General features: G+C 44.2%; 1 protein-coding gene across 1 annotated transcript; it reads left to right on the top strand.

The window, feature by feature from the left end:
• The first annotated feature begins 15,898 nt into the window (after positions 1–15,898).
• Positions 15,899–44,658, top strand: LOC119168136 (uncharacterized). Its single transcript, XM_037419543.2, has 4 exons — positions 15,899–15,984; positions 16,128–16,353; positions 43,398–43,493; positions 44,303–44,658. The coding sequence occupies exons 2-4, from the start codon at positions 16,135–16,137 to the stop codon at positions 44,417–44,419; spliced, it is 432 nt and encodes a 143-aa protein (XP_037275440.1). The 5' UTR covers positions 15,899–15,984; positions 16,128–16,134; the 3' UTR covers positions 44,420–44,658.
• The last annotated feature ends 27,431 nt before the right edge of the window (positions 44,659–72,089 follow it).

Below are 72,089 nucleotides of genomic sequence, written 5' to 3'. Positions count from 1 at the left end.
GAAAAGGAACGTGACAATGTTATAGCATCAGGGTACAGGTTTTTATCTTCCACGAACCTAGTCAGTCTTATTCGGATGACGTGCTTCATCAATTTTTCTACTTAAGTGATAGAAATGAGTATGAGATGTTGAAGACTGAGCTTCATCTCTGGCTTCGGAATGAAGACCACATTGGCCGTTTTCCAAACTTGCGATATCTCTCCCTTGTTCAAACATTCTTGCTAATGCTAATTTTGGTCTAGATCGTATTATCGAGAAAGCCACAGAAGCTAAAAGCCGTAGGCGGCTAGATAGATAGATAGATAGATAGATAGATAGATAGATAGATAGATAGATAGATAGATAGATAGATAGATAGATAGATAAATAGATAGATAGATAGATAGATAGATAGATAGATAGATAGATAGATAGATAGATAGATAGATAGATAGATAGATAGATAGATAGATAGATAGATATGCTCGAAGTCATCGAAGTTCACTAAGAAATCCTTCGAATGTAAAAGAACTCGAAGAAGCCTCTAACTTTTGATAGTCTACAGCACACTCAGCCCGCCAAAAGCCAATTTCAGCTCGTTACTGCAGGAGGCAGAACAAGCAGCAGGCGAAAAAGGTCTTGTCATCTTAGTAGATGTCAATGCCTGGCACAAAAACCGTGATTATGTCAGGGAAACTCACAAAGGGAGGAACGTGGTCTGAGTAGATTATCACAGAAGGCCCAGCTTCAATACAAACTACACCAAACCAACGCAAGTGGGGAATAGTATAAACCGAGTACGTGCATGGACTTAGCATTCGTTAAAGGGGTCAAGGGGGCTAGACAAAAATTGGGATTCGCTTGGCAGTGAACAGTGCCCTTTTCGCATCTAGGTAGAACCTCTTCCAATCAAGAAATGACATGGCATGGCTAGATTCACCGACTGGGAAGCTTTTAGAAAAAAAACTAAGGCAGAGTTCGAAGAGAGTTGAGTCTCAGGATCAAGAAGGCTCGCAACAGCTAACCCGAGAAATGAGCCTCTGCCCGAACACGCCCAAATTGGACAAGCATCTCGGACAAGCCCGAGATGTACGTCCACCGGGGCCTATTAGAAAGATGAAAGGCGCTACTGGAGTCAAAAATGCAACGAGCGTCAGGGTACCCAAGGCTGCAAAAAGACATGGACTCTGCTGAGGGCCCTCGTGGGCCCAACCAAGATCAAGAATGAAACTCGTAAGGTGACCCGCAGGAACGCGCACCAATCGTGCACGGCCAGTCTTCAGTGGGCATGGAAAAGCTACAACCATGCAGTTGTAGCTCACGAATCCCACTTTTTAGTATGTGCAGGCTAGTATTAGCTCAATGCTTAATTCCAAGCGCACGAGTAATACTTCCTTGCTGCTTCTCCTGTGTCCAAGTGTACAGCTCTCAACAGTACGTGTATGTGTACTTGTTACAAAGCAGCTTCTTGCCTGCGGTGTCGTTGAAACAAATCTCGGTCCCCGTGATAGTGAAATGCTAGCTGCCATTGCCACCCTTTCTGAAAAGTTGACACCCGCAACGAGAAACCGATGGATGCTTTTCATGAACTGAAAATCAATCAAGAAGCGCTTGCACGCAAAGCCAGTGACATGACAAGTCGGCTGGCTGCTCTTGAGACAATTATTGAGTGTTGATTACAATAAATTTGAGACGTGAATCTTCGTCATAGTGTCACAAGCAGTTCAAACACAGAATGCATCAGTTCAGTCCCGTTTGAATTATTTAGAAGACCGGTCCCGGCACGGCAATCGTTTATTTTGCGGCATCGCTGAAAACTCAGCTGAAGCTTGGGCCCAGTCTAAAAGCTGTGTGCATGAAATTCTTATAAAACAGCTTAACCTCCAATTATCAAATGGCGACATTTCCAAAGCGCACACACCAGGCAGGTTTAGTGCCAGCAAAGCCCGGCCTATTACTGTTAAGCTTTCCTCTGCAATGCAGAAAGACGCAATATTTTTCAGAGAAGTAAGATAAAAACTTCTGGAATAACTGTCGGGGAAAATTTTTGTAGAATCACCCGTCAGTCACGTAGGAAGTTATATGAATTTATTAAGTCAAAGGGCAAGTCAGGTTCACTGCAATGTAAGGAACTGATCATTAATTATAAATCACACGCTTACTGCGCACTCATCGACTTGGTGTATGAAATAACACAGCCACTTTACGCACGCACGGGGTGATGGTGGAACAACTTCATCGTAGCTAGGTACCTTTAGGAATCATGGAAACGATGTATCGCTAATCTTTACAAATGCATGCAACTCTTAAGAAACGCTACTCTTAACAAACGTGTCGTGTTCTTATCGGTCATCTTTAATTTGAGTGATATTCAGTTCATAACTGTCGACCCATCTAATTAGCAAGCATTCCATGAAAAATCGTCGAACACTTCATATACTCGCATTTAGTAGAATTTTCGGAGCAGAATTTCTTTTAAATAACTCCCAACATGGATAAAAAAAGTTATTCTCGTGAGACCCAACTACTAACATTTACTAATGATCTGTTTACAGCTGCTGATCTTGGTTTTTGTATAAACTGTATTTTCTTCAATTTGTCAAAGCATTCGAGTCTGTATTACATGAATTGCTTCTTTTCAAACTAAGTAAATTAAGCATGAACCGCAACGTATTTATTCGGATTAAGAATATTCTCTCAAACCGAACACAATATGTCACAGCTAACGATCATTCTTCAACACTTTCTTCTGTTATGTCCGGTGTGCCATGGCGGCTTAGGCTGGGACCATTGTTTTTTTGTAATCCACATCATTGACCTCCCAGACACTGCTATTTTTTCATCAATTAAAGTTTTCGTGGATGACTTGGTAAATAACCACAAAATAACTAATCCCTCTGATGCACTAAATATCCCATATGACCTTAACCGATTATTCTTATGGTGCAACAAATGGGTTATGCAACTGAACATTACTAAATATAGGGCCATCAAAGTAACCCGGGCGCCGTTGCAGTCCACACTACAGCTACCGCACTAATGAAGTGCCCTAGAATTCTGGCAAATCCTACAAATAATTTGGAATTAATATCAGTAAGGGCCTCTCCTCGAACATGCACGTTGACAACTAAAACCGCGACGCTAACCGCACTATGGGCTACTTATTGCGCCGTAATAACTCCAAAGCTCCCTCTTTTTGAAAATTCATCTTGTATCAAGCTCTGGTATGTCCGAAACTGCAATACGCATGCAGCATCTTGGACCCCAATCAAACTGCATTATTCAACACATTTTAATCTGTTCAGAATCGCGTCACACTATTTATCTTGTCAAATCACTCTGGTTACACTTCTGTATTTACAATGTAGAATACACTACAACTGCCTGATCTGTCTTTACGTTGTAAAAGTATTCGTATTTCTCTCTTTCAAAACAATTATTATCAAACTGAAGAATAAAAACCATCTTTTTCTTCAACCGCAGTATAGTTTATCACGCGTGCACCTCTACTTTAAGGTTAGTGTCCCACTATTGCGGACTAATCAATACAGCTACTTTTTTATTCCGCAATTCAGTGGAGAATGCAACCACTTGCCCACCTCAATCACAACAAATGCTAATGCTAGCTTCAAAAGCTTCATTCAAGACACGATGTTTGTTAATTTGTACTTATAGTCATTGTATTATTGCACACTTGTAGTTATGAATGTTCCCCGCTCTTTTCTGTAACGCCGTCAGGCTCTGAAAGTATTTTTAATAGACAAAACTTTCATCGTAATTCTAAAAATGATTGACCAGTGCGGACTTCTGCAAATCGAGTAAAACTTATTAACATAAATGCGCGTAGCATCGTCAACAAATCAGTAGAACTAGAAGCTATTTTGGTATGTTATAATCCCCATATTGTTGTTATCACGGAGACCTGGCTTCGGGATGACATAGACGATACTGATGTTTTTCCGCCCTCATATCAAGTATTCAGCCGTGACCGCCCTACTACAGGTGGGGGTGTGGCTGTTTTGATGAAATGTGGAATTCGAACGTCACTGGTATGTCAGATAGATAACCACGAAAGCGTTACCTTAAATGTGTTCTGCTCAGGGCGTACTTTCTTGTGTCTGCAGTTTATCAACCTCCAGATGCACCGTCCCAATTTCTGCATGATCTATGCGACAACCTACGGTGTTTTTCAAGTAATGAAGTAATCATTGCAGGTGACTTTAACTTACCTTCTGTTGACTGGCACTATCCATTTTCAAATACTGGTCGATGTACGGATGTTGGACCTTTGCTTGATATTATGCGAATCTTGGATGTGCAACAAGTGGTAACAGAGCCTACGCGAGTTTGCGATGCATCCTCTTCAATCTTGGATCTTGTTTTTGTTGCTAGGTCTATTGAAGAATTTTCAGTGTCTGTGAATCCAGGTATTTCAGATCATATTATGGTGTTGTTATCGTACAACATTGATAAACCCTGTAATGCGCCCCCCGAAATTGCTTTTGTTAAAGACTTTTCTCGTGCCAGGGATGAAAGCGTTTTGGATCATCTTGAGATGGTGTTTAACAATTTTCAAGGTTCGGATGTTGAAAAACTGTGGGTTCAATTTAAACAGATCTGCACCAATTGTCTCGATAATTTTATACCTAAAAAGCTAAGAAAACAAAAAGTCGAATCCCTGGATAACGAGAGACGTCTTGCACTTAAAAAGAAAGCTTAAGCGCCTTAAAAAAAGAAGAGCTTCACAAACGTTGTTGATACTGCTCGAATTGCGCTTAGTGAAACATTGGTACGTTCTAAATTGCATTATTTTCATTATATCTTACCAAATTTTTTAAAGGAAACCCCTAAGAAGTTCTGGGATTTCCTAAATAAAAAAAGGTCTGTTAACGAGATTACAACGATGGTGTTTTAATTGATGACAAGGATGCCATTGCAGAATATTTCAATATGTATTTTCACAGTGTTTTTTCCGTTTCTTCAGAAAAAGTTATTCTTGACCCTGTATGTTGCTCAGACTACGAAGATATTGTATCGCTACCAGTTATTGTAGCTATGCTACTTAACCTGAAGACAAAATCATCATCTGGTCCTGATGGCCTTCCAAATGCATTCCTTCGTCGATATTCAGAAGCACTCGCCCCGTTCCTCGCATACATTTTCCGTGCATCTTTGTCATCTTCAGATCTACCGATTGACTGGCGAACGGCGCGTGTGGTGCCCGTACACAAGAAAGGGGACTTAGCACTGATTACAAACTATCGTCCGATATTGCTCACTTCTTCCTGCTGTAAGATTCTTGAGCATATTGTTGCAAATTACATAATTAAATTTTTAACAGACAACAACATTCTTTCTTCATCTCAGCATGGATTCAGGAAGGGTTTTTCTACGGTCACACAACTAACCACTGTAATTCACAGTTTTGCAAGTGTGCTTGACAAACCTGGTCAAACTGACGTAATTTTTTTGGATTTTCAGAAAGCATTCGACCTTGTTTTGCATGAAAAGTTACTTTGCAAACTAAAATACATTGGCCTCCCCTCTTTCATCATTAATTAGATTTTCGCCTACTTAAGCAATCGCACCCATTCCGTTTCTATTGATGGTCACCACTCGCGTAGTTTGCCAGTTACTTCGGGGGTACCACAAGGTAGTGTACTGGGACCGCTCCTGTTCTTAATTTTTATTAATGACATCGTTAATGTTATAACAGAGCCAGTTCAAATTCGCTTATTTGCAGATGACTGCATATTGTATCATGAGGTTGTTTGTCGAGAACATCAGGAACTTTTGAATACTAATCTCCATAACATTCATTCATGGTGTAAACAATAGGACATGAAGCTTAATGAAACAAAAACAGTATACATGCATATAACAAAGAAAATACATAAACTGCAGTTTTCTTACAGTCTTCCATCTAATGCCCTAGTTCAGGTAAATGAATACAAATATTTGGGGGTGTCCATTACTAACAACCTCAGATGGAATTCTCATATCGCTAACATTTGTGCTTCTTTTCGCAAGCTTTGTATTCGGCGACACAATCTTAAACAGGTGCCCCCCGAAACCAAGCTTCATGCATATACATCGCTAATTAGGCCTAAGTTAGAATACGCTTGCACCGTCTGGGATCCTCACACCAACCACAATTCTAACGCACTTGAAACGGTTCAGCGCAAAGCTGTTAGATTTATTTTTTCTAAATTCCGTTCCACCGATTCGCCAACAGCGCTCATGCAAACTTATGGAATACAAACATTGAAATTAAGACGTGAAATACTCAGGCTCAAATTTCTTTTTCTTCTGAAGAATAACAAACTCTCTTTTCATCCTGGACCATATCTACGCCCGTTATCAACTAGACTAACCAGACATCATCCTCCTCAATCTTTAACTCCATATCATACAAGAACTAACACCTTCAAATTTTCTTTTTTTCCTCGCACTATTAACGAATGGAACTCACTGCCAATATCATTGATTGATTCAGTTGAGTCAATTGACCTGATCGATTTCTCATAACCTAACATTGAAATTGAAACGTAAGCATTTATTTTGTTTGTTTTTCGCCTTTTGAAATGCTGTGTTTTTTGTTTTGCAATTTACCCCTCCAGCCTGGGCCCATGTGAGCCTGCAGTATGTTGTGAATAAATCGATAAAAATAAATAAATTATGAGCGCGCAGCTGATTGTGTTAAAACACGGAAAAACGAGCCCTTAGGTATAAACTTCTTTTCCTTATTTCCTTAAATGAGGGTCTCGTACTGGCAGACTTGGTGTCATTAGGTGGTATACGAGGGACTATTAATCAGCTGCCCGCTCATAATAAGTTTACGTGCTACGTGACGCCAAACATGCGCATAAAAGAGTGTTTTCACACTCGTCGCTTGGCTTATAGATGGCGCTGACTGTCGCTCCTTCTGGGGGGTGCTGAGGGGGTGCTGGGGGAACTGCAGAATGGGTTTCGGAAACACAGGAGGTTGGAAGACAATCTGTTCTCACTGACGCAGTGCATCGAAATAGCAGAAAAAGAACACAGGCCCCTGTGATTAGCATTTTTGAATATCAAGGTAGCGTGCGACAGCGTGGTTCAAGAGGAACTGTGGGGAATACTGGACACACTAGGCGTGGAACATGTAGTCACTAATCTTTTAAAGGATATCTACAAAAGTAACAAAGTAGTTATAAAGTGGGAAAAACAGGTATCCAAGCCTGCAGAGGTAAAACGGTGGCTTGGCAGGGGTGTCCCCTGTCACCCTTACTATTCATGGTGTACCTACAAGGACTAGAGGCCAAATTAGAGGGAAGTGGACTGGGCTTCGACCTCTCTTTAGTCAAACAAGAAAAACTCATTGATCAGGCACTACCAGCATTAATGTACGCAGATGATATAGTGCTAATGGCCAACAACAAGGAAGATTTGCAAAGATTGATGAACATCTGCAGTAATGAGGGAGAGAGGTTAGATTTTAGATTCAGTAAGGAAAATTCAGCAGTCATGATTTTCAATGACAATGAAAGTAGTAAGCTTAGAATACAGGAGGTCACGCTAGAGATAACAGATGAATACAAATATCTGGGCGTATGGATAAGCAATGGGACAGAGTACCTGAGGGAACACGAAATATCCGTGACGACAAAAGGTAACAGGATGCAGCAGTGATGAAAAATAGGGCACTGTGGAATTACAATAGGTATGATGTTGTGACAGGAATATACAAAGGGGTCATCGTTCCTGGGATGACGTTCGGCAATGCCGTCTTGTGCATGAGATAAGAAGTTCAAGCAAGATTAGAAATTAAGCACCATGGAATAGGTAGGCTCGCCTTAGGAGCTCATGGGAATACACCAAATCAGGGAGTAGAAGGTGATATGGGATGGTCATCATTTGAGGGCAGGGAAGCTAGCAGCAAGATAAAATTTGAAAAGCGATTGAGAGAAATAGGGGATGAGTGTTGGACTAGGAAGGTTTTCAGCTACTTGTACATGAAGAATGTCGATACAAAATGGAGGAAGCGAAGCAGGAAATTGACTGGTAAATATTTAGAAAACAGCAGGGGGCAAACCAAAAATAATTATCGGTTAAGAAGAAGGTGAAGGAAGCTGAGACCGATATGTGGAGAATCGGCATAATTAGGAACTCCGCACGAGATTTATCGAACTTTTAAGCAGGAAATTGCCAAGGAAAGGATCTATAATAACACTCGGGGTAGTTCTCTACTGTTTGAGGCCAGGACGGGAGTACTGCGAACCAAGAAATATCGGGCCAAAAACGAAGGGTTAGACACAGTATGCAGTGCGTGTGGAGAGGAAGAAGAAACTGCCGAACACTTGATAATGTTCTGTATAGGGCTTCACCCTATAGTTCATAATGATGGCGCAGAGTTTTTCAAAGCACTGGGGTTTAGGGACCGGGAGGGCAAAATAGACTTTAAACTGGTAGGCCTAACTAGAAGGAGGTTATCTGATTGGTGGCTAAATTCAAGGCACGAGTGAAAATTAAACTATTCACTGCAAAGTACGAATCCTCAAACTCACTTTTAAAAAAAATAAATCTGGTTTTTGGTTCATTAAGTATTATGACTTGGTGGCACTAGCCACCGCCCCATCTAGAGTGTACAGCCATATCCATCCATCCATCCATCCCTCCATCCATCCTTCCATCCATCCATCCGTGTGCCAGCGTGTGCCCTTATTATTCATGATGTACCTACAAGGATTAGAGGCCAAATTAGAGGGAAGTGGACTGGGCTTCAACCTCTCTTTCGTCAAACAAGCAAAACTCATTGAACATGCACTACCAGCATTGATGTACGCAGATGATATAGTGCTAATGGCCGACAACAAGGAAGATTTGCAGAGATTAGTGGACATCTGCGGCAATGAGGGAGATAGGTTAGATTTCAGATTCAGTAAAGAAAAATCAGCAGTCATGATTTATAATGACAATGAAGTTAGTGAGCCTAGAATACAGGAGGTCACGCTAGAGATAACAGATAAATACAAATATCTGGGCGTATGGATAAGCAATGGGGCCGAGTGCCTAAGGGAACACGAAATATACGTGTCGACTAAAGGTAACAGGAATGCAGCGGTAATGAAAAACAGGGCACTGTGGAATTACATTAGGTATGATGTTGTGAGAGGAATATGGAAAGGGGTCATGGTTCCTGGTCTGACGTTCGGCAATGCGGTCTTGTGAATGAGATCAGAAGTTCAAGCAAGATTAGAAATTAAGCACCTTGGAATAGGTAGGCTTGCCTTAGGAGCTCATGGGAATACACCAAATCAGGGAGTACAAGGTGATATGGGATGAACATCATTTGAGGGTAGGAAAGCTAGCAGCAAGTTAAAACTTGAGAAACGATTGAGAGAAATGGGGGAGGAGCGTTGAGCTAGGAAAGTATTCAGCTACTTGTACATGAAGAATGTCGATACAAAATAGAGGAAGCGAACCAGAAAATTGACTGGTAAGTACTTGGAAAGCAGCAGGGGGCAAACCAAAAATAATTATCGGTTAAGAAGAAGGTGAAGGAAGCTGAGACCGATATGTGGAGAATCGGCATGATTAAGAACTCCGCACTAGAGATCTATCAAACTTTTAAGCAGGAAATTGCCAAGGAAAGGATCTATGATAATACTCGGGGTAGTTTTTTACTGTTTGAGGCCAGGACAGAAGTATTGTGAACCAAGACATATCGGGCCAAGTACGAAGGGGTAGACACGGTATGCAGTGCGTGTGGAGAGGAAGAAGAAACTGCCGAACACTTGATAATGTTTTGTAAAGGGCTTCACCCTAAAGTTCAGGATGATGGCGCAGAGTTTTTCAAAGCACTGGGGTTTAGGGACCGGGAAAGCAAAATAGACTTTAAGCGGGTAGAATTAACTAGAAGGAGGTTATCTGACTGGTGGCTAAAGTCAAGGCCCGAGTGAAGATTAAACCGTTCACTGCAAAGTACGAATTCTCAACCTCACTATTTAAAGGAAAAAAATATAAATCCATTTTCTGGTGCATTAAGTATTACGGCTTGGTGGCGCTAGCCACCGCCCGATCTAAAGGGTACAGCCATATCCATCCATCCATCCATCCATACTTCTAAATTCACATATAAACCCAAAAAAGTGGGTGGAGGGAAGGCCGCTGTGGTAGCTCAATGGTTAGAGCATCGAACGCGTTATTTGAAGGTCATAAGTTCGATTCCTGCTCACGGCTGGTTATTTTTTCATCCACTTTTCTTTCTTCCTATTTATATTCCATTGGTTCTAATAACTTCCCCTGTACATTCCTTGGCATGACTGTCTGTTAAATCTCAATATTATTGTGTTAAAACACGGAAAAACGAGCCTTTAGGTATACACTTCTTTCCCTTATTTCATTAAACGAGGGTCTCGTACTGGCAGACTTGGTGTCATTATTGTTGTATACGAGGGACTATTAATCAGCTGCCCGCTCATAATAAGTTCACGTGCTACGTGACGCCAAACATGCGCATAAAAAAGTGTTTTCACACTCGTCGCTTGGCTTATAGATGGCGCTGACTGTCACTCCTACTTCTAAATTCACATATAAACCCAAAAAAGTGGATTCTCTAACCACTGTGGTAGCTCAGTGGTTAGAGCATCGAACGCGTTATTCGAAGGTCGTAAGTTTGATTCCTGCTCACGGCTGGTTATTTTTTCATGTACTTTTCTTTCTTCTTATTTACATTCTATTGGTTCTAATAACTTCCCCTCTACATTCCTTGGTATTACTGTCTGTTAGATCTCATTATTATTGTGTTAAAATACGGAAAAACGAGCCCTTAGGTATACACTTCTTTCTCTTATTATATATATATATACATATATATATATATATATATATATATATATATATATATATATATATATATATATATATATATATATATATATATATATTTATATATATTATAAGACAGTAGCAGCGTTGGAGTCTCGACGGCGTTCATTAGGCCGAATCGCCTGATCAACCCTTCGAACGAAGACGGCGTTCTTCGTGATGATGATTATATACAGATGAAAAAGATGAAGGTCAAACGTTGTCAATATTGTGCTTACACTAATTTCTCCCTTACGCGGAAGCGGCCAAGTAGGCCGCTGTTTATGACGGTGGTGTACGGCCCACGAATTGTTTTAAGTGCGACACGTGAACAACCTCCGTACGACGAAAACGGCCGTCGGAAGGCATGACAACAGGGGTTACTCGATAGTTAACAGGAGACGTCTGCTCGACTATAGCGTAGGGGCCGATGAAACGTGAGTGAAACTGATCACACAGGCCGGGAACCCGCGTTGGGGTACACAACAGTACTTCGTCTCCAGTATTGAAGTGAACTACGCGGTGGACGCCATCGTAGCGAGTCTTCCGCTCTTGTTGGCTTGCCTGTGTATTGAGGTGGGCGCGTCGGCGACAATCGGCCAGGCGAGAGATTAAGTGCTCCCTCGATGACGATGACGAGTTCACAGGGACGTCAAAAAGGAAGATGTCGAGCGGAGATGTTGGTTGACGGCCATAGACGAGAAAGAATGGGGAATAGCCAGTGGTTCGCTGCGTAGCGTCATTGTACGCAAAAGTCACGAATGGCAGGATGGTTTCCCAGTTGGTGTGGTAGGCGTTGACATACATAGATATCATGTCGGTCAAAGTTCGATGGAAGCGCTTTGTGAGGCCGTTAGTTTGGGGATGGTAGCTGGATGTCGTCTTATGAATCGTAATACATGCGTGGAAGGCTTGTTCGAGTAGTTTCTAGAGAAACGCCTTGCCGCGATCGCTCAATAAGATGCGTGGTGCACCATGTCTTAGAAAGAATGCCTCCAGAAAAAATGTGGCAATGTCCTCTGCTGATCCTGAAGGAACTGCAGCTGTTTCGGCGTACCTTGTTAAGCGGTCAACTGCTGTGACAATCCTGCGCTTGCCGCTAGCTGATATTGGTAGCGGTCTGTAGAGGTCAATGCCAATGACATCGAACGGAGCGTCGGGACACGGAAGAGGTTGTAGAAGACCGGCCGGGGAGGAAGTGGGTCACTTGCGGCGTTGGCATAGTGAGCATGACGCAACATATCGCGCTACACAGTTCAAAAGGCCTGGCCAGGCAAAATGACTGCGGATGCGTTCATAGGCTTTTTGAAAACCGAGATGACCAGCCTTGGGGTCATCGTGAAACGCCTCCAAAATCTGCGCCCTTAGAGACGAGGAGCAACAGGAACCCAGCGCTGTCCTTTGGGGTGGAAGACAAAGCAGTAAAGGACTGACTTTTCAGTCTTGAAGTTCCGCAGCTGTCGATGGGCGCGGGCGTTGGGAGGAGGAGAGGAGCCTTGAAGGCGCTCCATTATAGAGTGACAGTAAGTGTCGCTGCGTTGGTGGGATGCAAACGTCTCGTTGTCGAAGGTAGAAAGAAAATCGACAGCGGCGAGTGAATTAACTGACGGAGACACTTTGATGGGTTCACTCTCAGTTGGCGACAGGCCAGGAGTGTCTGATGAGGATTGTAAAGCACAGCGGCTAAGGGCATTGGCATCGTTGTGTTTCTTGCCGGATTTGTAGATAACGTCAAACTCGTATTCTTAGAGACGAAGTATCCAGCGACCGAGACGTCCAGACAAATTCTTCGACGTCGACAACCAGCACAAAGCGTGGTGGTCAGTGACGACGGTAAAGTGGCGGCCGTGAAGATATGGTCGAAACTTCTGGACGACCCAGACAACGGCGAGGCACTCCTGCTCGGTGATGGTGTAGTTTTTCTCTGCTGCTGTGAGAGTGCGACTAGCGTATGCGATCACATGTTCGTCATAACGCTCTGTTCGTTGCAAAAGTACAGCGCCGAGTCCGTGTCGCAGGCATCAGTATGGAGGAGAGTGGGTGTGGCGTTATCGAAATGACACAGCACTGGCTCAGACGTGAGGGCACGTTCCAAGGTGTCAAAAGCCATTTGGCATTCGTCCGACCATACATAAGACGCTCCCGAAGAAAGGAGTTGGTGAAGCGGCGCAGCAATGGTGGTGAAGTCTCGTTTAAAGCGCCGGAAGTACGACGCAAGGCCAAGAAAGCTTCGGAGCTCTTTGACGCGTTGAGGCACCGGGAAGTGAAGAACGGCGGTAATCTTGTCGGGATCAGGCCGGATTCCATCTTTGCTGACGAGATGTCCGAGTACTTTAATACTTTTGCTAGCAAAGTGGTACTTCTCGGTGTTGAGCTGAAAGCCAGCAGCTGCGAGACACGTCAGAACATCATATAGGCGCTGCAAGTGCTGCTCGAATGTTGAAGAAAATATGACGATGTCGTCAAGGTAACAAAAGCATGTTTTCCACCTAAGGCTCCGCAATACAGTGTCTATCAGTCGTTCAAACATTGCTGGCGCATTGCAGAGGCCGAAAGGCATGACGTTAAATTCGTAAAATTTGTCAGGTGTGGCGAAGGCAGTTTTTTGCTTGTCATCCTCGTCGACTGGAATTTGACAATAACCGGAGCGCAGGTCAAGGCTCGAAAAATATTTTGCTCCTTGTAAGAAATCTGAGGCATCATCAATGCGAGGCAAGGGATATACGTCTTTTCTGTTTACTTTGTTTAATGCGTGGTAGTCAACGCAGAATCGCACCGAACCGTCTTTGTTTCGTATGAGAACGACAGGTGACGACCAAGGGTTGAGGAGGAGCGAATGATGTTTTCCTTGAGCATATCAGCAACGTAGCAGCGTTGGAGTCTCGACGGCGTTTATTAGGCCGAATCGCCTGATCAACCCTTCGAACGAAGACGACGTTCTTCGTGATCATGATTATATACAGATGAAGAAGATGAAGGTCGAACGTTGTCAATATTGTGCTTACAATATATATATATATAAATTCACCACCATCGTTGCGGCCCTGCCGAGCCAGTATTATGGAGCAAATGCTATGATTCTTCGTACGCGGAACGTTAGGGAGCATTAGAGTCATTGTGCGCACTTTCCCAAGGGCGGGTTGTCACGTGGTCTTTTTTGTAATTCGCGGAAACAAGTTATTAGCAGAAAAACACTAATACCTAACAAATATAAAGTTCAAAACTGTCTAAGCGGCTGTTTTAAACAACGATCTACAACTTTCTCATTGAAATTTTTTATCCAGCTTCGTTTTTTGAAAAGGTAACTATTTAAACAGATCTAATATACAATATTTGAGAACACAAAAAATCGTCTGACTAACTTCGGGCAACGGTGAGCAACAAGCATTTGATCGCGTCGTAATTGCGTGTGCCGGAATAGTTTTAAACTCTGGTTCAAGTTACCTGTGACACCCTGTGTATATATATATATACATACACACACACACAGACACACACACACACACACATATATATATATATATATAAGCATTGGCATATATATATATATGTATATATATATATATATAAATATATATATATATAGATATATATATAAATATATATATATATATATATATATATATATATATATATATATATATATATATATATATATATATATATATATATATATATATATATATATATATATATATATATATATATATATATATATGACGTATGAGGCGATGATTGGTAGAAGCCGAGAAGGAAGAAGTCAGAAAGAATGAGCCAGGCCACGTCTCCCACACGTAGCGTCACACGCTACGTGTGTGATATATATGTATATATACGTATATATATATATGTATATATATCACAAACTCTCTGGAGTTTGTGACTCACTTTTCTTTTTTCCCTCATAATGGCATTCACCGAGTTGCACAACTGCAGGATCCCTTCATTGTAGGTTCTGCAATTCTCTCCTATGACTTGAGCCGTTTGCGACATTGCCTGCTAGCCAACGTGCTAGCAAATACTTGACAAAGACTATAACGAAACTAGCTGGTCTCGCAAATGGTGCCATGAGATCTGCTTGACTGAGCTACACCTAGGCATCTTTCAAATAAACGCGTTCGGTCATCACAATTGTGGTTTAAGTTACTGGGTAAGCTAGCTGTTACAAAGCGACACCCTAGAGGCACCGTCCTAGGGTAGCAATGGCGGCACAGCAACAATAAAAGCTTTGCCATAGCCGTCAATTCAATATATATATATATATATATATATATATATATATATATATATATATATATATAGCTGTGAGCAGGAAACGAACCCACGACCTTCGAATAACGCGTTCGATGCTCAGGTAATTACAGCTGGTAATTTTTTTATCCACTTTTCTTTCTACTTTCTTCTTATTTACATTCCATTGGTTCTAATTACTTCCCCTGTACATTCCTTGGCATTACTGTCTGTTATATCTCAATAATATATATTATATATATATATATATATATATATATATATATATATATTTATTTATATATATGGACCTTGCTTAGTGAAACACGGTTAATTTTTCACATGTGTGAAGAGCTTGCTCCATGCCAAGAATGCTGTCTAGCGTTGAAAGGACATACGTTTTCAGCCCACGTGCTGTCTTAGTGTGTGCCTTGTTACAGCTTTACCATTTCCCTGATGGCTGAAGGTTACTGTTTTGAAAGTGCTTTTTAAATGTGTCTATCAACATCATTGCATTAAATTGTATAGCGCACTTTAGCAGAGTATGTAAAAACGTATGGTAATGATATGATCAACAAAAATCTTTACATTCATTTGCGGGCGCGTTTTTCGAACCACAGCTTTTCAAGCATTTTATGTGCCTTCACTGCCGTGGCCGTAAAATATTCAATCTCCTTTGTTACTTTATTGGGTTGCTATTCTTATAACTTGTTGCCCATACGAAGCTACGATACGAGATTTTGTTTGCAAAGAACACTACACACAAAACGTCTTTTGTGATGTCTCTCCTATGACAGCTGGCGTGGCTTGATGGTACAAACAGTTTTATTGAATCATGCGCTGTTCAAGCTTGAGCACAGATGAGCCACGTCAGTCTCAAAGTTGCTCATCCATATAGACTCTTCAGATTGAACCATTCGTCAATAACTGGTGAGTAATTTGTTGTCATCGCTTTACAGTCTTTTTTCCTTATATTGACTCTCTTAAAGTAGTTCTAGTCAGAAATGAGAAACTGAAAACATTGAAGCATTATCCTTAACGTATTCAGCGTATTTGACCTCTTCTTTATGCAGAGAGAAGATGCTCTATTTCGCCTCTCTACTTGTAATTGCATTAACAAACGGAGCATGGGCTACGACAAAGTCGGAGTCAGAACTTCTGGCAGAGAACGGCTGGAAAGAAATTTCACCAAAGGGAATTCCCTTGTTCGAACAACTGGCTGCCAAAGCTGCTTCCAACTTCACCAAACATATAGATTTCTACCAGGTGATGGAGGAGGTTTTACACGTTAGCAAAAAGGTAGGTTTTTATGGGCGGTATTGTCTAAACTAGAAATAAAAATTCCCATCGTGAAGAGAAACATGGTGAAGACTTCATGACTAGGGAAGCCAGTTAGCCTTTTTCTTTACATTTTTATGCCAACAGGGAATGCTTTGTTTGTCTAATTGGTTAATTCAAAGTCATTAATTATTGCTGTGCCTTGTTTGTCGAGACATAAATGAATGTTTCAGGCATATGTAAAATGCGCGAGTTGCTGGTTATTAAAGTGACCTTAGCCTCTCAAGGCACAGTGCCCCGGCACTAAAACTGCGCACCCGCAGGCTCTTGATGCCGCTGTTCGTGGTACCACTTTGAAGCACTGAGAATGCCGAGTCGATGCGATTAGATGCGACTTTATCGGGATTTTCGTGTTCCAGTGAATATTGGCAGTTCTTGAGAGGTGACGATGGCTGGCACAAGGTCCGCGTTGTAATTACTCAGCAGTAAGTGCTCTACGTATCGGCTAAAACATCAGCTTGAACTCGTAGACGGTGGTATTGATCAACAGCAAAACCTGAAGTGTTTAAAAGTAATTTGAAAATCATTTTCTTTTACGCAGCTGGAAATATTACGAAACTGCAGTCACGTAGTTTAGTTTTGTGGCCAGAAAAGATGCCAGTTGAAAGGTTAGCAATCAGATAAATGCCGTTATTGTCACGGTGCCCGAGAAACAGTGCAGCAGGCTGAACAGGTGAAAGCACGCCTTATCTGCAAGGGCTACTGAGGGTACAAGGAAGGTGAAGAAACAGAATGGCGCTACACGGAGATGGCCTGCCACGGAGTGTGTGTCTATGCGATCTTTTTGACGTTCCTAGTCTACACGCCTCTCCACGCACGCACTTATGGAGCGCGGCACTGCACACGCTTTGGGCAGGGTATTCGGCAACCACTCTTTGGCCAAATCTATCTTGCGTTTCAACAAACTATGTGAAGAATTCGACTGCAACCGGCAAATGTCATTTGGCATTCCCAATATGACATCGAGCAGAATGCGATGTTGCATACCATTGTTGATGATTTCAGTTTTATCATGGGGCAAAAGAAGAATGTACCCCGGAAAACGTAAAATACTCCATCTGGCCACCATTTTCCTGTATAAACTTCTGATCTTGTACCATTGCTTACATGAAGTGCCATAATATTATCAATAAATATCAAGTAAAATAAAACACTCTCAACACAGCTGTTGAAGATGGAGAACGCAGGAACGCCCACCAACAAAAATTTTGAGGTAAAGTTTGCTGTTGGTCAAGCTTCGATGGTGACGACAGGTTGCGGTGTATGGGGTTATCTCACAAGCCTTAAACGCACACAAGGACCTACATTTTCGTCGACGACGCCAGCGCTGACACTGTGAAACCCGATAACAAAGAGTGGTTTCTGTCCATTGTCGTGGGCCATTCGTGAATCACGTACAACTAGTCTAATCAAGCAGACACGCAGTACAGATCGTGTTTGTATAATTGAATGTACGAACAGCCCAACAAACAGGAACAGAGGAAGGTACCCTATTGCAAAAACCCACGCCACTGGGCACCAGCGTTGAGTGCCGTGCCAGATTATGGGCCCAGTATCGCGCTGGTACCAGCACCTCCCAGCACTAGAACTGGGACGCTGGAGCAACAGTGTCCCAGTACCAGTGCCGAGAGGTGCTAGGTACTCTACGCTTAATCTCATCACAGGGATAAAATGGAGGGGGGGATGCCCATGCATTCACCTGCACCCACACGTGTGGCAGTGCGAAGAGATTCGCGTACGTGCTGGTCTTGAAGGTTCCGGAGTGTTCTTGTAGCCGTACATAAAGACAATGCCCTGTTTGCCCAATATAAACCCTTCCGCATGTTGAAGAAATTCTGTACACCACCCCTAGTACACATAGAGAAGCGTCCCTTTGTTTTACATCGCATTTATTTTGGCTAGAGCTCTTTTTATCATGCTTTTTGTTCACCATAGGGCACAATTTTTCTAATTTGGGTATTGCTGAGAATAAAAGCTGTATATCGTAATGCCACGTTCCGATTCCTAAGTTTTCTTATCGTCCCAATACACTACACGATTCTCAGCTCAAACCGTGCCTGCAGTTTTCGAGAAGCTTCTGGACTGTAGTAGATCATTTCGATAAGATCACGCCCACTCTGCGAACGGTACAGATTATTCTGGAACCTACGCCACCGCCAGCGATAACACTAGAACATTCGACGGCAAGAGTATAAATGCCGACGCGCTTCGTCGCTTGTGAGTAGTCGATCGACGGCAGACGCTGCGTTCGCCGCTATCAGTCCAAGACTGCTAATGTAATCAGACTTTCCGTTTACCGGACACAGGTTTTGATTTGATTGATTTGTGGAGTTTAACGTCCCAAAACTACCATATGATTATGAGAGACGCCGTATTGGAGGGCTCCGGAAATTTTGACCACCTGGGGTTCTTTAACGTGCACGGAAATCTGAGCACACGGGCCTACGACATTTCCGCCTCCATCGGAAATGCAGCCGCCGCAGCCGAGATTTGAACCCGCGACCTGCGGGTCAGCAGCCGAGTACCTTAGCCACTAGACCACCGCGGCGGGGCCCGGACACAGGTTCGCCCAAATAAACAGTTAAATTCGAACACAAAGTCCCTGTCTTCGGCCACGTCACGACCCCGTGACATCTGGTGGAGGTGCTGCTTCTTTGATGTTTCGGGCGCCCCCTTCAAGCCGCGACCACAGCCCAAGCAGCAAAGAAAACACGGACGCTAACCCTGAACAGCGAACAGGCCGCAGGCAGAGGGGACTACAACCAGAGTACGGGCCCCTTTCTGAAGCAGCCAGGCGGACCCGGATCCCGACATCAACTACTGCAACAATGACCACACCCGTGCAGCCTGCACTACTCCTGCCCCGGCAACCCAAAGAACCGCCAACTTTCCGCGGTTCACCACTGGAAGACCCGGAAAGCTGGATCGAAAGGTTCGACCGCGTCGCCGCCTTCAATGACTGGACAAACGATGACAAGCTCCGGCATGTGTATTTCGCCTTAGAAGAGGCTGCTCGGACCTGGTTCGAGAGTCAAGAGCGAAGTCTTACAACGTGGGACGTCTTTCGCGCCAGGTTCCTCACCACTTTCGCAAGTGTGGTGCGCAAGGAGAAGGCCGCAGCTCTTCTCGAAACCCGCATGCAGATGCCAAACGAAAACGTGGCGCTATTCACGGAAGTTATGATGAAACATTTCCGCCACGCTGACTCTGACATGTCCGAGGAGAAGAAGGTCCGTCTGCTCATGCGAGGAGTAAAGCAGGAACTCTTCGCCAGGCTAATCGGAAACCCGCCAAAGACGGTCGCTGAATTCATTTCAGAAACATCTACGATAGAGAAGACGCTTGAGATGCGCACGCGGCAATATAACCGTAGCTTCTCGCCTACAAGCTACGCCGGCATTCAAGCGCTAGGAACCACTGACTTGCGTGAGACGATCCGAGCGATCGTGCAAGAAGAGCTGCGAAAATTATTTCCTTCAGCGCAGCTTGACGTGGAATCCATCGCGGACATCGTACGCCAAGAAATCCAGCAATCGCTGGTAGTTCCTCAGCCTCAAGAGCCTCAGCTGCAAGTCATGAGCTATGCTGCTGCAGCCCGCCGCCACGCCCCTCCTCCATGCGCACGCCAAAACGCTGCCCCATCACACATCCGTCACCAGACGCCACCGCCACCACCACCCCCACCGACGTCCTACCGTTCGCCAGCGGCGCAGCGCAGTGCGCCGAGGAAGACTGACGTCTGGCGCACCTCTGAACACCACCCTCTCTGCTACCACTGCGGCAAGGCTGGACACACATACCGCCATTGCCAGCACCGACAGATTGGACTGCGTGGCTTCGTCGTCAATGCACCGTGTCCCCAGCCAGGAGAGAGGCCACGTGACATCGCCGACTACCTGACAGGAACTCAGTGGACACCTCGAAGCCCTTCCCGTTCGCCGTCGCCCAGTCGCCGCACGTCACCGCACCACCGGCAGCACTCTGGCCCAACGCGGGGCCGGTCTCTTAGCCCATATCCGGGAAACTAAGGGCAGCAACCGATGGAGGTGCGGTTGCTGTGCGACGAACTACCGAAGATCCTCCGACGACGACGACGCCATGACGGAGCTTTCCGAACACAACGCCAACCAGGCAAAGCACTGACGGCGAAACCTCACCTACCGAAGGTGACCTGATGACGACACATGGAAGCAGCGGAACAAGCGGAAGCAGCCCTGACCCGACGCCACGCCCTAACTGTAATGCGAAACGGTGAACTAGCGACGTCGACGTTCTTATCGACGGCCACAGTGTGATCACTCTCGTCGATACTGGAGCTGACTACTCCGTCATCAGTGGGTCGTTCGCCGCGAAGTCAAAAAAAGTTAGGACAGCTTGGGAAGGCCTTAAAATCCGCACAGCCCGAGGTCATCTCGTAACGCCAGCAGGAATCTGCATAGCGAGAGTCACCATTAACGGCCGTATTTTTCCTACAGACTTCGTAGTCCTACAGCATTGCTCGAGAGATGTCATTCTTGGCATGAACTTCTTGTGCCGCCATGGGGCTGTCATCAACCTAAAAACAGGGTTCATAACGTTATCCACAGAAGAAGCTCTACCACCGCGCACGCCTTCAGGAAACCATGCCTTGAACGTGCTGGAAGAAGTCACTATTTCGCCTCGCTCAAGCGTCATTATTTCAGTCGACTTGGAAGGCGTCGTTGAAGGCAGTCAGCATGTGTTGGTCACCCCAAATATTTGCGTTGCAAGAGGAATTGCAGAGCTGCGGGGAGGCAAAGCAACGGCGGTGCTCACAAATTTCAGCAATGAGTATAAACATGTGAACAAAGGAACAACGGTCGCATACATGGAAGAAATTGTCGAAGCCACTAGTGCTTTCGCCCTCACTGATTCTGCAGAACCTGCTCAGAGGAACCAAACCCCTCCCATAGCTTTCGATGTCAATCCCAGACTTCCGAACCATAAGCAAGAACAGCTCAAGGCCCTGCTCCTGCAATACGAAGATTGCTTTTCGTCGTCATCAAACATTTGGCAGACCACGATCACGAAACATCGCATCATAACCGAGAAAAATGCCAGACCACTCCGTTAGAAACCGTGCAGGGTTTCGACGCGAGAACGAGAGGCCATGAAGAGACAAGTGGACGAAATGCTGCGGGATGACATTATCCAGCCGTCCAAGAGTCCATAGGCATCCCCCGTAGTGTTAGGGAAGTAAAAGTATGGGACCCTACGTTTCTGCGTCGAGTATCGCCGCCTCAACAAAATCACAAGAGAGGACGTGTATCCTCTCTCACGAATAAACGACGCACTTTATCGTTTCCATAACGCCAAGTGTTTTTCGTCAATGGACCTCAAGACTGCCTATTGGCAAATAGAAGTCGACGAAAGAGACCGAGAGAAGACGGCGTTCAAAACACCGAACGGCCTCATCAAGTTTAAGGTGAAGCCCTTCGGTCTTTGCTCAGCGCCTGCAACTTTTCAACGCGTTATGGATACAGTACTGGCAGGATTGAAGTGGCAGACTTGCCTTGTGTACTTGGACGACGTCGTCGTGTTTTCGTCGAGTTTCGACAAGCATCTTCGCAGCCTTGAAGCTGTACTTCAAGCCATCAAGACGTCCGGACTCACACTGAAGCCAGAAAAGTGCAGATTTGCGTACGAGGAGCTCTTGTTTCTGGGGCACGTTATTAGCAAGTGTGTAGTTCGTCCCAATATACGGAAAACAGCCACCATCTCCGACTTCCCACCACCCACTGACAAGAAGGCGGCGCACGGATTCCTGGGCCTGTGCGCCTATTACAGGCGGTTCGTGAAAGACTTCGCCCGCATCGCCGATCCCCTCACTAACCTTACCAAGGCTGACGTGGAGTTCAAGTGGAAACCACCGTAGTAACACGCTTTCCAGGAGCTTAAACATCGCCTCCAGACGCCTCCGTTACTTGCCCATTTCAACGAATTCGCCGAGACAGAAATACACACTGACGCAAGCAGCGTAGGTCTTGGCACCGTTCTTGTGCAGAGGGCTGACGGACTTGAAAGGGTTCTTAGTTACGCCAGCCGATCGCTATCCAAAGCAGAAGCCAATTATTCCACAACAGAAAAGGGGTGCCTAGCCATCATCTGGGCTGCGTCGAAATTTCGCTCCTACCTCTACGACAGGCCCTTCAAAGTTCTGAGCGACCACCATGCCTTGTGTTGGCTGGCTAACTTGAAGAACCCTTCAGGTCGCCTAGCACGATGGAGCCTGAGACTTCCAAAACTATAACATCACTGTCGTTTACAAGTCGGGCAAAAAAAAAACTCTGACTCCGACTGTCTCTTTCGTACGCCTGTCTACCAACCACCACCAGATGAACCAGATGACGACTAGTTCTTGGGAACGGTAACTGCCGACTACTTCGCTGAACGACAGCGGGTGACCCTGAACTTAAGGCCCTAATAAAATACCTTGAAGGCACGACCGCCGAAGTTCCGAAGGTATTCAGGCACGCGTTTGCGGCGTTCTTCCTCCGATATGGTCTTCTCCAAAAGAAAAAGTTCTCACCACTTCGAGACAAGTGCCTCCTTTTGGTGCCTTCAGCTCTGCGACCAGAACTCCCGCAGGCCCTACACGACGATCCGACGGCAAGGCGCCTCGGTGTTTAAGAGGGGGGCAAAGGTTTTCGGGTTTTCAGAGTGGGGCAACGTCACGTTCCTTTTCTCAAGTTTTCTTATCGCCCCAAACGCTCACGAGGATACAAGAAAGGTACTTTTAGCCACGTCTTACTGCTGACGTCACTCGTTATGTGAGGGCATGCCGGAACTGACAGTGACACAAGACACCGCTGACAGGGCTAGCGGGACTTCTTCAAATAATTGAACCACCTCGCCGACCATACCAGCAGATTGGTATGGACCGACTGGGGCCGTTCCCGACGTCAGCTTTTGAAAACAAGTGGACCGTGGTAGCTACCGACTGCCTCACCCGCTACGCAGAGACAAAAGCCCTGCCCAAAGACAGTGCATCCGAGGTAGCTTAGTTTTTCGTTGAAATTATGCTCCCACGTCGCGGCGCCCCGGAGGTCCTTATCACCGACAGTGGAACGGCATTTACTGCTGACATAGCTCCCGCGATCTTGGCATACAGCCAGACAAACCACCGCTGGACGACAGCGTACCACCCGCAGACCAACGGCCTCACCGAGCGGCTATACAAGACGATCGCGGACATGCTGACAATGTACATCGATGTCGAACATAAGGCGTGGGATGCCATTCTTTCGTACGTGACCTTTGCATACAACACGGTGGTGCAGGAGACGACGCAGTTATCTCTATAAAAATTGGTCTACGGAAGGAGCGCGGCAACGACGCTCGATGCCATGTTACCCAACCTCACCGACGAAGAAAACCTCGATGTTAGTGAGTACCTTCAACGCGCCGAAGAATCCCAACAACTCGCGCGTCTCCGTATCAAGAATCAACCGACGACCGACAGCCGCCGTTACAATCTTCGACGACGCTTCGTGGAATACCAGCCCGGTGAACGTGTTTGGGTGTGGACGCCGATACGCCGACGTGGACTATGTGAGTAGCTTCTGCAACGGTACTTCGGACCGCACAGGGTGGTTCGACGTCTCGGCCTACTCGTTTACGAGGTTGTCCCCGACGGCATCACGAACTCTCAACGACGCGGATCGCGACATGATGTCGTCAATGTCGCGCGCCTCAAGCCATTTCATGCGCGTTAACAATCTGAAACAGTGTTTTTTGTATTATTATTGTATCGTAATTTATTCATTGTACCTTCTTGCATTATTATTGTACCTTCATCTTTAGGTAAAGCATCGGGACGATGCCTTTTTCAGAGGGGGGCAATGCCACGTTCCATTTCCCAAGTTTTGTTATCGTCCGAAAACACTACACGATTCTCAGCGCTAACCGCGCCTGCAGTTTTCGAGAAGCTTTCGAACTACAGTAGATCATTTCAATAAGATCTCGCCCACTCAGCGAACGGTACAGATTATTCTGAAATCTACGCAACCGCCTGCGATAACGCTAGAAAATTCGACGGCAAGAGTATAAATGCCGACGCGCTTCACCGCTTGTGTGTAGTTGATCGACGGCCGACACTCCGTTCGCCGCTATCAGTCCATGACTGCTACTGTACTTGGACTTTCCGTTTACCGGGCACAGGTTCACCCAAATGAGCAGTTAAGCTTCAACACAAAGTCTCCTGTCTTCGGCCACGTCATGACCCCGTGACAGTTATGTGATGCCACAATTTTTAGTCCATGGGCTAACCTACGCTTGTAGCGCATGGTGGAACATTTTTTTGACCTCTCTTGAAGGCCAGTGCGTACGCAAATCTGCGTTCGCACTGCCACACGTGTGGGTGCAAGCCGTTGTTCAACGAAACGACAGTGCTCTTATAACATGGCGATCAGATCACAAGAGAACTTGTGGAAGCATTCTATTTAAAAAAGGGCAGTCTTGCGTTAGTCTAACAATATCTTTACGTGAACAAGAAGAAATCCTAATCAGTATCATGTTTGTTTTAATTGAATTTGTCGCACCTGTACAGTTACCCGTAGCGTAAAATTGTTAATAACGTCGACACGGTCCATCGCTGGCCCTTCTGCGCATGCTTTGGGTGTTTTTATCTTATGTGTTCAGATAATTTGTATATTTCAATAATTTCTTCAGTTTAGAGTCAGCGCTTGTTTGTGCCCCTTCTCTTCATCCTATGATCTTGTGCGCTGTTAGCGCCCATATTGTATTACCAACTAGCCCAACTATCCATCCTCCATCTCCTATCTTCAAATCATGTCATACACCGAAAAATCACATCATATTCGCGAAGTGAACGATGATGAGTGGATCGTAGCGTCCATCCGTCATCCGTCCATTCGTCCGTATGTCCATTCATCTGTACATGCTTCCATGCATTCGATCGTGTTCGAGACTGCAGGCGGCGCACGATTAACACCGACGGGACGCGAGCCAAGGAAGCAGAGCGCCAACGTTTTCAACCCACCTGCTGTTGTGTACCATCCATTCCCCACCAGCGATCCGCCACATACGGCGACTATTCAGGAGACTGATATAGGCACTCATTCGCACACTATGCAGGCCGCGCGTGTGTAAGACCGACGAGAACAAGCCAAAGAAGCCGAGCACAAGCGTCTTCAAGGCGCCCGCCGCTCTGCTCCGTCTAAGCTCCACCCACAATCCGCCACGTACAGCGGCTATCCAGGAGACTGAGAGAGGCACTCGTTCGCGCACTCAGAAAATCGCGCACAGCAGTCAATCGGAGAATGGTGGTACTTCTGAAAATTGTGGCAGAGTAACGCCATTTAGGAAATGAGGCAAGAAATGGTCATGCATTTCTCTTTCTCGTCTTTCCTTCTCTCGGTTACGCGTGGCTACTGACAAGATTAGACTGTAAGGAGCTTTGTCCCTAATAACCCCGGGATCTTTCCGAATTCAAGTACAAAGGTTAATTTACGCATTGTTGGCTGTTATAGTTACTGTGGCCACCGCAGAACGCTACCACAGGCACCGGCGTGCACGCACGATCACACTTGAAGTAAGGAGCGCGTCGAAGAACAAATGAGGTCATTACTCAGGGTTATCTTACCCGTATAACTATAAGCCACAGGCAGCCCTTGCCAGCGTACTTGCCCTTGCGTTTGAAAGAATGATTGATGGGGCGAAACAAATACACCATGCAGCAAACCTCTGTAGCTGCGTTCGTACTTCACAAATGGAAAACATGTGCTGGCAAATTTTTGTACAGAACGTGATTTATATATTCGTGAGGCAAAAAATTCCTTGAGTGAAGTAGGTGGCTGCTTGCAAAAGTGTCGCATGACTTTCATAATGAACACCCAAATTCAAACGTGTGGGGTTCAACAGTCTAGCCTACTTCTAAGCACCGCTGCGTGAATTTACTCTTGCTACCTGCTAGCCGGCATTCAACACTAGACCACAGCCACTGGTAGAATTCGCCCCGCCGCGGTGGCCTAGTGGCTAAGGTACTCGGCTGCTGACCCGCAGGTCGTGGATTTGAATCCCGGCTGCGGCGGCTGCATTTTCAATGGAGGCGGAAATGTTGTAAGCCCGTGTACTCAGATTGCTGCATGCAGTCAAGTGCATGCAGCCTTCGCTTAATTAATCTAAATGCTCGGAGCCTTATGAATAAAGTTAGTGACCTAGAATATATATTAGCATGCTATAATCCACACGTAATCACCGTCACAAAAACGTGGCTGCGACCGGAAATAGCGGATAGCTAAATTGTACCATCCGGCTGCAAAATATTTAGGAAAGACCGCGATACACGAGGTGGTAGTGTGGCGATCCTACTTGCAGAAGATGTTGAAGCAATTGTTATGGAAGGAATACCCCACCATGAAAATGTATGGGTAGAAATAAAATTACGCAAAACTTCCCTTGTTTTGGGTGCCGTTTACAGGACTCCAGGCGCCCCTAGTTCATACCTAGAAAGTGTGCAGCAATACCTTGATGGTATTGCTACCCGGAATCGTAGAATGGTTATTGCGGGAGATTTCAATCTTCCTGGTAAAAATTGGAGCACATTCTCAACTAAATCTAAGGAAGCAATAGACTGCCAACGGCTTTTAGACATGGCTTTCAGCCATGACCTCACGAAGGTTGTCCCTGACAGTACACGTGAAACAGGGTATCCGCATTTCATACTGGATCTAGTTTTTATTGACGGGCGAATCAACACATACAACGTTGCAATTGAACATGGATTGTTGGACCACAAACTTGTTTCAGTTGATATAAGCATTGATGGTGCCTTTCCATGCAAAAAAGAAAGCTTCAGGCATGTGCGCAACTTCAACAAGGCTGATGATACAAGCATAATTGATTACTTGTCGTTTTCTTTGGATGCGTTCAGTGAGGAAAGTGACGTCAATGAGATGTGGATAAGGTTTAAAGAATTTGTCACGCTATGTATCAACAAATTTGTGCCCTTGCAAAAAATGAAACAAAATAAACAGAATCCTTGGATGAATAGGAAGATAATACATTTGAAGCGCGCCATTAACCGCCAGAGGCAAAAAGTAAACAAAGATCAGTACAAGATACGCAATTTATCAAGGCTTCTGCGTGGTGAACTGAAAGAATCAAAAACAAAGTATTACGAAAAAATATTGCCGACATTTATGAAATCTTCCCCCCATCGTTTTTGGCCTCACTTGTCTCAGAAGGAACACCACTCAAGACGCGTGCATTCTCTTGTTGTCAATGATGAATTGGTGACAGACTGCTCTTCCATCGCTTACCTATACAACAGATTTTTCCAGTCAGTGTTTACTGCTTGTCGTGATAATGGTGATGCATCCACGCCACCTCCTTCTCAGTTGTCAGTTATGCCTGACGTTCAGATCACTTATGAAGGCATCGTATCATTATTACTGAACATGAACGTGAAAAAGTCGATCGGACCAGATGGCATACCAAATGATTTACTGCGAAAGTATGCGGAATGGGTTGCGCACTATTTATACATAATATATCATGCCTCAATAGAGCAAAAGCGTGTCCTAGACGACTGGCTTGTGGCGAAGGTCGTGCCAACGCATAAGGGTGGAGACCAACAAAAGGTGGAAAATTACCGTCCAATTTCCCTCACCTGTGTATGCTGAAAGCTTTTAAAGCATATTATATCCAAAGCTATGTACACGTATCTTGAGGGCGCAAAAACATTTTTTCCTAATCAGCATGGCTTTCGGCAGAATTTATCCACTGTAACCCAATTAATAGAAACAGTCGATGATTTCACGCGTGCCTTAAATAATCGTGTTCAGATTGACGCAATATGTCTCGACTTCTCCAAAGCCTTTGACAAGGTTCCCCACAGGGAGCTAATTATTAAGTTAGCACAACTAGGCATAAATTATAACATAATACAGTGGATAAGTGCGTACCTGACAGGCAGAACACAATATGTAGAAATAAACGGCTTCAAATCTGAGTTATTAAGCGTTACCTCAGGGGTACCGCAAGGTTCAGTTTTAGGACCGATATTATTCTTAACTTACATAAATGACATTTCACGCGGCATAGATAGAAGTACTACAGTGCGACTTTTTGCAGACGACTGCCTAATTTATAAAGAAATACACAGTGAAGCTGACCAAAAAACGTTTAATGATATTCTTCATGCTGTCAGTAATTGGTGCATTGAATCTAAAATGGAAATAAATCAAACTAAAACACTTTCTTTGCGCGTAACAAACAAAAGTAAGCGTGTCTTCTATTCCAATTACACTCTATGTTCTACCCGCCTGTCCACCGTCAATGAAATAAAATATTTAGGTGTAACAATAGCCAGTAATCTAAATTGGAGGACCCACTTGGAAAACATTTATTTGTGCGGTGGCGGAGAGAAAAATATAGTACTTGCGAAGAAAATTAAGACTTGCTACGACTCCCGTTAAGCTAGCAGCATATCTTACGTATATTCGGCTAACAATGGAATATGCCAGCATTGTGTGGGATTCCTCGGAAATTAGCCTTATTAATATGCTAGAAAGAGTACAAAGGCGAGCTGCCAGGTTAATTCTTTCAAAGTACTCCTCGACTGAGTCAGTAACAGAAATGCTACGCTCTCTTCAACTGCCCACTTTAGCTGAACGACGGCAATTGGCAAGGATGAAGTTCTTGTTTTTATTGTCAAAAAATAAATTAAACATAAACACAACAAAATACTTAACGCCACGCTGCGGAAGAAACCTGAGAAATGTCAATGATTACACATACGAAGTGCCACAACAGCGTGTCAATGTATATGCGAATTCATTTTTTCCAAAAACAATTCGTCAGTGGAATGCTTTGCCGTTACCACTAGTTCATTGTGATTCATTAGAAGAATTTGAGGAAGGGCTCAAAGATATTTTTCTGTAAGCATGGTCTACTATGTTAATTTATTACAATTTATTTTTATGCTTACTACGACTGCACTGTTTTTCCTTCAGCCTCAAAGCCGGTGTTTCCTATGTATGTCAAGTAACAATTCCAAGTTCAAGTGTTGCTGTTTGAATTGCTGTATGATTTGAATGTATTGATGTTTGACATTCTTAGTATGTCCCACCCCTGTAACAGCCGAAAGGCTAACAGTATTTGGAAAATGAAATATACACACCAATTTTGGTGTACGTGAAGCTAAGGATTGTCCCTCAGCGTGAACACGGGGTGCCACCGACAACCTGACTCCCTCCCATGATTTAGGCCACTGCAGGTTTGTCTGTCTCATATTTCTTCTGGTCTGAAGAAGGCCCTCATTATTGAACATAGGACCTCCAGCGGATACGCAGCTCTACAACACAACGCGTTCAAGTTTTTGAGCTATCTTTCCGCTTCTGAGATGTACAAGTTGGTTTACTTGACTCACGATCGATGCTGCCCGGAAACAACTTTCAGCGAGTAAAATCTGAAGGAAAAATATGTGGTTTGCGGAAGGCGCGAAGACCCTGCATACCTGACTGTATGAAGTTGAAAATATGCTCAGGACTTCACTAATGTGCGAAATGCGAAGTCCCGAGCAGGACGGCCTTTTTTTGCTTTCTTCCTTATGCCTTCCCTTTCTTTCTCACATTCTACAATCTTGCTATTCTATTTGTGCCATTTAACTTCTACTGCCGTCTTTTCTATATAACTTTTTTTCTTTCTCGCTTTTTCCATATTCCTCTTCTTTCTCTCTCTCTCCTCATCTCTCTATTTCTGTTTTCATTTCTCACTGTCTTCCCATTTCTTTTTCCTCTCTTTCTGACATTTATTCCTTTGTGAAGTCTCTATCTCTTTCGTTCTACTCATTTCTTTATCTGTGCCTCTGTCTCTGTTGTTCCCTCACTCATCAGTCATTGCATTCCATGCCACACCAACAGCAGACGTGTTCTAGTAGGCATGTTAAAGGTTAGCTAGGGGGCGAGAAGGAAGAAACTACGAAAATGCCAATTCCGATTTTCTTGTGAACATTGGTTTCTCTTCACTTTGCATGCACTAAGAGTCCTGAATAGGCAGCTTCGCGGTTTTAAAAATCCACGCATTTCACAGACTGAATAACGACGAGTCGGCGAAAGCATTGGGAATGTTCTTACCGTAAATCCCACGCGAGACTGCCCACTCACGCATGTCAATGAGTGACAATGCGTTTATACAGTATATACTGTGTGCTTTTGTCATTGAACCACCGCTTCCTCCTTCTTCAACTCCGGGGTAGCAGCTTGTTGTCAGCTTTGTCGTTTTGCCGCTATTTCTCGAGCTTTGGTCTATGGGGTAGCTTGCTGCCTACTTGTACGTTGAGCCTCCGAATGCCACGCTTTCACCAGAGAATTAGCAGCCTGCTGTTGGTCTTGCCAGTTTGCCTTTCGCCTGTGAAAGTGCTTTTAGATGCGAAGCAGGTTATATTTGAGCTCAATCTGGCGTGTGGCGTGATAACCCTTACCATGCATATGCTTCCGCTCCCCTACTAACCTACGCCTCCCCTTCTCACCTAGCCACACCGACGCAAGTAGAGTCTGCTAACTCCACTTTATTCCCTAAAAAGACCCCTTATGCGGGTACTAGATAAGGGGTCGTGTTTTTATTAGCTTCAGCAAACATGAATCACTTGAAGGTAGCAGAGATGGCGTGAGAAAGGCCGTTTCAACCTTTCGCCGCCTCATACGAAAAAGAAGACTTGTAATTCAGTAGTTCGGGTACGTGGTACTGCGATTGAAGCGGATGACCAGTGCGATAAAATATGTATGAAGGAGCGTGATGTACGGTAGGGGATTCAGTGAACTGAAATAAAAATTATGAAGAAGAGAGAGGGCGGCAAACTTTCGGCGGGGAGAAAGGGTTTTCAAACCAGATTCCGCTTTCAGAATTGAGATGCTGGTATCTTGTGAATATCCAGAATGAATGAACCTGGTAGCACTGTTTTGAAGCAAAGCGAGTTCATTTATGGCGTACGTTTGTTGGTGGTTCTATTTAGCTTGTGTATACTCTAGCTTCAACCTAAAAATTATTCATGTACGAGCATTTTGACTTGAGATGGAGAAGGTGTAAGTTACGTCTAAGAAACTGAAGTGACTTATTGGCAGCTGAAATGATATTAGTAGTGTGATGACGCCATGACAATTCATGAGCCAAAGTGACACCGCGGAATTCGAATGATTGAATTGATTGTACGGGAACATCAGTGATGGATGGTGTTTTAAAAAATCACAGTGGCGAGAAAAATTAACAAGTTCACATGTATTAAAATCTAGGCTCTTTAGTGAGTGATTACACTAAGTTTGTATAATAATAGGTTCATGATGAACGAGTGTGCGGTCCTGAGTTTTGGTTTGGTTACTGATTGATATTATGCAGTCATCTGAAAACTACAAAAGTTACACGGTACATGCAATGGTATATTGTTAATATACCTTAGAAAGCGCACAGGCTACAGGACAGACGCTTGTGGGACACCTTAAATTACAGGTAGTCGGTTAGAAACATGATCATTATTAAACACGAATTGGAAGTGATCAGTGAGGAAAGATTTTATTCCAGAAAAAAAACATTAAGGCCATGATGCAACAATGAGTATTTAAGAAATAGGCACTTATGAGTAACAGTATCAAATGCTTTAGCGAAATCTAGGAAACAAGCATCAGTCTGAATCTTGCCAACTGATTAGAATGTAAGCCAGGAAAAAAAATGGTCAGTGGCAATTCACAATAATAACTTTTTTCGAAATTGTCTTCAGAAAGGTAGAAAAAACCTATCAAGTCCAAAAAATCGATGATACGAGAGTTAATGACATGTTCCTGATTTTGCAAGAGACACTTGGTAAAGATATGGAACGGTAATTGAGAGGATAGTCTCTGTAATCTGATTTGATGATTGGAACGACCTTTCCAACTCTTCAGTGTGGTGGTAGAATGCTGGATAATAATGACTGGAAAAAACGCAATATTAGGCAAGCCGGACATACAATTTTGATATTTATGAGGAGTTTTAAGTTATTATCAATCATACCTGCAGAAGAATAAAGCTTAGTATTTTTTGTGATCGAAGGATTCCTTCCAAAGTAAATGTAATTGAGGACACAGACTCAGTGCTGCTAGCAGGGGGAGGAAAGTATTGAACTGAAATTTTGTAAGTAAAAACAGAGCACCTACGCTCGCTGCCCCCTCTCGTCTGGGCATTCTTCCCCGCGATAATCGCACCACCATTCCGCATGCACGTTCTCTTTCCTCTCTCTCCCCTCCTATGCTCCCCCTCTCTCATCCCGAAACGCCAATGCAGGTAGTGTCTGCTGGTGAGCTACATGACTGAAAACAACGGAGTGCTCGCGCTGCACAGCTGTGCATTGGCCACTCCACATATATAGGCACTGGATCCTGACCTCCAAATTTGTGTCATTGGGAAGTTTCTTATGTGCGTTGTTGAACAATAATAATTCACAGCATGCGCATTAACTGGAAGCGTACTGTAGGTCGATGTGCCCATTCGGAATCTTCTGTCTCTGACTGCCCATTACCAGCAATGGGCATCAGTTTATCTTTGCGTGTTTTGCGCCTCCCCAGGTGTCTTTTCTGCGCAACGTCCCCATGAAAGCCAACATCAACGTCACCGCCAGTGTAAGCGTTAGTGCCCGCTGCTTCGCATCTACACATGGTTCGCTTTTGTTATCATCGCCATGACGTATAGAAGGTGCCCCACATGTGCTGTGCCGTGATGGTAAAAAGCATGTTTGGTCAGCATCACACTTATTGTTCATCGTCTAGATTGTCACTTTCTTGTCGAATGATGTTCAAACTGCATGTGGTCTGCCTTGATGGCAACGTCATTGTCACGGCGTATTTTGGGTACGTTGCATGTGCTCTGCGGGACAACGCGCATTTAACAAGTTTGGAGATCAAGGCGCTTCGCCCCTAACAAACTCACGGGGTTCCTTATCCATTCATCTAGGACGAATCGATCTGTTCTTTCCATTCTTCTCTCTCGATGAACTGTTCCTCTTGCGCCACCCTTGGAAGCTTCCTGTAGCTAACTAGATTTCACAATGCCTCCATGATTGGTGTACCTTTCTTGCAGACAGCGGTAGTTTCGTGTGATTGTGTTATCACGTGACGTGTCAGTATTGAACGAGTGGTGTCTTGGTGACGTCACTAAGTTTGGCAATTTGTAGTTTCACAGTGGCATCATATAGTGGCGACATCATGGGCTTCGTTAGTTGCGAAGCAGATTAGGGTGTGTGTGTTTTCGATCCCTTTCTTGGCGTCCACACCCCCACTGCTCATGCGTCTCCCGTCCCCTCTCTCCCTAGAATCTCGAGGCGCCGTGGTAACTCGAAGCTGAATCGAAACGAAAACGTCTAGCAGCAGATCCCCAAGCGGCGAGACAACGTGTGGCGGCGGCGAAGGCAATAGAGCACTTCAATCAACTGCTGCGACCGGGGACCAATGGCGTGAACGCGTGGTTCAAGCGAGATTTCCACTACTGGAGTTTCGGCTACAGCTTTATTCTATGCGACCGGCTTTGGTTTGATAACAAGCTGACCAAAGTCGGCAACATCCAGAACAAACAACATGAAAACGCAGTTGCCGGCGTGCAGGGACAAGAGTTCGGACAGGCGAGTAACAACGACAACAACCTAGGTAACATTATGGTATGCTACACTTGCAGGGTGCGTTAACGTAAAGAAAGGTGCTTATGATGAGCTTGACCAACGTCTACTGTTACCCGCGAAATCCAAACATCTGGCCGAGTTAAATCAGGTTGAAGAACGCCTCATCGCACAATTGACGCTTCACGGACGGCAACGTTCAATACGGAATCAAGGGCCAAGTAAGAAGTTTGCCATTCGAAGTGGAGGAATTCGTGCAATGCCTCTCCAGAAATGTCCCCGACGTGGCAGCCATCGACATGCACATCACACAAAGACCCGTCAGTAAGGCTTCGTACAAGTGGGGTACCACCACTCACACAACATCTGTCTCTTCTCGTCGACATTCTTATTCATACTATAAATTCCTTCTATAAGTAAATTCCAAGCCATCTCCCTATTGCTTCACCTCCAAACATGGTTCCCTTTAGCCAGATATTGCCACTTGGCCGCTAGGTACAGTGAGCGCAAGCCATGGCTGCCCGCGAGAATGGAAGACGATGTTCTGGGGCTGCGCGCACTCCTGTTAGTTGTTGCTGATTATTGAAGCAGCCATCTTGCCAGTTTTCGGTGCGCCTTCCCACCGGCTCCGTTTCTACGAGTTGAAGAACTTTTGTAGCACGTGACAACTGGTGGAGCTGCTGGGTAACCCCCAATTGATGGTCCAAACGACTCCAGGCAGCCCTGTACCTGCAGTGACAAGAGCTGTTTACTGCTCAAGCCGAAGACACCGAGGACTACCTCCAGAGCGTGGACCTCTCCCGACATGACGTCTGTCACACCCCCAAACGCCAGGGAAGGCGCAGCAGCCTCCAACGCACTGGAAAGCTCTACAGCCAAGCCTCATACGCTGTGGAAGCCACGCGTGCCGAAGGTGTTCCACGGTTCTGTCTTGGAGGATGTCGAAGACTGGCTGGCTCAGTTCAAACGGGTCTTTGATTACAATGGTTAGACCAACATCGACAAGATGAGAAATGTGCATATCAGCGTGGAGGACGGCGTTCGTGCTTGGTACGAAAACCGTGAGCCTTTTTCCTTGTGGAGCGTCTTTCGTCGACACTTGCTGGCAAGTTGGGCCAATCCAGATTGCCGTGAACGAGCCGAACAAGCGATTCAGTCGCGCCTTCAAATGCCGAATGAAGGTGTCATGACGTACGTCGAGGACATGACGAGCCTTTTTCGTCGAGCCGAACCTGACATGGCGGAAGGAAAGGAGGTACGTCATTTAATGCGAGGAGTGAAGGAGCACCTTTTCGCTGGCCTCGTTCGTTGTCCCCCAAAGACCGTGGCGGAAATTTCGACCGAAGCCACAAGCATGTAACAAGTGCTGCAGCAGCACTCTACTGTGTATGACCGGCAAGTGAGTGTCGCATCGTCAGTAGGTCAGACCGGAGGTGCAGGAAGCAACATCAAAATCGAGTCTCATTGCGACCTCATTCAATCGGTCGTGTGCGACGAACTACAAAAGATTCAGTGCCAGTATCAACCTACTGTAGGGTCTACTTGCAGCCTCGTCAGAAACAAAGTAAGACAGGCTCTCCAAGTGCCACCTTCCAGCTCTGTCCTGCCTGTCCCGGTGGAGCCACATCGTGCATCATACGCAGAAGCCGTCAGTCGGTATATTCCTGCTTCCCCGCGCTTTGTTAATTCTATGACTCAGGATGCACTTTCTTCGCTGCGGCCAATTCAGCACATGAAAAATTGACAGCTGCTTCCCAGAAAATTTGAAGTATGGCGCACACCGGACAGACGACCACTGTGCTATCACGTCGGTGAAGCTGGACATGTGCACCGGGAATGTCCCTATCGTCGCCTCGGACTACAGGGCTTTGCCGTCGACTCGCCACGACCGAGATTCGGTGAAAGGCCGAAAGCTATTGAAGATTACCTTTCACAACAGTTCATGCGACTACGGCGGCAGTCGCGGTCCCCCTTCCCAAGGCGATCTCCAAATTTTTGAAGCCCCTCAGGGGTGGCGCCGGCGCGCTCGCCAAGCTCTAGGCGGGAAAACTAACGACAGCGACCTTCGGGAGCGAGGCCGCCGACACTCGACGCAAGCAAGGCCTCCCACCGATGCCAGCACGGACCCAGAGTGATTCTCCGACGACAGCGACGAAAGCAAGAAGCAGATTTTCTTTAGATATACAAGTGGTAGTATACGGTCACCACGACGTTAGTGCCTTATTGGACACATGTGCTGACTATTCCATCATGAGCGGAAAACTAGCAGTGTACACAAAGAAAGTTGTTACGCCTTCGTACGAAGCACCAATTCGTACTGCCGGCGGGCACGTAGTCACCCCAATTGGCATGTGCACTATCAGAGTGAGCATTCGGGGACGTACGTTTCTCGCAAGCTGCCTCGTACTTCGTGACTATTCCGGAGACCTAAACTTCGAGTGACTTTTTGCGGGAACGGCGCTATTATCGATTTTCCAGAGCATACCATGACGTTTTCGACAGCTAGATCCTCCGACAAATCTGACGACATCCGTGACAGCGCGTTTCGCGTTTCTGCAGACAGCATCACGTTGCCTCCGCGTTCAAGCGTCCTAGTTTATGTGGTGTCCGGCAAGCTACGGGATGGTGAGTTTGTCGCCGAAAGCAACTTGGCGATTTTGTTCGCGCTAGTTGTCTGCGCTGCACGCAGCCTCGTCACGCTTTATGACGGACACTGTGCCTTACTTGTGACCGATTTCAGTAACGAGTACCGGCACTTGTTTTGTGACGCCGCCATCGCTTTCGCCTACCCTATCGCAGACGTTTCTGAATGCTTCGCATCTATATCAGCCGACGACGGACTGCGACCGACACCAAGCGACGTGACTTCACTACTTGCAAAAGTTGATGTCATCTCGACCCTCTCAGAACAACAGACAGAGATACGTGAACTGCTATATCACTTTTAAGAGTACTTCGCGTCCACCTCGAAGGTTCGTCAGATACCCATCACCAAACACCGAATAATTACGTATACCGACGCCTTGCCCACAAAACAACACCCTTACCGCAGTTCATTTCATTTCATTTTGATACTGTCAGCCCTTTGCGGGCTATTACAGGAGTGGAGTTGACTCATATAAAACAGAAATGTGCATAAGAGAAACATAAGAAAAAGAACCTTTACTACTGGAACAAATCATATCAGAGCACATACAACAAATATATCAACAAGCATATAGTTTACAAAGAAGTTAGTGAAAAATAAGAAAGTAGAGTATCACTGCCGAAATACACATCATATTTTGCGCATAATAAAACACATATTAAATATCATAGCCCAGTTACAAAGCACGTAATTCACACATATTCACAATCTTAGCGCATGGTATCAGAGTGCACTATATGTTTTATTGCTTCTAAAGAGTCAGTAAGCGATTTAATTTTCACAACCGAATCTGGTAACGAATTCCATTGCTGAATCGCCCTGGGGAAGGAGCTGTACCTGAAACAGTCATTATGAACTTTGAGGAGCTGTATGTACATACTGTGTCTGTGTCTTGACGTTTCTTGTGTTTTGATTTCAAAGTACCTGTCGTAGCTTATTTTAACGTCATTATGAACTATTATTTCGGCAAAGGAACGTGACGTGATGAATGCTCAAGTAGAAGAGATGTTGAAAGATGACGTTATCCATGTTTCGAAGAGTTCTTAGTCACATCTGGTCGTGCTCGTGAAGAAAAAAAGATTGATCGTTGCGCTTCTGCGTGGACTACAGGAAACATAACAGCGCGCCTAAAAAAGACGTCTGTCCGTGACCCCGCATCGACGACTCCCACGACAGACTGCGGCAGGCCAAATATTTTTCATCGGTAGACTTGAAGACTGGCTACCGGCAAATCAAAGTTGATGAAAGAGATCATGAACAAAACGCCTTAGTTACACCGGACGGACAATCAGAATTCAAAGTGTTTCCCTTCAGGCTTTGTTCTTCACCTGCGACATTCCGAAGAATGATGGAGACTATTCTTACTGGTCTTAGGTGCCACACGTGCCTAGTTTATCTGGATGACGCTGTCGTGTTTTCTGCGACATTTGAGGAGCACCTGAGGCATCTGCAGAACATGGTGGAAGTGCTCCACCCTGCTAACCTGACTCGGAAGCCAGAAAAAGGCCACTTCAGTTACAAGGAACTTAAGTTTCTCGACAATGTTGTCAGCGCGGATGGTATTCGACCAGACCCTGACAAAAGTACCGCCGTGGCCTTGTTTCCTGTTCCACGGGATAAAAAGGCAGTATGTCGCTTTCTAGGGCTATGCGTAAACTATCGTCGCTTTAGAGCCAATTTTTCTAGGATTGCTCAACCGCTCACTCGCCTTACTGGTGAAGATGTTCCATTCGTTTGGAAGGAAGAACAAGACGCAGCTTTCTTTGAACTACAGGAGCGTTTGCAGACACCACCAGTCCTCGCTCACTTTGACCAAGACGCTGATACTGAAATTAATACTGACGCCAGCAACATGGGTCTTGGTGCTGTCCTCGTCCAACAACAAGAGCGCACAGAGTGAGTGATAGCGTACGCTAGCGGCATTCTTTCCCTCGCCGAGGTCAACTACTCCACAACGGAGAAAGGGTGTCTCACTGCTGTATGGGCCACGATAAAATTTAGGCCTTACGTTTACGGACGCCACTTCAAGGTAGTGACCGATCGTCATTCGTTGTGCTGGTTAGCCAACCTACGAGACCCGCGTGGGTGACTGGCTCGATGCAGTCTTCGTCTGCAGGAATACGATTTCACGATTGCTTACAAATCGGATCGCAAGCACGAAGATGCTGATTCATTGTCCCGTGCACCTGTCGAAGTTTGTGGCCATGACACTGATGAAGATGGTGGTTTCATTGGGGCCCTTACTAACACAGATTTGATTACACGACAGCGCACGGATGACGACATTCACGCAGTTATCGAAAACCTTGAAGAACGCAACTCTTCCATACCTCGATATATTTCTCGAGGTCTGTCGTCGTTCTGTCTGCGAGATGGGGTTCTATGTAAAAAAAACTCTAACGGCAATGAAAGAACCTATCTTCTAGTTGTGCCAACTGGCATGCGTGACGACATTCTTCTCGCCTGCCACGTTGAGCCCAAATGTGGTCACTTGGCTTCCTCTCGAACTCTCGCTCGAGTTCGACAAGTGTACTACTGGCCTAAGCTTTCCGCACCGGTTAAGCAATACGTGAAAGGCTGCCGGCAATGTCAAGGTCGCGAATTCCCGCCACTGAAGCCCGCGGCGCTTCTTCAACCAATATAACCACCTAGAGCGCCATTCGATCAAATAGGAATAAATTTACTGGGGCCCTCTCCGCTAATCTGCCGGCTACAAGTGGATCGTAGTAGCCACCGACTATTTGACGAGGTACAGCGACCTGAGGCATTACAACGCGCAACGGCTTCCGACTTCACCCAATTCTTTATGGACCAAATCGTTCTTCGACATGGCGCCCCGTCGTGCGTGATCACTGACAGAGGAACAGCATTCACGGCCCAGCTCATTCATGACGTGTTCAAGCTCAGCTACACGAGCCATCGCAAGACCACGGCATATCATTCGCAGAGCAACGGCTTGACAGAGCGACTCAACAAGACCATCGCTGACATGTTATCCATGTACGTAGATGTCGAGCATAAGATCTGGGACAAGGTGCTTCCGTACGTCACATTCGCGTACAGTATTGCCGTCCAGGAAACTACTTGATTCATGCCCTTTCGTCTTGTCTATGGACGCGAGGTCGAGATCATGCTGGATGCGATGCTTTCACACAGTTGTGACGCTTTGATCACTCCTGACGCTGCGCAGCTTACCCAGTATGCCGAAGAAGCACGCCACTTAGCACACCTTACGCACCAGCAGAGTACAGACGCATGCCGCTACAACGCTCGCCATCGATAAAATGAATATCATCCAGGGGATCAAGTTTGGGTGTGGACTTCAGTCGGACGCCAGGCATATCAAGCTCTGATCAGGCCTTCACTAGAGTATGCGTCAACCATCTGGCATCCACACACGGCAATGTTATCTGATATGCTAGAATCGGTACAAAATAAAGCAGCTCGGTTTATCACCTCCTGTCATTCTCGCCACCAAAGCGTAACATGTCTTAAGCGTTCTCTGAACCTTCCATTGCTTGCCACGCGCAGAAAGTTGTCCCGCCTATGTTTTTTCCATAACTTATGTCATAGTGACTCGTCATTTTCCCGATCATTCATTCACCCGGCTCCCTACGTTTCTGATCGCGTTGGTCATGCACATAAGGTCAATCCAATATATTCACGCACTAAGAAATACCAATTTTCACCTCTGCTGTTATCCATTAACGAGTGGAACGCGCTGCCCTCAAACATCGTCGCTAATACAGAACCCTCCATTTTCCAGTCTGCAGTACTAACTTACTTAGAAGTTGACAATAATTTGTAACCACCATTGACATTTATTGTGTAACACATGCTTAGAGAATCTTTATTGCTATTTCTTGAAATATGTTTCCTGTTATGGTGAGCTGCTTACTGTGTTTTTTGCTTATTGTGTTATTAGTAATGTTGCTTGGGCTATCGGTCAGTTTGATTACTAGTATTACTCCCTGACATGTTGTCTTACTGATGCTATAGTAACCTCTTGTATGTATCCCCCCTTATGTAATGCCCTCTGGGCTCTTAATGTATTTAAATAAATAAATAAATAAATAGGTAGTCGGGGAAGGTGACTGAGTAGAAAAAGATAGTTTTTACATTCGAGTTTTCTTAAGTGACCCTCAAAAGACCCTGTCAGTTTTTTGTGCGTGTTAGAAGACAACGTTCAGTATTCGCATTTGATGAAGCATCTCAGGTTTTCTTCTTAAACTCACAAAGAGTCTCAGCCCTATCGGAAAAATTGCCATGGTGGGTACTGGAAAACATGGTGGGCGTAGGGGAAACAATAGTGGGCATGGTGGAAATTATGATGGATATGGTGGGACGTAGGGGAAAATATGGTGGATATGCCGGGACATACTGGGTGGTATGACGTACAGATGATGGGTAAAGTGGAAATGATGGTGGAAAGCAGAGGCTAGATAGTGGGCAATAATGGGACACTCTGCCAACCATTGCGATAATGCTGGGAAGCCCTAAGCATATGTTGGGTGGTGCTTATTATGGTGGGCCACATGGTGTACCAAGATGAGAAACTCTTCTCACAGTTGCGATAATGCTGGGAAGCACTAAGCAGACGATGGGTGCTGCTTGTTATGGTGGGCCACGTGGTGTACCAAGCTAAGAAGCTCCGCCCACCACTGCGATAATGCTGGGAAGCAGTAAGCAGATGATGGGTGGGCATATAATGGTGGGCAATTTATATACCAAGCTGGGATCTGTACACTACATGTTCTACCACCATGATTCCCACCAAAGCTTAGGCCTATCTACCGAGCCCGTACAATTGTGTTATCCGTGCTTCCGGGTTTCAGAATGCACGATTTCGACGAATAAAAATGACAATACAGCGCAGCCATGGCATCAATTAACCTAAATGAAGCATTTTTCCTTGTGTATGGTGTCCGCTCAAGAAGCAACAAACATCGATGCGACGCGATTCAAGCATTCCCAGAGAACGTACGTCTCTTCTCACCGACAGCCGCCGGTCACACTCGCCGCCACTTCTCTAGCTTTTGTGCGAGAACTCAGATGTGGCAATTCGTATGCATGGGGAACCAATATGATAGCGTAGTGTTTCCCAGACACTGCATTCGGTTTGGCCAAGCCGTTATGTAGTTGCTGCTTTAGCGAAAGAGCTACAGCATTGCGCTGCCACGACCACCCTCTACATTGCGCGAAAAGCATCCCAATACTCAATCAAATAAATTAGGCGGGCGTATTTATGGAGTGAGCCTAGAAGCGTCATAAAGCGTGAGCAGAGGTCGCCCCTTAAAACGAGCGCGAAACGAATATTTAACTTGGCAGACCCCGCCGGTAAACTGTTGCTGCTCCCCAGTCCACTTGGGTTTTTTTTCTTGCAGTTGTGAATTATAAAAAATAGCATTGGTGCAATTAACACAGTGGCAATTGTTACAGGCACCAGTTGCTTGTGTTTGATAAATGTGCAATTTTTAGTAGTAGGTGCAGATCTCGTCTGTCATGTACACGAAAAACATAACTGAAGTTGAACTGTAAGTTTGTATGTCAACTAACTATTTAACACACAACCAACTTTATGTTGGCATGGCGCAGTAGTTAGTGTCTCGAATGGGGATCCGCCGGTTGCGCGTTCGATCCTTCGTGGCACCTCGTTTTTTTTACGGGACGGGTGTTTTTCTTATACCGTTTTTATAGAATTATTTTCTATTTTTTGTGGCAGCTCGTCGCGGTGATTCTGACGCCATTTCGCGCTCAAGCATTGCCGGCACTGCAGCACCCACCATATCTCACCATGCGCCATGGTGGGCGTTTCCCACCATTCACCCACTACATTAATCCACTATAATGGTGGGTGGGGGTTTACACTATCCCCACTATTCGTTTTTTTTTCTGATAGGGTGATGTATTCTTCTAGGACAACTGAAACGTAAAATCATTGCCGTCTTTTTCTTCTTAGTCGATATATTGATCCCTCCACGCACGCCTCCATCTGAAAGGCTTCCACAATAAATATTTAAACATTTTCGTTTTTTTACTGCCTTCACGAAGTGACGCTGAAATATGAGTATAAGATACCATGAGTTACGCTAAGTTACACCACTGTAACCATGCCATTATTCTATAAAGATGGCAACTGTATCTGCTATCTACAATCAGTGACATCATTATGTGATTAATATTTGCATCCCTTGTGCTCTCTCTGCGTTGGTCAGTTTGCGTCTGACGCTCTCGGCTTGAACGAAAGGAACGTATTAAACAACTGGTATTCAGTGAATGTCATTCATAGGGTTCAGTATGCTTTTGAAATTAACAATCACATCTCGTGGTGAAAAACAAACCACCATGTTAAAAAATGTAAACACAAGAATAACTGAACAGCAGAGAGTTTTTTTTTCGCGCAGTTTTTTACATTTTGGATTACCAAGTCGCAAAACTTTCTATCAGGTCGCATTCCAAGCTTCACACGGGAAGTTTTTACTTTCGCAATTACAAGGAAATCATCGACAAGCATCATTATGGCTTGATATTGCTGGCCTCATCAGGCTCTTTCGTGAATGGCTTGCCTAGTTCTTTGGATTGTCATGCTCTTTTTCTTATGCTCATAACATGCGAAATACCTTATTTTTTGTTTCAACACGGAACACGATAGTTCGAACTGCTCCAATAAAAATAGGAATATGTTTCTTTGCGAGTAATGTCATGTGAATTCTACTTTGCATTTGTTATTTTTTACAGGGTCCAAAGCACAGAATTGTGTTTACTTACTCGCCAACTTCATGTAGCGTCAAGGAAACTTTTGATGCCGCTAAATGCAAAGCCGTCACCCCCAAGGTGAACATTTTCATTTTACAATCTATGGTTTCGAACATCACAAGGAATATACTTGTATGAGTCTATACACACATCCCACGAAAGAAGTCTAAGACAAATACTAGAAAATCACAAGGAAGAAGCACGTACGTGAACTGTCTTATGGCACCGCAATGCTGTTTACACACATGCTCGCTTGGCACCGACAATGGCCTTACCTTTATCAGTCAATTCATGTAAATGTATTTTCCTTTAGCAATGTCGTCATCGCCTGTGTACTTCTGTAGTGCAGGGCATCCACCTATATATAATTAACGTTGCTTAACCTAAATGAATTCTCTTTAGAATAAAAATGTTAATAAATTGTAACTCATCATGCTCATCCGCTTCCCGACCACGCAATTCACCCAGTCATCGATTTGAGTCATAATGACGATACGTGCAATGCGCTCATGAAGTACGAATATCCCGTGTTTTTAAGAGCTTCACGTCATACTAATCATGCGTGGTGTAACTAACAGCAAAACCACAGATATTCAAACAATCACAGAGTCTGGCTCAAAAAATGTCCCCAGGCGAAGCTGAAATGATCACTCTTGGGTAGTTCTGATAAATATGCTGTAGTACAAATCAAACTGTCCTATATATGCAGTTATTATGTACAGACCTAAATCAATGAGAATACAATGACCGATGCGCTTCATCGTTTTTTTCAGGTGTCGTAGGCATTGGTGTTGCAATAGGCGAGGCCCTTTATAAATGGCTGGTTCAGCTCCTATTTACGTATGTGTGACTTGTCATACTAATTTATTTTTGATTTGTTTTCGCAGGCCTCTGGCGAGTGCACATCAATGTTTACAGTGGAAGGGAGCAAACCGGAGAACGCCGTACTCGAGTGGGTGCAGTGCGAAGATTTTATGGCGCCTAAGCATCGTCGCTATGCTTGAAGTTACGAAGAACCTGCAATAGTAATGACCACGTTAACACAACTTCGTGAAGCACTGAAGTAAACTGTTCTTGTTTCGAAGAAAGTTGCGTGAAACTTTGCTAAAGTGGGATCTTTTCCAGCTACGACTTGAAAAACTCCAAACTAATCGGTAATATTGAAAAGTTAAATAAAGGACCCACATGTCTTTGTAGCATAAGCGTAATTCCAGTAGTTGAATAAAGGAGTCCAAAATTGTAAGATTTTGCTCTCATGCTTTCTGCAAGTTGACGTTTTCTCAATTAAAAGAAAACTCATGCCGCGCAGCGTAGCTGCAAATAAACTACAGCGTTTATTGTTGCTCTTTACGAAAATGTAAAAGCCTACCAAGTAAAATCTTGCTTTCAAGGCGACTTTATATTTCTCTCAAGGTAGGGCTGAGAAGGCATTTGCAGATTGTGAGGGAAATGTATGTTATATTTGAGCTTGGTTAAAAAGACTGCTGGTTGTACACCCCTAGCAAAGAGTTCCATACAGCTTGATTTCTGGCACGGGCAAAGAGACGGAGAATAGAACATACCATGTAATAATATCTGAGGTTTTTACCACTCAAAACTACGTTTCGATTATAAGAGACGTGGTAGTGGAGTGCTTCGGAAATTTCGATCATCTGCTGTTCTTTATTGTGTGCTGACATGGCACATGACAAGCACCTTTACCATTACCCTTCATCCAAATGCAATTTCCGTGTTCGGTCGAACCCACGACCTTCGCTACAGGGGTCACGCAGCTCAACAAAGGGAACAGTATGGTGTGTTGTGCCCTTGCAAAGGTGTGGAAAACACATTTCAAGAGCTAGGCCCGATTGGCTCTCTGGGTATTTAGGCCAGTGCAGGGAGCCATGCGTCCAACCTAGTAGCTCGTTCATACTGAATCAGCCAGAGTGTGGTTTTCCTAATAATAATAATAATAATAATAATAATAATAATAATAATAATAATAATAATAATAATAATAATAATAATAATAATAATAATAATAATAATAATAATAATAATAATAATAATAATAATAATAATAATAATAATAATAGTTATCATTATTATTATTATTATTATTATTATTATTATTATTATTATTATTATTATTATTATTATTTAACAATACCCTCACCTCTCTTGCAAATGTCCCTACAGAGAGGGTAACTTGAGACAAGTAAAGTGAAAAGAGAAGGTCATTATCACATACACAAATATAGGTTAGATCAAGATCAAACACTACACTTGTACAGATAGTCATCCAAGGTCTGTTCAAATTTTGACCAAATCATTATGTTCAACTTAGAGACACCGGCAAGTCATTCCACATTTTAATTGCAGTTCTATCACCGTTCTATCAACAATTCATTGTTAAAGCAAGCCTGATCTATCCTCACATAGCATGAAAAACGAAAAGGTATTGCAGACAAAATCGTCATCACAAAAAAAAATGACTGTAGCTTTACTGACCTACGCATTCATGTGTACAGCAAGAGTTGAGGTTAATATTATTGTTTGGCTTGGTTCCTTGTACATTTACGCTTCTCGTGGTATGCGGGTCGATCATTGTCCGTCCCCTCGGCTTGCTGCCTGCTCTTCGTTAAGTTAGGATTATGATGCCTGGGTGGTTCAACCTGCAATGCTGTTTTTATTCTTGAAAAACCAGTATTTATTCTGTGCTTGTTTCTGTAACTTCTTCCTTCATGTCCCGTCCCACCACACAGTTTGGTCAAAATGAATTGCACTTTCCCCCAGACAAGCAGAAGCAAAAATAAAATAGACATACTATTTTATGGAGTTTCACACCACAAAAAGCACGATTTCGTTATGATAACGTCGTAGTGAACAACCTAGAAAAATTTGATAATCAGGTGTTCTTTAACATGCGCTGATTTTCTACATAACACGGGCCTCTAGCAATTCGGCTCCACCAAATTGCGGCCGGGATCGAATGCGCAGCGCCTCTTCATTTCATCAATGTAAGCAAGATGCGCCCGATCCAGCCGTTCACCATCTTCTTCTCTAGCCCCTCGCCTGCTCTCACCCATTGCCTAGCCTTCGTGTGTGCTTTGATGTCAATAGGGAGGGAAGACCCTCGCGCTGTGCTTCACGACGGAAATCGTGCGAAATAATTTTTCGTTTCGTTCAGTTATGTACAGATCCGTGGGGTGCGTCTTGCATTCCTCCTGTTCACTATGTTGGCGGTCCGGCTGGTTCTATAAAAGATACGGTCTTTTCGGTTAGCGTGACGTCGATCATGGCGCGATGTGGGCAAACAATGGGGAAGTGTCACTGCAACGCCACTGTCAGGCGCTGCGCCTTGATGCTTCGAGCATCAAGGCGCAGTGCTGCTTCGAGCCTCAAAAAAGGAGCACGAAGGAAAAAATCTGGCAGACGTATTATAATGTGGCGGGAAACACGCATATCACATCTCCGAGGAAACGCACTCGGAAGCGCGTGTGGCGCATGCAGCGACCTCTCATGCACCGTCACATCATGACCATTACCTGAACTAAGGTGGAACGACGGCTTCCGTTTATACGCGCGCCTTTGCACTGGCATTGAGAGAAATGAAGAAGGCGTTGTAATGCATAACTATTGGGTCACCAGCCGAACACCTTAACCACTAAACCTACCCAGTGGACAAAAAGAAAACAAACACAGGACGAAAGGAATCGTCGAATAAGAAAGGCTCAGAAGGAACGTTAAACAACGCAATAAACTTTTCATGCTGCACCTGTGGACGTCGGCCGCGAATTTGTGTTTTGGACTTGAAACCTTTGTACCGTATCGCCACTGCTTATCCTAAACACAGAAGCATCAACAAATGCTACACTGAATGCGCATGTGTAAACTTGTACTATATATATGACCTTTTTTTCAATCCCTTTGCAGCTCCCCTGAAAGACCACATCGAGTCATTGAAGCTACTCACTGAATATGAAAGCCCGTTTGAAAGAATCTTCACGATTGAAGAGTGGCAGTGAGGCTATTTATTCTTTGATGGGTGCGGGTGAAGCATTCAGCCGGCTTTTTTGAATATATCTGCGGCAGCTGGCTGCTCGCTGCCTCCTCTAAGAAACGAACAATTTGGACTTCGTACTTGAAGTTTTTAGTGGTGGCATTATTTAGGGCCACGCTACCGATTGCAAGCTTTTCCTAACTGTTGCAGTGCCAAGAGAGCTATTCTGGACTTCCAGGTGCGTGTATGAATGCAGAGGAAATGTACGTAGTGATTTCTCAATTATAACGACCAAATTTTTAAGTGCAGTACGAAACAGCCTTTTTCATGTATTGGTAATTACCCCTGACTTGTGCGATGGTTTGCGCGCATAATTCTCAAAGGTGTCGATTGTTTATGCATACAAAACACTAAAAAGCCCCCTCACTTCTGCATACGCTCCAACGATCAGTTTACCGCTATTGCGAGTGCAGCCGGTACCTTTCTTGGGTATGATGAGCAGCAATAAGTGCATGGCAGAAAAAGAAGATCTACCAGCTTAGCATGTAAAGCCCCTTCAGGTTGGCGCACGGTCACAGCCGCACCTCGAGACCAGTGGCTGGTAAAAAAGCTGTGACCGCTCTTGCGGCCGCCGCAGCACTGTTGGCGTCAGGCCAAGTTCTTAACACCATCTCACCAGTTAGCGCCCTATTATGCGATACTTCAGTAGAAGGAAGGAATTGTCGCACAATTTTCTAATAACTTCATTGTGCCACGGCACCGCTTCTTATGAAAACCGTGTTATAACAGAAAAGCTGTTTAACATCACCGTCTTTTCTATCTGGAACTAAGGCATCATTACCATAAACTTGCATGTGCTATAGGTACATAAACTTTTTTCGTTTGACGTGTGTTCTACTTCGCCCTCAAAACACGTGGTATGGAAAAACTTTATTTAGGACCACCGGGCCATGATGAAGCATGCAGCAGGATGCTACCACGTCGGAAAAGATAAGCCTAGCTTGTCTGCCACATCCTAGGCCTGTTGTCCTGCCCATAGTTCCGTTCAATTCACACTATTATTCATTGAAGATACAAAGTTTATTGCTTATTCAATATACTTGTGCCTATAAATCATTATTGCGGAGGCGCAGAATTCCTCTTGGATGTATTCGTCAATCCGTAACCCAGGACAACGCTACAGCAAGTGACCTAGGCTTGCAAAGTTTGGGCAAAGCACACAAGTGTTTGATTTATGAATTTTTGGGTAGATATTCAACAAGAGTGAGGGACAAATCTGCAAGAGTGTGAACGCCAATTCCTGGGGACTGTGTGAGAAACTGTGCGGCCGCGCCTTTTTTATTCACCGACGGCATCTATATACTTTCAATGCCGCTACAATCGCGCGCTCCTCAAAAAAAGCCGTTGTCGTTCCCCTCTCCAATATCCCACATGTCTATAATATTTGTGCCTTAGTGCTCCTTGCTTTATGGCTAGAAGCAATGCCGCTGCCGCCTCACACGTTCTAAAGCCGTAAAGCCCTAACCGCATGCACGCGATTTCCTCGCGACAGCGACAAACGACATTGACGGCGACACTTGCTGTCGCGGAGGCCCGTCCGTCACAGGCGCTTGTGGCGTCACGCATTTCTGGGAACCAGAAAAGATCGCTTGTTGCCCGGAAGCCAGCGTGGCGATTTCTGGCAATATGGCTGCGCCCTTGGTCGCCGCTTCAGATGCAATTAGCTCTCGACGCTTCTTACCCGCGCATACTTCAAGGAATGCAAGGCATCGGCTACCTTTCTTTATATCCTGATTTCACGCGGAAAGTGGCAGAGCGGCCGTAGTTTGTCCTAAATCTCATCACCGCAGGTTTGTTTTGATGTCTCGACCCTTTCTAGCAAGCGACAATTTGGTCGTTTGCTGCAATGTGAACTTGTCATGCGAAGTGCATCATAGCCGTCGTAGCATACGCATCTAGGAAGCCTGTCGTGGTAAACCAAACATTGCGAAAAAAGAAGGTCGCGAAAAGCTGTTGTGCCTTCCTCATGTCTTATAAGACAGTAATAAATTTGGATTGTTGTCATCGACAAACTTTCATACTTCTATTTCTAATGTATGAATATGCACGCGATATTTTTCTTTCAAGGAACAGTAACACTTTGTCTCCAACATACGGTTGTGGCCGTCGCGACGGGACAGCGCGACGGAGTAAGTTTGTCGCTGCCGCTTGTCGCTGTCGCTAGGAAATCGCGTGCATGCGTTGAGAGCTTTGAAGTAGGTGCGTGCAGTAGTGTCATAGTTACGCTTTCACATTTGTTGCCCACTTAGAGCTTGAACGGCGACACGCTATTTCAAAACACCTAATCTATTACCGAGCCAGCGTGGCCACCAACATTGCGAACACCAGGAATGCAGAACGCCGTCCCACAGACGTGTGAGCAACTGAACAAAACATTATATGAATTCCGTCGAAAGACACTACGTGATGAGTTCTCTTCCGCATGGCCACAAAGCACACACGAAGGCTAGGTGATGAACTAGCGCGGAAAGGTCTAGATGGGAGGGTGGCGAACGGTTGAATCAGGCGCATCTGGATGACATTGTAAAAATGTGGGAGTCGCTGATTGTATGTAGGTGGCTGAAGGATTCCTGTTGTTCAAAAAATCATCGTCGCGTGATTGAGTAGCCACGCAGTTGGCTTGCTTTCCGCGTGACCTGTAGCAACCCTGTTGGGTACAAGAATGATTGCATAGAGAAAGAGGAAAAGCTTCGACGGAGCGCCTTAGATCTGTCCTGTGTGAGCGGAAAACAGCGATTGTGTGCTGCTGAACTTTCTTATATAGTAAAATCCGAGACGGTGCCACTGGTGAATGCTCGTACTACCAATCTCGAACACTGTATTTGCAATGCCCAAAGGCTATAGGTGGTGTTCTGTTCAATAAAAGATGGCTGCTGGAGAATGATCAACCCTTGAACTCGCACAGAAAAGTATGAAACGCATGGATGTACGCGCCGTGCCACTTTCACCGGATGAACTCTTAGTCGGCGCATGAATGTATATCACACAAAAATACTTTCCCAAATGATAGTAACTGCTAGCGGCAGTGCGAAGGGTGGTGGCGTCAGCTTATCCATCGTGCATCAACGGCGCCTTGCGTTACCCTGTGCGTACAACAGGGACTGTGCGAACTCGTATTCACGTTTCAATTGATAATTCGAGGTAATTTGTGCCCAGTCTTCCAGACTGATTTCCCGGGGTAGTGGGTCACTAGCGAGTAGCATGCCATTGCGGCTGCATGGGACCAAATATCTAACATAGCGATTGTTTGCAAACATATTGCGTCGTCGTCATTACTTGCGTTGTAAGAACCATGGAGCAGTCTTTTTCAACAAAACACAAGCATTTAACTTCCAATTAGGTAGCACTTTTGTCACAGCCACGATAACTTTAACGATGCGCAATTCATTGCACTCGGATGCTGAAGGTTTTATCAGCACGATAGTAACAAGAATACCGACAGGAATACACGCGTGCGCTTTGCGCAACATCGAAATTGTGAAAATCCGTCAAACAACAACGCCGTTCGCACGGTAGTGGCGAAGTGCAGTAGAAGTAAGCAGATGGGCGTGGAGAACAGCTGTGACTGCACATTCCACTGCTGTAATTGGATTTCGCTTCACTGGTTGAGCTATAGCATGTTACCAACATGCGGAGCTCCGTAATATCTACTTTATTTCGCTGCATGCAATGCACAAAAAAAGGCATGTCCTTATTTTGAGCTTCCTAAGGAATATTATACAATCAAAGTGACTTACGAGTGTCAAAAAACATAAACGCATGAGGGAATGCGACGTGCAACTCGCTGCTCGTGAGTTAGGAGCTGATCGTTCAGCGTTGCTGTCACTATCGGTGTGTTTTACGTCCAGTGAAAAATTTTCAAAGTCAAGACGGTTTTTCAACACTACAGCTCAAAGTAATCTCAGGAATCCTCTCCGCCGAACAACTTCGATAACACCAACAACGCATCACTCACTTGCACAACACTGACATGGCGTCACTCACAATGTTTTTCCAGGCGTGGACAACAATTCACCCTCACCGCTACAAAAACCGGCACGAAGCGAATCACTTTCAGTGTGCTGCCATTTATTACCTTAGGTAATAAGCGGTGCAGCGTTGGCTAAGGTGTGGAAAAAGAAGTCGTGACTCGGCGCTACTTTACGCGTACAATTAATGTTATATAACTCACGCACTACAAAAGCACTCACGAATGCTATACGCACGTAAAACGTGGGGAGTTTCAATTTCAAAGCTCAGACGATAACATTTATTTATCCAACATGGCTGCAGAAAATCTTGCGAAGCTGATATGTTTACTCTGCGAAATATATTCGAACGCGCAAGTTTGCAAGTGTTTTCATGAAAACTTTGTGTCTCGCGCAAACGAATCATATTTATCGCGTCAAGGACGGTCCAGTATAATCACTTATGCACAAAGCATATGACGTGGTTTGCGTCAGTTTCTTACAAATGATTTAATACTGAGGCTAGCACAGCCAAACAAGGGAGCATCTGCTTCTGATCATCCTAAAGATGACGCTGCTGAATTCCGCTAAGCGGCGCGATATTCTATAAACATCTCGTATATTGTCGTTCTCCCATCGTCTATCAGGGCTAAGGTACTGCGAAGTGTTTTGCAGCGTGGTCTGTAACAACCCTGAAGGGTGAGAGAACGATTTTGGAAAACAAAGAGAGAAAGCGATATATATAGAGAGAAAGGCCAAAATTATTCGCAAAGAAAAAAAGCTCTTCACGAGCCTGTGTTCGAAACCACGCACTCGCGTATGTGGCCTTGACAGTTCAAACCACTCAGCTATCCTGGCGCACTACGAGAGCAGAGCAGCGTCTTGCAGAGTAATGTGACGTCGTCGTTAAGTAGAACAAGGTAGTTGTTGGTGGTGCTCAGAACGAAACACATTACAAACTGATCATCGTTGGGAAGCGCCATCTTTTTTTACATAGCGCATCAAACTTTCTAGCCTTATTACTGGATGTCCCATATGCTGTGTAATAAGCTTGGCTGTTCACGTCTGCCATGCAGTACTAACAAAACGATCTACCCGGTAAGCTTCGCTAACACTGTGGCGTGGTGCGTGCCTAGCTTTGCTGACCGTCTTTGTCATTGTAAACCGAATGAAGCAAAAATAAAATAACAAACGCTTGTTACAATGCCCCCATTTCAAAAACCATTCTACTGATGGTTCAAACGGATCACAGAAAAAATGCATACAACAATAAAAAATAACAACAAAACTAAATACAGAGATGTATACAACCATCTTATTGTAGCCCGAAGCCACCAAAAAATCCACATGCAATTTTTGAGAAAGAAACGCTTCGTAGTTGCCAAAAAATTCATCTAGGTCTGAGGTAAGAACCCGGAGAACATTTGTGGGACACCCATGATACCGCGACTGGCACCCGCTGAGGGATACTGCTCGTCACCTCTCTCGCAATGTTATCTGGCTGCCCTCAAGATATTTTTGGCTCCTGACGACGACACTGCATTTTTTTTCGCGGAGTATACAGACTAAAAGCACCCGCATCTTTTCCTTCGTCCCCGTCCTGGGGTTCCCCGATTCAAAAACCCTGTTTTCAATGTAACCGCAATTTGAGCGTCAATTCCTTGCAGTATTGAGATGGGCGTTTCGAACTCATGAAAAATTGTTCGAAACTGATAACGTTACCAATTATTATACCATGCGTTAGAACACTTATGATACAATTAATTGATTTCTAGACGAAACCAAAAATTACTGTTAAATGTCCCGAAGAAATCTTTCGCTGTCATGGGTGCTTTAAATCTATAAACACGAAGTCTGTATGTCTCATGTAACCATCGCATTCGTATATGGTGAGTTTGCGTGAAGAAGTTGTAGTGACACATTTAGCAGATCTACGGACTTGAAGATTTCGACATTAGGCTTCTTTTCCCAGGTTCTTTATGACCGAGTGCGCCAAAGCGAGTAATGGTGAAGATGAGCAGGTGCAGCTAGTTGCTGAAGACAAGAGCCTCATCAGCCGCAACAGCGCTGGGCTTGTTGAAGTTTGGGCGCAGAGAGAACGTGGAAAGTCGCATGCAGGTACAAGTGCTTCGGAAAAGCCCTGTATGGGTCGGGTGTCAGAGAATGCACCAGAAATTGCAAAATTATTTCAAGTGAGACGTTTGCAGTAAGACCAGTGCTTCGCACATCTCTAACTTATTAGCGCCAAGACAATAACGAAAGGTGACGTGCACACAGCGCTTTTTGTAGTTGTCCTTTTCTAGTCTGATATGTGAGACATGAATTGCCAACATGCCCATTCATATGCTCCTTAGTGCTCTTCGCTGCTGTGCGAGTTTCTCTGTCCCCCTCCCCCCATTCCCTCTGTTTCCAGGCTGATATACGTATTTGCTTTGACTGTCCAGTGAAAGACGTTATAGCGGAGTTCTGTGGTGATGGCTTTTACACGCAAAATAGAAGAAACACCATCCAATATATTTTGTAAGCACTTTGCTATTCATTTCACGTGCGAAGTGCAATTACGCGAAATGTGGCCATAAACCATCTAGTGCAGTGGAGCATTAGGTCGTGAATATTTCTTGAAATGCGTAGATATAATAGAAGTGAATAAAGTAAAGACTCGTTCAGTACATGGCATCGACATTTTTATCGACGTTGCATCGATGTTGACTACAGGGAGAATGTGTTCGTTTTTATTATTTTGATCGCAGAGTGAAAAAAACCGGGGAGCTTCAGGATGCACGTTCTCTGTGCAGCAGGAATAGCCTTTACCGCGTTGTTCACGCTGATTGGGGCAACCTCTGTGTGGCAACAGACTGGTAAGGTGCTGGAGGGCGACTGGGAAGTTATAGATGCTACAAGACATCCTTTATACCTTGAAATTGCCCGCCATGAAGCGTTGCTATTCCGAGCTCCTAGCGGCTTTCGAATTGTGGTTCAACGCGTCATCATTGCCGAGAAGATGGTAAGTTGTAACACGGCAACGCAATGCAGATATTCGTAAAAAGGAGGCGGATGCTGGAGCCCACGTTTCGACCACTCGACTTGTCTTTTTTAAGACTGAAAATTATTGTTTTGGCCTGTTGAACCCTTGAAAAATGCAACTGCAGTCGTCAAAACGCCAGCTCCAGCACTTGCCTCCTTTTTATGAATTTCTCGTCACAATCTTCTATCTTCCCCTTCTTAGCAGTGTTTTTGGATGGCTAAGCATTTGCAGTTGTGAAAGTTATGAAACTTCTGTCAAATCTGCAATGAGATTATACGTATACTTCAAGATCAAGTAAAATAAAGTACTTTTTTCTGGGCTAGTTCATGTTTCTGCACAGTCCACAAGAACATGGCTGTTTTTCGCAACAAAAAAATGAGGGAAGGGATCAAGAGCTTTCCTTGACCTCTTCTATCTTTATATTGTCGCACAAAAGCAGCCATCTTTTTTCTGGCCCGTGCACAAAGCAAGTAAGAATGCTTACACACGCGCTTCCTCCTATATCAAATTTTGCACCGATGCGCTAACCTTAACATAGTATTTCCTTATCTGTTTTTACTTGCACAGACTTCAAATAATACTGTACTGCGGAAAGTGTGCCATGAATACACTGAAATTTAACACTTGCTCCACATAACAGAAATTCTACTGAATCTCTCTATAAAAAACTATGTTCATGGTCAGCTACGTGAGATTTCTTATAACTACTCACTAAAAAATCACTTGAGGTTATCCTTACCTTCAGCCTGTACGCTTTAAAGGAATGTTCTCGTCACCTAGCATGAATAATATTGCAAATATGCAAGAAATGAAGCGACGTTCCGCTAACGCGACTAGTGCCACTAGAAATGAAAGCACCTTGAAATCAAGATAGAAGGCGCCACAAATATTCACTAGTAATGTACATAATATCACCTGACTTTTCATCTCTGTCTCAAATAGCTCATCAAAATTGTCAAAATTCACATAAAACAAGTTATGGTGAACATTCATTGAAAAATAATAAATGTGGAGCATGCCCTAAAATCTGCAGGCCGTTTAGCGTATCTATCTATCTATCTATCTATCTATCTATCTATCTATCTATCTATCTATCTATCTATCTATCTATCTATCTATCTATCTATCTATCTATCTATCTATCTATCTATCTATCTATCTATTTATCAGATGCCTATGTCTCGGTGTTCTTGCGACGACTTTCTTCAACTGGTGTAGAACAAAATTATTATGGGGGGATGACATGGTTCAAGAACATCTCTTGCTGGTCATGACACCGTCATATTCGCAGCAAGATCGGGCTATAGGTGGCAGCAGCGTTGCCGCGAAAGTGTGGATAGGCGGTCGACGGCGAGTGTACAAATACACGCAGTGGCACTTCGTTGCGTGCGGTCTGAGCCCATTGTCGGCGGAAATATGCGTTGGCTACTGTTTACTGTTATTATCTACGCTTTTCTGTACTGAATCGGTGCACGATGCCTATGCAACGTTAACATCACACGCGAGTAAAGTGCATTCTGCCTTTCATAGGGATGCTCGCCCTGGGTGACTCCTTTCATGCTTTCGCACTAAATCCCACCTTTGCTGTTTTGTTTGTATGGGAATAGCTTGTGTTCCACCTGTTACGCACGGCTGTAGTGTGACTGAACTACTTATTTACATGTTTGATTGTACTCTGCGTACTACAAAAAAGAGAGGAAGAAAGATCGTAGAAATCCCGCATGTTTGAGCGATTAGTTCAATACCACCGTTCACACCTTAAGCGGAAATGATTTGTTTTTCTTATTTTGTTCACTATGATATGTGGGACAGTCACTAATTCCCGTCAAAAAAACTTAGTGGCTCACGGCGCTCGCGCTACACTGCATTTACGACGTGTACGCACATGTTCTTGCACCAGTAAGAATATAAAGAAATTTATATAAGAGTTCAGCAGAAAGCTTTCATCGATGGTGTACGTGCATGACAGCGATACAACAAACGCCTGGTTAATGGGACGAGCATGATCTCTTTTTTTCAGAAAAAAAATGACCACTGCCTTTCTTCAGTCACTAACAATGCTACACAATCGCTGATGAAAATAAAAAAATTTCTGAATTAAATCACACTTCTTTATATCTAAGGCATGCCGTCTGCAATAATATTCAACGTCTGGGCTCTTCAAAGAGTTCCTAAATCTAATCACACGGTTGTGCAAGGTAATACTGTTTTAAGTACAGTGTAATTACCGATATGTCACAGTTTATGCGTTAGTATATTTTTATGTAGGGGTACCACGACGAGATAAACACAACTAGGCTCCTAGCGTGATCTGTAAACTACAGTACCGTAGTTGTACAGCGACCAACAGCCCACGACCTAGAGTCTATTCTTCTTTGCAAATTAGTCACCATAAAACGCTGCATTCACACATCATTTATTAGTCATCAAGTTTGGGAGGATGCCAAGAGCATTTTGCGATATGCCGACGCATGCTTGAAACAGACAGCGGTATCCACTCTGAAATTATTCTGGTGAATGAAGGGTACGACGACAATGAACAGCTCTGAAAAGTTGCACTCGCCGATCTTATTAAAATGCCTTAGAAGCCGAGCAAGACCAAATAATTTTTTACGTCATTTCAGCCACGCGTAGAAACAGTTACACTCACGTTGACACGACTGGACAAACCACACTTTGAGAACGTGCACGACGTACGTGCACATAGAAACACGATGGGGCTAACAGACGAAGCAAGGAGCGATCAACATTTCACCGTTTCGGCCAGTTGCCGCCAGGTGGCGACTTTGCTCAATCTCGCGGCCAATAGCTTCATCATCCATCTATATCACGCAATACCAAGTTAGGTGCATGTGAATCTAGTGAAACAACCGCCACCGCATTATGAGCATGGCATGTACTCATGTTCTTACGTGAGCGCATGCCATTATTTCGACGTGAGGGCCTGTCACTTATGTTCACATTCCAGTCATGTCATGCCATACCTGTTTTGCGATATCATGTGAACGAAACCACTGCGGGAGCAGCAGGGTTCCGAAACGTAAATCAACATACACATAACGTACACGTTATGATTTTCATGTTACGACTTGTCACTTATACTCGTCGTACAGTCATGTTACGCCATACCACTTACGGTGTAGATCCCATATCCAAGCGGCCAAGAGAGCCAGGAGAGCCTAAAGTCATAGGCAGCTAGATAGATAGATAGATAGATAGATAGATAGATAGATAGATAGATAGATAGATAGATAGATAGATAGATAGATAGATAGATAGATAGATAGATAGATAGATAGATAGATAGATAGATAGATAGATAGATAGATAGATAGATAGATAGATACGGTCAAACTCGCGGTAGTTCGCCAAGAAATGCTTCGCATTTAAAAATTAGGGGACCCCAAAGCTTCGCCTTGAGTAATTGAACGTGATAGCGACATTATGTTTCTAGTTAATACTTCCAACACTTATTTCATGAAACCTTTTCGAATTTGCTTTGCATCCTCTACGTAACCTTAAGGAAATAGGTGCGGATTGGTGTAGGGCCTTTTTTAGTGGGGTACCATCTTTCAATCACGGAGCTATCTTGATAATCACATATTCTGACGCCCGTTGGCAATGAATGCTTGAACACGCAATATTATTGCTGTATTTGATGTTGCATTGTGACGCATATATACAGAACGGGTGTGTTTGTGAAGCATGAAAGTTACTTTCACTGCATTTTCAAACAGAGGAAGATCTGAGTAGTATTGAAAACTGGGCAAGTTAAAAACAATTCATTGTAAGATGTAAACAGTGCTAAAAACAAAGACAAAGAACTAGAAAGACGCAAGACGAGCGCTGACTTTAAACTGAAACATTTATTGAAGAAACATCATATACATACAGTTATTCGTGGTGCTCTTGCATGGCGAAAAAACTAAACAAACTAAAGAACCTAAAGACACCACTGTGTAGAGACGAGGCATCTTGCCTTGACACCGTTGTTTGCGATAATCTAAAAGTGATACTTCGTTATCAAAGAGAGAGATTGACGGTTCACTGACGCCCTTTTTTCCTGCTTTTTGAATTCTGTAGGCTTCAAATATTTATTTATCAGCTGGTTGTGGTGGCAGAAAAGAGTTATATTGTATGTATATCACGTTTTGTATAGATCATGTATATATATCATGCATACATATCATAGTTGCATATATACCAGGTTCCTTCATAAAATTTTTCAGTTGAAAGTACGCGCTTATCTTGTGTATTTCTAGTTCTCTGTCTTCGTTTTTCGCGCTGCTTACCTCTTACAACGAAAGGGAGTTTTTTCACTGTTTTCACAAGAAGAAGCGTGGGCTTGACATTCTGCTTCTGGTCACCGACGCGTGCGGACGCAAGATGGCAGGCTCGTCAAGAGCTGTTACAGCGGCCGACGCTGGCTGTGGTTTCTCGTGCACATCACTTCCCAAGGACTACCGCTTAATTCTGCCACCGCTGCCCACAGTAGAAGGACTCAGACACACGTTGGTTCCACACTGCGACATCGCAGCGCGTCCGTACGGGAATAATGACTTCCGAAAGCCGCTCAAGGAACTAGGCATCATTCAAGAAGTGAGCGGCATAGGAGCGTATCAGATGTCGCACGTCTGGCTTCTTAACGTGAGGACAGATGAGGCCAAGAATACACTTCTAGACGCTGGCCTACTCTCCGTGAAAGACCAACGCTGCGTCGTCGTTGAACCAGAGAGGCAAGAAGTGCGTCTCAAGTTGCATTGGGTAGCCTTTGACGTCAGCGCACAGACTGTACGGCGTGCTTTCCGGGAGTACGGTGAAGTGAAAGAAGTCATCAGCGACAAGTGGAGAGACGAAGACTTCGAAGGAGTTGAGTCAACCACAATATTCGTTCGGCTATTACCTAAAGAAGGCGTTACTACGGATTGCATACCCCACCAGATGCGTCTCGGGAGCGGCACGGCACTGTTGGTCATGCCAAGAAGAGCGCCGCTGTGCCTGCGTTGCCGGAACACTGGACACATTCGTCGCGACTGCAGGGTGCCCAGGTTCGCTGGTTGTCGCGCTTTTGGGCATGAGCAGGCGGACTGTACTCGCTCCTGTGCCAGTGCAGCAAGTCGAGCAATAAATGCCGACCACACTGAATTGCTGATGGATGAAGAGGAAGCAGGGAGTGCCACGGCGTCGAAGGCAGGAGTGGAGGTGTCTCATGCAGTGGCGACCAGCGAGAGAGAGATGGAGACACCTAAGCAAGACACAGATGAAAATACGGTTATGTGCACTCCAACGCAACGGCGTTCGACTTGGACGGAAACCCAACACAAGCCTGAACCAGTCATTGGCTGCGACGCTACTTCGGACATGAATACAGTCGAAACTACGCCAGTAAAGCGACGCCTGAATGATGGAGACGCGGCGTCCCAGCAGCGTCTGACCCAGGAAGATCAAGGGAAGTGGCGAGTGGCAGGCTCCAAAAAGTCTCAAGGTGCTGGCCACCTGCGTTTGTCGTCGCTTTCACGCGGCGGCGATGGGACGACGCCTTGAGCGTCGACCGGACAGTGGGTTAGGTGTTGGTAAGGTAAGCGCCGTTCGCGCGGCTTTTTCTCATCACGATGGCGACGATTAGATTTGATTAGGTTAGATTAGAGTGTTGTCTGAACAGTTTGCTGCATTTCATCTAAATGCTCGCAGCATTAGAAACAAAACGAATGACATCAGCCTGTTTCTCAACCGTTTTGAGAGTAAATTTCATGTTTTGTGTTTTACGGAATCTTGGCTGACTACGAAAGATAGCCCACCACAGTTCGCGAGTTATGTTCATAATGGCATTGTTTGTTCTTCGAATTGGGGTGGTGGGATCAGTATGTATGTTAAAGACACCCTCATTCATGACGTTATTGACGACCTGACCTGTATCACGCCTCATATAGAGTGTCTTATAATGTGTGTGCAAAATGTAATACTTGCAGCTGTTTACCGACCTCCCACTGGGTATAAGTCTGAATTTTTTATTTTTATAGAAAAGCTTCTGCGCAAACTCCATGTGATGCGTAGTCCATTCCTTATCATGGGTTATGTAAATGTTGACATGCTCAGTGGGGATGCATCATGTGAGCAGCTGAAAGCTATTCTAGACTCGTTTGCCTGTTCCAATGTCATCACACAACTTACACGTCTTACCACCCACAACGCCACTTTGCTCGATGTAAGTATCGCAAACGCCCCCAGTCAAACTTGCACCAGTGGTATATTATCATTTGATGTAAGCGATCACCTGCCCATCTTCACATTTTGCCGCTTGATAGTGACAGGCGCGACTCAAGCGAAAAGCCGTGTTATCGTAGAACGAACTCGAATCAGCCTAACGAATTTTATCATGCGCTGGAAACCACACAGTGGAACTTCGTTTACGCAGAAAAAAACCCTGATAAAGCATACAGTCTTTTCAATGAGGCACTTAAGGTTATTTATGACAGACACTTCCCACTTGTTCCATTCCGCAAGAAGAAAAAAATTCGCAAGCCTTTGGTTAGTCGCTGTTTGTACAAAAGAATAAAACATAAAAACAGTATGTATCATGCATTTCTACAGACAAGTGACGCTGCTCTTCTTAGCGAATTTGAAAGATACCGTAATAAGTTAAACGCCGATTTGAAAAAGGCTAAGACCTGCTACTATCAAACGCTTTTTTCTACTATACTTAATGAACCCAGAAAGCTGTGGAACGAAGTAAATAATTTATCAAACAACTTGAAAGTAAAACGTCGCATTAACATTGCAGCTTTTGCCCATGGCAAAACGGAATTGGAAGCACTCACAGAAATGAATGAATACTAATGTGGGTGAATTTCAAAGAAATCTCAGTTCTGAAAGTTGTCATGTTACTACACATAAATGCAAAAGGTTACTACACTCAATTATTTTATTCCCTATAAGTCCACAACAGATAGATAAATTAGTGGGAAACATTAGAAACAATTTTTCGGCAGGAATTGATGAGCTAAGAGCCTTACCCATTAAATACGTTGCGGTTCTTATATCTTCACCATTAACACATATTATTAACAGAATGCTTGAAACTGGAATCTTGCCCTCAGATCTGAAGCTTGCTCGCATATGCCTGATACATAAGGGAGGTGCTGTTGGTGATATAAGTAATTACAGACTCTTTTCGGTGCTACCTGTGTTATCTAAAGTATTTGAAAATGTCATCGACACGCGTCTTGTTAATTTCATAAATAAGCACCAAATCATAAACGATGCACAATATGGTTTCCAGAAAAAGAAAAGCACTGAGCTAGCTTTGTTACATGTAAAGGATAAAATACTACATGACATTGAAAACAAACTCTACAGTGTAGGTCTTTTCATTGATCTAAGGAAAGCGTTCGATTGCGTTAATCACGACATTATGCAACTGAAACTTAATGACTATGGCATTCGCGGCATCGCCCTAGATCTTTTAAAGAATTATCTTTCTTGCAGAAAGCAGTGTGTCAAAATTGGAGATGTTACCTCCCCTACAACCACGATAAAACAAGGAGTGCCCAAGGGGTCGATTCTGGGACCCTTGATATTTATATTGTACGTTAATGACTTATTTATTATTCCTAACTCTCACAGGTTAGTAATGTACGCTGACGACACCAACGTCTTTTTTTTCAGCGCACACACTTACTCAGCTACAGAAAGTGATAAACGAATATCTTGTTCAGTTGGATGGTTGGTTTCACGCTAATAAACTATCCCTAAATAAAAAGAAATCTAATTACGTCCTCTTTAAGCCCGTTAATAAGCCCTGTGACACTGAGCTTACGCTAACGTATCAGGGCACCGGCTTAGAGCGCGTAAAATGTCAGAAATTTTTAGGCGTATGGTTTGAAGAAAGCATGTCGTGGAATACACACATCAATAAACTCACTTCAGAGTTAAGCAGTGCCGTCGGTATAAAATTTAAACTATCCCATTTAATTCCTTTACATCTAAAAAAGGCGATATATTACGTGCATTTCTACTCCCGCTTATCTTATTGCACACTTGTTTTGGGTACCACAACAACTACTAATTACTACAAACTGTAAACAATGCAAAAGACAGTGCTCAGACTTTTCGAGAACTATTTTGGTGAGCCAAAAGACTTACCCACAAACCCTTTATTTGTAAAGTATAATTTGCTTAAAGCAACCAAATTATACAATTATAAACTCCTCCTGCACATACAGAAACATTATCTGATAGACATGGCACATGCAACATCAAGACGTTATCCACTACGCAATACACAGACAACAATACCAAGAACACGTACGAACTACGGAAGGTCAGCCATCACTTATGAGATACCTGCACTAATAAATCGCGTATCTTCACAAATAAATTTTGATATCCCATACCATAGATTTAAAAAAGAACTAAGACTTTTCCTATGAAATGACTGTGCAGCCGTTACAGCATAACCTCATTAACTATCACTGCACCACTGTTCTTGCAATGCATTTTTTATACGTTCAAACGTTTGCATTTTTGGTATGTGCAGTTATCCTAGTTATATGGGTGCATTTTAATTTCTGATGCATTTCCCTGTTACATTCATTTCGCTGTCTCTGTACATTTTTGTTGTACCTCCTTATATTTACTTTGCTATGTACCGATGCTATTATATCTTGTCAAGTTGTATAAGTTGTATCATGTCGTGTTAGTTATACTTTTTATTCGCTGCTGCCTGTACGGTCCCCCAGGTCCCTTCAAGCTGTTTTTCAACAGCTTTTTTGCCTGGGGAACCCCCAACTTTTTGTGTTGGAAAGAAACCCGAAACCAAACCCAGATTGGCGGTGCTAAATGTACGTAGAATTTCCGCCAAACGGCGGCAAAACCAGCTTTACCGCCTGATTATAGAACAAGATCTAGACATCGTTGCTGTACAGGAAACTAAACTAGAGAGTGAAGAGCACGCTGAGCGAATGGTGCAGCCTTTCACGAGACTGTTTGATGTGTGCGTTTGTCACGCAGTGGGTACATCTGCAGGTTGCCTCTTGTTAATTCGGCAGAGCCTAAATGCGAAAGTGGAGTCCGTAACTACCTGCGAGGTGTGTCGCTTTATTATATGTGATTTATTCTTACCAAGAGAAAAATGGGCAGTCATCTGTGCGTACGCGCCCACTGTGATTCAAGATGGAAAGGAGTTTTTTGAAAAACTTGATGTGCATTTGAAATGTGAACCTAAGCTAATTTTGGCCGGGGATTTCAACTGCGTTTGCTCGAGTATAAATAAATCAAGTTCCGGGCCATACAGAGATTCAAGCACTGCCGTTCTAATCGATATGAAGGCGAAGGCTTAGATAGAGGACGTGGGTGAATGTCTTTGCAGTGGAAGAGAGGTTACGTTTACCCACTTTCAGCGTTCAAGCCATGCTAGACTTGACAGAGTATACGTGTCTTCCGAAATCATTCCTTGGTACCATGATTACAAGGTTACGCCTGTTACGTTTAGTGATCATTGTTTGATTTCATTCTAAGTAGGTAAACATAAAAAGAATAACAAACATTTCTCTAGGGACCTCTGAAAATTTAATGTAAAGCTATTAAAGGATGAATAGTTTAATCGCATTTTTCTAGAGGGTATAGAAGACTTAGCAAATAGAACACTTGAATCCTGGGGACATAAGGGGGAAATATTTAAACAGACCGTTAAACTGAAAGCACTTGAGAGAGCCAGTATCCTGAGAAATGCTGAAAAAGAACTTGAAGTGTGCTTGCCTGAAAACTTGCAACATTTAGTAGCGGAAGAATGTACTCAGGCCGGAACATTTTTCGAAGAGATAAACAGAACTAAACAGAAGCTAGAGTTGATAAACCAAAAACGTTATCGTGGAGCATTGACTCGAGCAGAAAAGTTGGTAGCGGGAGAAATGCCAACAAAACGAGTTCTTGGAGCTGAGAAGAGGCATGCCTGTAAAAATGAAATAGGAGAAATAGAATATAAAGGAACAAAGTGTCATACGAAAGAAGCGATATCCGCTGCGCTTTTTGAATATTACAAAGAGTTATTCACACCAACCAGTGTACACGCAAATTGTTTTAATAGCGATTTCATTTCATTAATGCCAGGACCTAATGATGAAAGGAAGAACATTTTAGAATTGCTTATAACAGAGCGAGAAGTTGAAAAAACAATTGATAAGTTAAACAATGGCAAGTCTCCAGGACCAGATTGCCTGAGTGCTGCAGTGTACAAAGAATTCAAACACGTAATTTCACCTATTTTTAGGGAGGTATTTATTGATGCTTTTAAATGTAAACAACTTCCACTATCGTATTTGTCAGCCCACACGGTCTTAATACCTAAAACAGAAGATCCCGCGAAGTTAAGAAGTGTTACTGCATATGGACCAATCAGCCTAACTAATGTTGACTATAAAATATTGATGAAAATATTGGCGAGAAGACTCCAGACAGTGATGACAAAATTGATTGGGTCCCACCAAACTTGTGGCATAAAGAAAAGAAAAATAATGACCAACATAAACATAGCACAATAAATCCTAGAAAGTTGTGACACTATGCATCTCAATGTTGCCATGCTTCAAATTGACCTCGAAAAAGCATTTGATCGCGTGCCGCTCGACTTGCTCCTTTCATTACTTGAGCACATTAAAGTACGGAGTTTGGTTAGCGACGGAGTGCGCATGGCTTACACTGGATGCACGACGAGATTTGTAATAAATAAAACTGCGGGTGAGCGTATACCTGTGCTGCGGTCAGTGAGACAGGAGTGCCCACTTTAGCCCCTGCTTTTTGCTATTTTTATTGAACCTTTCTGTTCACATGTAATTATAACACTGCAATAAGCGGCTTTAAATTGCATGAAGCTTAAGTTAGCCTCCTTGCCTACGCAGACGACATTGCAGTTTTCTGTACAAACTATGAGAGTATAATGCATGCTGTAAATCTCGTGAAAACTCTTTGCCAGGCGATTGGTGGTGCCGTGAACTGGGATAAGTGCCTTGGCTTCTGGCATGGGGAATGGGACGTCACGCCAAGAGTATTTCTAAACATTAATTAGCAGGAAACACCAGTGAAGTATTTAAAAGTGTCGTTGGAGTTCTATCACGAGAGTGAACCATATTGGAAAAAAGAAACACAGGCATTGCGCAATGATGTAGAAAAATGGAAAAGTTGGGGTATTTCGATATTCGCATGGGCCACAACGTGCAACTTCTTTCTGGTGAGCAAGCTGTGGTACCTAATGCAGGTTTTGCACTGCAGTATAATAATTGTTCAGAAAATACACAGAGTATTTGTAATTTTCATATGGAGCTCTGTATGGGAAAGATCAAGCCGCGCAAACCTGTTCAGAAAAGTTAGAGATGGCGGGCTCGGATTAGTTCATTTGTACATAGGACAACTTGTCAGTCGTTTACTTTTTCTGCGTGATGTAGGTGACCCCTTTTTGAGAATCATTATGCAACTAAAGTTATCTAGAGTGCGGCCGGGATTTCTCGTATCATCATCAAATATGCAAGGACCAATACAAGGGTATTTAAAAGAAGTTTTTTCGTCTTTCCACTTTTTGTCAGTGAGATTTTCGTTAGAGTATCTGGCTGAAATACCACGAAAAAAAATTGTATAATGATCTTGTACATGTTTCACTGCCTGTAACATTGTACCGTGAGATATATTGTGCAGGCCCAAAACAGGATGCTCTGAAACGTGTTAAAAGAACGCTTCTAGCGCCAGGGGTCAAAACTTTTTTTTTAAATTACATACTGGTACCTTAGCAGTTAAAACGTGGTTGCAGGATAAGGGAATATTTGTGCCATAGAGCACAAATCGCCACTTGTGTAATAAACCGGAAACAATTGAACACGTGTTTATAGATTGCTGGAGCACGGTTTTTTTTGGGGGGGGGGACATACTGCAAAGAACCATGAAAAAAGAATTACTGTTAAGTCCACACGGCATCCGTTTTCTTTCGGTTAAAAACGAGGCAGGTTTACTTTATGATATCATCATACTTCTGGGCCTGCACAGTATATGGAAAACCCGATGTGCCTTTGAAAACGCGGATGTAGATGTGCTAGCTCTGCGCCAATATTTCTGCGAATCTGTGTGCCATTTTCTCGAAATGATGAAAGGCTAAGAGGATGTGCCAGACTGGTATGGGCGCATTGAGCGATTGTTACGAATGCCCAAGTATTGATTAATAGTCAGCCAAGAGCTGACGGTATCTCAATAAATTCTGTGGGTGTATTTTGTGACGCACTTGAATTTGGGCCAATATGTAAATATGTAAAATGTGAACAGCCATGACGTGCAAGGCAATAAAAAAGCGAAAAGAGGCGTGGGCTTGAAGTAGAACGTCCGCTTGCCACGCAAACGACCCGGGTTCAATCCTCAATTGGACCCCAACCACCCTTTTTTGTCCCCAGTTTTTTTTTTGATAATTTATTTTCTTTACACTGTTCTCGATTTTTCAATCACGCATAAAATGGCGATTTTTCGCTTATAACCAACAACGCTGACGTGGACACCGAAACTTCTGCGAAAAGAGCTCTTTAATACTATCGTGTTAATAACATGACAATCGTGCTTTGTACGCGTGTAACTCTTTCCTGTAGACAAGTATGGTACATGCCTGTATACCACCGGGAAAGGCGGGTATGTGTCGTAGCTGATAGAAAGTTTATATCTGCCCGGGAACAGCGATAATGAATATTTTGGTGATGATGTACCAACTAGGCCACTTGAAAAATATGCTACGTTAGAATGGCAACAGGGTTTTGCACCAGTCACGGTAGCCTTACGTCTCTCACAGTAGGAAAAAAATATAGGGGTTATTTTTATTTGTCAGAGATAATATTACTGGCAGTTTGTTCTGATAAAATTTCAGCAGATCCCACCTACTTGTGAATCGACGCTATGTGAAGCATGCCGAATGAACGTCACTGTGTTGCAAAATTTATTGAGTGACACGACATGAAATGACGCTAAATTTACGTACAAGTGTTGCATGCACTGGCATATGTTGAAAGAGTTTGAAGCGTTGCAGATGTTTATATAACGAGTTGTTGGCCCTTGCGCAACGATGCAGACTAGAACATTTGTATTGGGAACACCAGAAGCTGATATGAAGCACTGATAATCGCGAGGATACTGGCCCTGGACACTGCTACATAAATCAACTTCAGCGCATGGGAACTAAGCATAATTGAAGCTGGCCCGACGTGACGGCTGTAACAAAGGAGCACACGTGTAATGTTTGTAAAAATTGGTAGGCATTACTGCAACCACTACACTCTTAGTCAGGTGCCGTATAACGAACGGCATACTGACTGATAACCTGTCTATGGAAAGGCCAGCAATAAAAAAATACCCGTGACAGCCACGCGGCGCGGATGTAACGCCTACAGCCGGTAAGAGCAGGCGCAAGAAGCAAAAAAAAAAAGGGGGAGAGCCGCCGTCTCTATCGCGCCAGCCTGGTGCCAGGAACCGGGATCAAATAAAGAGAACCGTTCCGCAACAACATATGCAAGCGCGAAAAAAAAAGAACAAAACTCTACCTTCCTCCCTCATCTCCCGCCGCCTCACCAGCTCGGCGCCCGGCGCCGGCATCACGTTCACCGTCGCCCGCATGCCGCGGCCTTTATGCGTCGCCGTTTCGCCCGCTGTTTTGTGAGGGCCATTTTTCTACATGATGGTCTAGGACGCAAACATTTTCCAGTGCCTTACCACACACTTTATTCAAGATATTATACATCTCCCTGTATTTGCGCAAACACAGCCCCAGCGGTAATTTTTTGATTTCAATAAAAGAGTACAAACAACTTTCCGTCTATCAGTAGACGAGGCACGACATTGTTTCATGCACTAAATAAGAGAGTACTAGTGCATGTGCGACAGCTTACTGAAACACTGGCCTATGTATGTTGATGGTCGTGTTCTACGAAACAAGTTGAACTGATGATTTTAGGAAAGCATGGCAAAAAAGAAACAAACTGAAGGCAGCGAGACAGAGAAAGATCAAAATTGAAAATTGATTGGTTGAGGTTCGATTAGTGGTTGTGTAGTTTGATGATGAACAACAAGTACAGAAATCAGGTGCAAAAGTCAGCAGGAGAGCGTATGTCACCAACATTTGCTCACTCTTTTGAATATAAGTACAGTTATCATATTCCAGCATGGATTTTTTAAAGTGAACCACGACCAAGACAACCAGTGTACTGCTGTAGAGATAATATATCAGCTACGAAAATTCTCATTTTCTAAAGAGCAACTGCATGCAGTAACAATAAAAATTTTGTGGTTAGTTTTGCACCATTTCTTGACCGCAACTGCAGACGGACGTTCGCAAAAGAGATCTGAAGAAGCATTACTTTTTTGAAGGGAGACTGACCTGTCCATCGCTATTTTGTGTACGTCATAGTTGACCTTGGCGCGCGTTTCGGCATTCACTTAAACAGCGGTGTGATTCTGAATAAAGGTAAGAGTAGCCACTCCCCTTGAATAGGATCAGTTAAAACTGAGAATAAGTAAAAACCACTCCATATCGCGAAATGATGTGCATAAATTCTAATAGCTGAAATAAGTAATCGTCAAAAAGCAAAAAAAGGCGCTGTTGCCTAGCATGCAACTCGAGACAGTTCGCGCGTACAAAATGCAAATGTTAGAGTAGGCACTCTAGATTACACATGCAACGTTTACGTGCGAAAGCGCATTGACATCAAAAAGCTGAGAACAGGCTGCTGTCACTGTCACGCGTGTACCTCCCTACCCGAATCGGTGAAATTGCTCGCAGCACACACACGTGAGAGAAACATAGGTAGGTTTGGACAGCCGAACAGAGCCTTGTCCGTAAACATCGGTGAGCGTAACAACCGCGGTTCACAGGAAAGCGCTAAAACGACGCACAAACACACGTTATTCGTTCTTGCGGAATGACACAACATGAACCGAAGTCACGAACTGTAAGCGCTCATTGGTGTTGTCTCGAGTTCATGAGGCCCTACGAACTATTAACCAATCAAATGCATGCATATGCTACAAAAACAGTTCAAGGTTTCGCCGATGCATCGTGAACTTTCTTACAGCGCAACACCAGAAAAAATACAGGACAGGGAAGGAGTAGAACAGAAAGAAAAGACGGCGCTGCCTCACAACTGCTGTTTATTGGAAAAAACGGGGTGAAAAATATTGGCAATATATATAGGTCCCGGCAGCCTACACCACAACATGCGCAGAATACGAGGTGCACCGAGGTAGCGTTATCGCACTCATGGCAATAAACAAGCTTGGCCTAAATAACTTAATTCTTTTTCATGCAGTGTGACGGATGGTTCACTAACGCACTTGCTACCCCTAATCTTTATATGATATGCCTCAGCGATTTCTCTAGTTAGCTGGTTAGGATGCTTGAAGATGATGGTGGTTCTCTCAAAAATGGGACGACAACCGCATGACCTGCAATGTTCCGGCAGATGAAGTCGCGCGATCCCTTGAAGAGATAACTCATGCTCCCTTAAACGAACATTCACACATCGTTTCGTTTGTCCCACGTACTCCCTGCCACACGATAATGGAGTTAAATACACAGCTTTCTTTACGCATGCGATGTACTTGTTTTTATGATTCACAGCGCATCTCCCTTTGGCCTGTTTGTTCCTCAGCGCATTATCAACCATCGGGCAAATGCGACCTACCTTATGTTTGGCGGAAAAAACAACGTCGACACCATACCTTGAGCCTACGTTTTTCAACCCATGCGCCAATTTGTTTACATAAGAAAAAACTGCCGCCGATGGTTTGCAAAAAGCCACTTGGTAGATATACAAAAAGACTCGTTTTGATGCGGTGGCGTTGTGGCGCAATGGGTAAGACATGTGCTTCACGTGCATGCGGGCCCGAGTTCTGTCCCAGGGTTGTGTTTGCTTTACATGTTAATCTCGCAAATGTAAATAATTTTGATAATAATGGTTTTTGAATTACCTGTAGTCATAATATCCGCCACATTCTTGGTGAGAAACCGCTCTCAAAAGCGTGAAAAATGTTTTTTTTCGCCATCGCGTCAGGGCCAGGCCGCCTACGGAATTGTGACGCCTAACCACAGGCCGTATCTTGCCAGGAAAAATTTTATCTAAAACCCCCACTAATCATTGTCCCCGCTATTCTGAAGGCCACTTCGAATCGGGCCGGTGTCGCTGGGACACGGCTACGGAGCCGCGTAGAAGTGGCGATAATTTGACTTAATTTCCTGCCTGCAGGGCTATATTCTATCCAGGATTTTACTAAGAGTGTATTGGCGTTTTACGAAGATTAGAGTCTATTTGAATAGTTGTTTTGAGACCTCGCGGAGCTCTGTGGTAAAATACTTCATTGTCACGGCTGCTGCATTGCGTCGCTCCAGCCTATAGTCGACTAGAAATCGGCCGTCCAGCAAGCCCGCAACGCAGCTGTTAGGCTTGACCTCTCAGTCCTAACGAGGCAGGCCTGAACGCGAATTCTTGCAGGACATAATGAATGTTATTCCATGCAATCATGCAGAACGCTTGGGTTTGGTTCCAGCTAAGGCCCTGACATTTACCCCCGTATTCATAAACGCTCCTCGACTCGAATTCCATCCTTCACTTGACTGAGTTAAGCACTGCGCCACTGCTCGACTGAAATTGACGCGGCGCTTCTGAAGATTCGCTGCAGAATATTGCCGATATGCAGTGATTTGTTTTGCCAAGAGACGGTGCTTCCATCAAACTTTTTAAGAGTCCTGGAGTGAAGAAGCGTTTGTGAATAGGGGGGTTATTCTTTGTATTCGTCGAGTTGACGCTGCCGATGTCAGGTATTTTTAAACGCTCGCTTGCTAATTGCCCACGTGTGTTCTGTTCCTGGGTAGATACTAAATGTCAATCAGCTGTGGCACATACCCGCCTACCAGCGGCGCATACCCGCAAGTGGGTGTGTGCCGCTGTCAGGCGGGAAGTGTTTGACGACGTATGCGACAGGATTGTGACATTTATCATGTCTTGACCAGCACGTCATATTCTTGAAACCATCTTACCCTCCAGTGATAATTTTGGTTCACGCCAATAAAAGTGGTGCCCACGAGAGCACCCAAACGTAAGCGGCTAGATATATATATACGCTCAAAGTCACCGAAGTTCATTAGAGATGCTTCGCATTAAAATCTGTTACTGTAGATTTACTTATGGCATAAAAATGTAGCTAAGTTTACATTAAGCACCAAGCCGCGCAACCTTTAAAACTGCGAAACTAGACGATCATATAGACTATCCTTGTTGCTTCTAGATTATCTCTAGGCCTTAATCAGGCAATTAAGGTTGTTTGTAAGTTGTATACTGTTCTTATATACTAGATCTAGATAAAGCTAAGTATTAGCTAACTGCTACGACGTTATAGTCATATACTAAGTTGTTAGTCTAGTTTACGACGTTACATCTAACTACTATGGTGCTATATTTAGTAGCGCTGGCCAACGAGCGTTACCCCAAGAATGAGTGAGAGATACGACGTTATTTCTAATCACTATGGTGTTACACTTAGTCGAAGTTGCCTGGCGATATATCTGATAACTACGGAGTTATAATTAGGCACAGTCGCCAACGAGTGATACCCCAAGAAATATTTGTTGGTTTAACGTCCGAAAACCACCA

Source organism: Rhipicephalus microplus, chromosome 6, assembly GCF_043290135.1.
Source record: "Rhipicephalus microplus isolate Deutch F79 chromosome 6, USDA_Rmic, whole genome shotgun sequence".
Taxonomy (NCBI): Eukaryota; Metazoa; Arthropoda; class Arachnida; order Ixodida; family Ixodidae; genus Rhipicephalus; species Rhipicephalus microplus.
Note: the sequence above shows the minus strand (reverse complement) of the source record. Positions and strands in the feature narration are given on the sequence as shown.

What these genes read in the sequence shown, in the direction of transcription:
- LOC119168136 (XM_037419543.2), top strand. Translation starts at nt 16,135, where the DNA reads ATGCTCTATTTCGCCTCTCTACTTGTAATTGCATTAACAAACGGAGCA. An exon ending in TTTTACACGTTAGCAAAAAG is followed by an intron (nt 16,354 to 43,397) that starts GTAGGTTTTTAT and finishes TATTTTTTACAG; the next exon opens with GGTCCAAAGCACAGAATTGT. An exon ending in GCAAAGCCGTCACCCCCAAG is followed by an intron (nt 43,494 to 44,302) that starts GTGAACATTTTC and finishes TTGTTTTCGCAG; the next exon opens with GCCTCTGGCGAGTGCACATC.